The 60,948-nt window shown below is 43.5% G+C and overlaps 4 protein-coding genes across 13 annotated transcripts; 2 read left to right on the forward strand and 2 right to left on the reverse strand.

Annotated features, from left to right (window-relative positions):
* The first annotated feature begins 22,190 nt into the window (after positions 1–22,190).
* On the forward strand, positions 22,191–25,106 carry chp2 (calcineurin-like EF-hand protein 2). Of its 4 annotated transcripts, none has more exons than XM_021587524.2 (7): positions 22,191–22,482; positions 23,114–23,186; positions 23,323–23,403; positions 23,695–23,819; positions 23,898–23,989; positions 24,387–24,509; positions 24,764–25,106. In XM_021587524.2, exons 1-7 carry the CDS (start codon positions 22,416–22,418, stop codon positions 24,815–24,817), a joined length of 615 nt encoding a protein of 204 aa, XP_021443199.2. In that variant the 5' UTR covers positions 22,191–22,415; the 3' UTR covers positions 24,818–25,106. The 4 variants fall into 4 exon arrangements, with proteins under 4 accessions (XP_021443199.2, XP_021443200.1, XP_036821459.1 ...); XM_021587525.2 differs by having other exon boundaries at positions 23,928–23,989; XM_036965564.1 differs by lacking the exon at positions 22,191–22,482 and having other exon boundaries at positions 22,777–23,186.
* A 2,199-nt stretch (positions 25,107–27,305) lies between these two features.
* LOC118944778 (cytochrome c oxidase subunit 7A2, mitochondrial-like) lies at positions 27,306–30,078 on the reverse strand. The gene is made up of 4 exons (XM_036965723.1): positions 30,064–30,078; positions 27,981–28,064; positions 27,474–27,562; positions 27,306–27,360 (listed from the first exon to the last, which is right to left on the reverse strand). Exons 1-4 carry the CDS (start codon positions 30,076–30,078, stop codon positions 27,306–27,308), a joined length of 243 nt encoding a protein of 80 aa, XP_036821618.1.
* Positions 30,079–30,476: 398 nt separating this feature from the next.
* On the forward strand, positions 30,477–33,598 carry LOC110507503 (ribonuclease T2). The gene is made up of 10 exons (XM_021587534.2): positions 30,477–30,531; positions 30,892–30,989; positions 31,190–31,247; positions 31,318–31,385; positions 31,566–31,623; positions 31,706–31,773; positions 32,154–32,267; positions 32,393–32,441; positions 32,802–32,879; positions 33,157–33,598. The coding sequence occupies exons 2-10, from the start codon at positions 30,904–30,906 to the stop codon at positions 33,337–33,339; spliced, it is 762 nt and encodes a 253-aa protein (XP_021443209.2). The 5' UTR covers positions 30,477–30,531; positions 30,892–30,903; the 3' UTR covers positions 33,340–33,598.
* A 25-nt stretch (positions 33,599–33,623) lies between these two features.
* LOC110507502 (transcription elongation factor SPT5) lies at positions 33,624–56,790 on the reverse strand. Of its 7 annotated transcripts, none has more exons than XM_021587527.2 (31): positions 56,659–56,790; positions 56,099–56,218; positions 55,501–55,657; positions 55,329–55,394; positions 54,997–55,002; positions 54,320–54,331; positions 50,991–51,060; positions 50,811–50,876; positions 50,635–50,700; positions 50,510–50,540; positions 50,341–50,409; positions 49,905–50,156; positions 49,707–49,796; positions 49,545–49,615; positions 49,331–49,436; positions 49,116–49,209; positions 48,868–49,004; positions 43,826–43,981; positions 43,557–43,703; positions 43,141–43,287; positions 42,021–42,146; positions 41,802–41,886; positions 41,511–41,621; positions 40,897–40,999; positions 40,654–40,781; positions 40,434–40,539; positions 39,898–40,056; positions 39,581–39,749; positions 34,527–34,730; positions 34,161–34,256; positions 33,624–34,021 (listed from the first exon to the last, which is right to left on the reverse strand). In XM_021587527.2, exons 2-31 carry the CDS (start codon positions 56,183–56,185, stop codon positions 33,881–33,883), a joined length of 3,258 nt encoding a protein of 1,085 aa, XP_021443202.1. In that variant the 5' UTR covers positions 56,186–56,218; positions 56,659–56,790; the 3' UTR covers positions 33,624–33,880. The 7 variants fall into 7 exon arrangements, with proteins under 7 accessions (XP_021443202.1, XP_021443204.1, XP_021443201.1 ...); XM_021587529.2 differs by having other exon boundaries at positions 56,099–56,205; positions 56,659–56,757; XM_021587526.2 differs by having other exon boundaries at positions 56,596–56,755.
* Between the last annotated feature and the right edge of the window lie 4,158 nt (positions 56,791–60,948).

Here is a 60,948-nt window from a genome sequence, read left to right on the forward strand (position 1 = left end):
CACACACACACACACACACACACACCGCCACTACTGTCCCAGTGTCTTAGTGGTCTTAGACAAAACATCCTGTTTATCTCAAGAGCCTCTCCATTGTGGCAACACGTATTTCTCTTTGAAAATGCATTTTTAAGTGGAGATCTACCAGCAATCAGAGTTTCACGGCTTGAGAAATACGTTTTTAGGAAAGCAGACAATGAGTTCTCCAAGTTTTGGATAAAAAAATACAGTGTGTCCATGTCAAACAGTTTCATATATTTCAGACTTCTGTGATGTATATAAAATATTATATAGGGATGCACATTCCAAATTGGATACATTTCTACTATATATCTGACATGGTACAGGTGTCTTCTTTTTTTAAGCCCGTAACCATATGTGTGAGGTGTATACTTTTATTTCAAAGTAGATTTGCTTAAAACTACTAAGAAACACTCTGTGTGACCCTGATTTTTCCCACTGCAGTGAAAGGTTAAGTAGCCTTCCTCTTCCAAAACCTATAAGGTACTGCATAGTATTATTGATAGCCTTGTCACTCCCTGATCTGTTTCACCCTGTCTTGGTCTCCACCCGCTTTCGCCGTTAGTCCGTGGGTATTTATTCCGGTGTTCCCTGTTTGTCTGTTGCCAATTCGTCTTGTCAAGTCAACAAGCGGGATTTTCTGTGCGCCTACTTTTTCTTATCTCTCTTTTGCTAGTCCTCCCGGTTTTGACCCTTGCCTGCCTTGACTCTGGACCCGCCTGCCTGACCATACTGCCTGCCCTGACCTCGGGCCTGCCTGCCACTCTATACCTCCTGGACTCTGACCTTGTTTATGATATTTTGCCTGTCCTTGACCATTCTCTTACCTGCCCCTTGGATTATAATAAATATCAGAGACTCAAACCATCTGCCTCCCGTGTCTGCATCTTGACCTTCAGTCATTTCAGCACAAATAAGGCAGGAATTCAGAGAATGTGTTCCTGGAGCAAAGGCCCCGGTGGCTGCTGTGTTGGCCACTGGCCATCTCCCCAGATGCAACTGAAGACCACAAGCAACAGAGGATAAAATAACTTTCAGTGAGCGAAGATCCCCAATCCTACAGCTCCATGCACGAATGTGTATAGCATTGGTGCACACAGGCAAAACAGGATGCATATTGAAAAATAACAAGAGGCAGTGAAAACTGGTGGACAGAATAGGTGGGAAGTGGTCCGTACTAACGGAGAGGAGTTAATGATGCTGCTGTTGAGTGGGTTTCCATAGAAATATAATCACTAGAACCATGGTCATTTGACTACATGGTCATGGGTACACTCAATACGGCCGCCAGCCCACTCATCATGGAACGTTGACTTGAAAGTGGATTTCCATTAGAGTAATACTGTTTACATGATTTCAGCTCCTTGGTTGGGATGCACTGAGATGGTATGACATGGGAAGGAGGTATCCCACAATACGTTTGATGCAATTCCATCACCGAGCAAGGATATCGAATCCTTTTGACTTCCTTTGCTTTCATCACTCCAAATATTCTCCCAGATGAATCTCTCACACTGATTGTTATGTGGGATGAGTTACTACATTTCCAATAGCCATTTTCATGCTGTATTTCGGAAAGTAAAATACAATAGTGTATACCACTTTAATGCCACATTCAAGGGTGGAGACAGGGGACCAAGTAGGCGTTTGTTCTCTGATCCACTGAGATACTTTGCTGCTTGTTCCAGACATATCACAGATTTATAAGCATATCCACTCAGTTTTGAGAAGTCTCAACTATGACGTTTTTATTGCTATTATGGCCATAATGAAATATGGCTATGCAGCTCGATGCAATAACTTGCTTTACTTTATCTCCATGGCACAACATAGAGGAATGCGACACTCTTTGTTTTCACTCCCGTGCCAAGAGGAAGTGCTATTTTCCTTGTCCCCCCATCTCCTCTCGCCATGTTCTCCTCCACCAAAGACAATTTTAAGATATGGCTTGCAAAGCAAAACAAAGGAAACTCGCAAATGACTTTAGGTTCACTTTTTTGTTTCCCATCTCTGCTGAAACAACCCGCTAACAGTCAGAAAAATAAAGCAGGAGACTCTCTTGCTCTCGCTCTCGCTCTCGCTATGTCTCTTGCTCTCTGTCCTGCTATGTCTCTCTCGCTCTCACGCTCTGTCTCTCGCTCGCTCTCTGTCTAACTCTCGCTCTCTCTAGGAGGGGGAACTACTGGAAAGAGGGTCAACAGAGTTTGTTCCTGTCTCTATCCTGTCACTGCAGAGGGGGCCTAAAATAGGACTGGAAGACAAACTGAAGCGACGTCTTCCTGTTGACTCGTTTCCCTTCAGCGTTAGAGCACATCCTATTGTCTTTGAGGGCAACTCTGTACCCTACACCAACCTACCTATCTGCCTGCTCTGACCCTATAGACCCACAGACATGACAGATGCTGGACCATAAGATCCTGGACCATCCTGGACCATCCTGTGACCTAGTACAACATCCTATGACATCAGTATTGGGTCTATGACATCACACTACATCCCTATATCCCCTATGTCCTCTTTTGTATGGTAATCTTATGACATGAACGGTATGTCCTGTTACATCATGTGTCACCCAGCTGTGTTGGAAATCGAAGGACATCAATGATCAGTCTGTGTCAAGTTATTTAAGTGGAATGATTATGCATTGCCATAATACAGATACCTATGCCCAAAATCCTAGCATTGTATATTTCCGTTGTACTTTGCCACCATGTCCTTGGTAACAGTCCTAATGAGTAAAGTGTCGAAGTGAAAGTGGTTCTTCTGAATAAGGTCGTGTACTACCAGAATATATATATATATTTTTAACGTAATGTCAACGTGTTGTTGCTCCCTGGCTTCCCATCTGTTAACAATAAATTGACCGAACAGTTCATTTAATATACTTGTCCTTGAGAACAAAGTAAATCACAAGCAGGTACACTAATCGCTATGTACAGTAAATCATTCCCTCGCAGCTTGGCACCAATGTAACATCTCCATATTTCTAAACCTGGGAACCAGTGAACAGGATGAGTGACAGTGGACGGAGGGCGAACTCCCACTCTCGCCCCAGGGTCCCTAATCTGATTGTGCTAATTGAACAGAAGGGATTTGTGACAGTGGCCATTTGTACAGGGCTTTAGTAGGATTCCTCTTATCAACCCAGCCAAGGATAACCTCCGTTCTCACAGGGGTCAGAGTCTGTAGAGCCCCTTACTGATGTTGGTCTTGCAGTGGGTACAGTATGTACACAATGATATCCAACACTAGGTGATCATCACTAGGTATCACTCATTGATGCAACTTTCAGGGCTGAGCCATTGGAACAGGGACAGATTATTCTGTGATGTGTACAAAACATTAAGAACAGCTGCTCTTTCCATGACATGGTGAATCCAGGTGAAAGCTATGATCTCTTATTGATGTCACTTGTTAAATCCACTTCAATCATGGTAGAAGGAGAGGAGACATGGTAAAGATTGTGTATGTGTACCATTGAGAAGGTGAGTGGGCAAGACAAAATATGTAAGTGCCTTTGGACAGGGTATGGTAGTAGGTGCCAGGCGGGAATTATAATTATTATATTCAGCCCAAGGGCACAACGACCACTGGCCGCAAAAAGCATGTTTTTTTGGGGGGGCATTATGGCCTCACAAAGGGGATACAGCTGGTAAATTCGAGGCATTATCAAGTGCTTGTCAAATTATGAATGAGAGACTGATGAAGTGTGTACAGCCTGAGCAAAAAAAACAAAGCAGAGCTCATGCCTTTCATGCAACTTTTTTAAAATCACCATTAGTCGCATCATGCAGCCTTATAATGTATAAAAAATCGAAACATATATAGCCCAACATTTGTATCACAACTAAAGTTACATAAAGAACTCTAAATTAAGCATATTGGAGGACCTATTTCTTTGTTAATTGCTCACCACAAAGTAGCCACATGTGCGCACTCCCTCAAATCGTTTGGAGAAAATATTCTATTTTATTCAGCTATGTTCAATTGTATTCTTCAAACCATAAAACAATATAAAATAATGCCACAGAATTCTAAGAAAATCTTGTCTGCTAAATGAACTAGTGTAGCCCAGAGCCATATGGCATAACCAGATCAGAGCCTAACATAAGGACAACTCAGAGTAGGCTATTCTGTTCTTCTTATATAGACTACATTTTCTTCATATCATGTTTCTTTAGACCTGTCTAAAATAAATAATGGATTTTTGAAGTGTATGCTATATTACATGGATTTATTAGACATTTAAAATTTTAGATGTTCCATAGGTCTGCATCAGTGGCCTGTGTGGAAGTGTAACGAATCTCCTCTTTGTCTGAGGAAGAGTAAAAAGGATCGGACCAATTTGCAGTGTGGTAAGTGTCCGTCATAATTTATTGGCTGAACGCACAAAAACAAAATAACAAAGTGAAATAGAAGAAACAAAATAGTTCTGTAAGGTGACATACACTAAACAGAAAATAACCACCCACAAACAAGAGTGGGAAAACAGGCTACCTACAGTGGGGGGCAAAAAAGTATTTAGTCAGCCACCAATTGTGCAAGTTCTCCCACATCAAAAGATGATAGAGGCCTATAATTTTCATCATAGGTACACTTCAACTATGACAGACAAAATGAGAAAAAAAATCCAGAAAATCACATTGTGGGATTTTAATGAATTTATTTGCAAATTATGGTGGAAAATAAGTATTTGGTCACCTACAAACAAGCAAGATTTCTGGCTCTCACAGACCTGTAACTTCTTCTTTAAGAGGCTCCTCTGTCCTTCCCTCGTTACCTGTATTAATGGCACCTGTTTGAACTTGTTATCAGTATAAAAGACACCTGTCCACAACCTCAAACAGTCACACTCCAAACTCCACTATGGCCAAGACCAAAGAGCTGTCAAAGGACACCAGAAACAAAATTGTAGACCTGCACCAGTCTGGGAAGACTGAATCTGCAATAGGTAAGCAGCTTGGTTTGAAGAAATCAACTGTGGGAGCATTTATTAGGAAATGGAAGACATACAAGACCACTGATAATCTCCCTCGATCTGGGGCTCCACGCAAGATCTCACTCCGTGGGGTCAAAATGATCACAAGAACGGTGAGCAAAAATCCCAGAACCACACGGGGGGACCTAGTGAATGACCTGCAGAAAGCTGGGACCAAAGTAACAAAGCCTACCATCAGTAACACACTACGCCGCCAGGGACTCAAATCCTGCAGTGCCAGACGTGTCCCCCTGCTTAAGCCAGTACATGTCCAGGCCCGTCTGAAGTTTGCTAGAGAGCATTTGGATGATCCAGAAGAAGATTGGGAGAATGTCATATGGTCAGATGAAACCAAAATATACATTTTTGGTAAAAACTCAACTCGTCGTGTTTGGAGGACAAAGAATGCTGAGTTGCATCCAAAGAACACCATACCTACTGTGAAGCATGGGGGTGGAAACATCATGCTTTGGGGCTGTTTTTCTGCAAAGGGAACAGGACGACTGATCCGTGTAAAGGAAAGAATGATTGGGGCCATGTATCGTGAGATTTTGAGTGAAAACCTCCTTCCATCAGCAAGGGCATTGAAGATGAAACGTGGCTGGGTCTTTCAGCATGACAATGATCCCAAACACACCGCCCGGGCAACGAAGGAGTGGCTTCGTAAGAAGCATTTCAAGGTCCTGGAGTGGCCTAGCCAGTCTCCAGATCTCAACCCCATAGAAAATCTTTGGAGGGAGTTGAAAGTCCGTGTTGCCCAGCAACAGCCCCAAAATATCACTACTCTAGAGGAGATCTGCTTGGAAGAATGGGCCAAAATACCAGCAACAGTGTGTGAAAACCTTGTGAAGACTTACAGAAAACGTTTGACCTCTGTCATTGCCAACAAAGGGTATATAACAAAGTATTGAGATAAACGTTTGTTATTGACCAAATATTTATTTTCCACCATAATTTGCAAATAAATTCATTACAAATCCTACAATGTGATTTTCTGGATTTTTTTCTTCTAATTTTGTCTGGCATAGTTGAAGAGTACCTATGATGAAAATTACAGGCCTCTCTCATCTTTTTAAGTCGAAGAACTTGCACAATTGGTGGCTGACCAAATACTTTTTTGCCCCACTGTAAGTATGGTTCTCAATCAGAGACAACGATTGACAGCTGCCTCTGATTGTGAACCATACTGGGCCAAACACATAGAAATTGTCACGACTTCCGCCGAAGTTGGCTCTCCTGCCTGTTCGGGCGGTGCTCGGCGGTCGTCGTCACCGTCCTACTAGCCACCATCGATCCCTTTTTCGTTTGTCTGTTGGTTTTGTCTTATTAGTTTCACCTGTGTGTATTTTAGTTTATTGACGTCCTTATTTATAGTAGGTTGTCCCGCCCTTGTTTCGTGCGGGATTGTTTTGGTTTCATGTATTTTAGTGAATACGTATTGTGTTATTTGCTCCGATATATCTTAATCCTGTGTTGGATTATTTCACCCTGTTTTCGGGTTTTCAGTGTTTGTTCCGGAGAATAAACATTCGACTCACTGCACCTGCTCTCTGCGCTTGATTCCACCTACCTTGTTAATACGTGACAGAATCCCGCACCCGCCCTGCAGGAGCAGCCGCGTCTCCTCTCCCATCGATGGAGGAGAGAGTCCTCCACCACACCAGCGTGCTCCATCGGATTGGTTCTGCCATGGACCAAATGATGGAGAGGATGGATCGATGGGAGAGGAGTGGTCTTCCCACATCATCGCTAGCACCCCCTTCTCCAGCACCTCCTGTTCCTACGACCACATCTGGCTCCGGGGCTCTGCGGTTGACACTCCCACGGGAGTATGACGGAACGGCGGCTGGGTGCCAGGGTTTCCTCCTTCAACTGGAGCTATACCTGGCTACCGTGCGTCCTGCTCCCTCTGGAGAGGAGAGCGTGAGCGCCCTCGTCTCCTGCTTGACTGGGCGAGCCCTCGAGTGGGCCAACGCAGTATGGAATGGCCCGGACTCGGCGAGGGATAATTACCCAGAGTTCACCCGCCGATTCCGAGCTGTTTTTGACCATCCACCAGAGGGTCGGGCGGCGGGTGAACGGCTGTTCCACCTGCGGCAGGAGACGAGGAGCGCTCAGGACTTTGCTCTGGAGTTCAGGACCTTGGCCGCAGGAGCAGGATGGAACGACAGGGCCTTGGTCGACCATTTCAGATGCAGTCTCAGGGAGGACGTCCGCAGGGAGCTGGCATGTCGGGACACCACCTGCACACTGGATGAGCTCATTGACTTGGCTATCCGTCTCGACAATCTGCTGGCTGCTCGCGGGCGTTCGGATCAGGCCCTGTCGTTTCCACTTCCCAGCCCTCCTGCCCCTATCCCTATGGAATTAGGAGGGGCAGCTTCGAGGGAGACCGGAGGAGGAGTGTCCTCCTGCACCAGTTGTGGTCGACGAGGGCACACGTCAGACCGGTGCTGGAGGAACTCGTCTGGGAGTCGGGAGGGCAGGCGGAGCACTGCTCGATCACCCCAGGTGAGTAAGCACCAGACTCACCCAGAGCCTCCTGTCGGTCATGTGTATGTTTTGATTTCTTTCCCTGGGTTTTTTCCCTCTCTACAGCATAAGGCGCTAGTCGATTCAGGCGCAGCTGGGAATTTCATGGATCGTGGGCTTGCGTTAAGGCTAGGGATTCCCCTGGTGTCGGTAGATCAACCTTTCCCCGTGCACTCATTAGATAGCCGACCATTAGGGTCAGGAGTGATTAGGGAGGCTACGGTGCCACTGGACATGGTAACGCAGGGGGATCATAAGGAGCAGATTAGTCTGTTCCTTATAGATTCACCTGCGTTTCCGGTGGTGTTGGGGGTTCCCTGGTTAGCTCAACACAACCCGGTGATTTCCTGGCGACAGGGGGCTCTTAAGGGGTGGTCAGAGGAGTGTTCAGGTAGGTGTAGAGGAGTTGCCGTTGGTGCGACTACGGTGGAGAGTCCAGACCAAGTTTCCACCGTGCGCATTCCCTCTGAATATGCCGATTTGGCTATCGCCTTCAGTAAAAAGAAGGCGACCCAATTACCACCTCATCGTCGAGAGGACTGCGTGATAAACCTTCTGGAGAACGCTGCACTTCCTAGGAGTCACGTGTATCCATTGTCCCAGGAGGAGACGGTAGCGATGGAAACATACGTTACTGAATCACTGAGACAGGGGTACATTCGGCCCTCCGCATCACCCGTCTCCTCGAGCTTCTTTTTTGTGAAGAAGAAGGATGGAGGTCTGCGTCCGTGCATTGATTATAGAGGTCTAAATTCCATCACAGTGGGGTTTAGTTACCCACTACCTCTCATCGCCACGGCGGTGGAATCATTTCACGGGGCGCGCTTCTTCACAAAACTGGACCTGAGGAGCGCGTATAATCTGGTGCGTATCCGGGGAGGGGATGAGTGGAAAACTGCATTCAGTACTACATCTGGTCATTATGAGTACCGCGTCATGCCATACGGGTTGAAGAATGCTCCAGCCGTTTTCCAATCCTTCGTAGACGAGATTCTCCGAGACCTGCTCGGGCAGGGAGTGGTAGTGTACATCGATGACATCTTGATCTATTCTGCCACACGCGCGGCGCATGTGTCTCTGGTGCGTAAGGTACTTGGGCGACTGCTGGAGCATGATCTGTATTGCAAGGCGGAGAAATGTGAGTTTTTCAAACAGTCCGTTTCCTTCCTGGGATATCGTATTTCCACCTCTGGGGTGGTGATGGAGGATGACCGCGTTACAGCCGTGCGTAATTGGCCGACTCCGACCACGGTGAAAGAGGTGCAGCGGTTTTTAGGGTTTGCCAATTACTACCGGAGGTTTATCCGGGGTTTTGGTCAGGTAGCTGCTCCCATCACCTCGCTGCTGAAGGGAGGACCGGTGCGCTTGCGCTGGTCAGCAGAGGCGGGCAGAGCATTCACTCGTTTGAAGGAGCTGTTCACCAATGCACCCGTGTTGGCGCATCCGGACCCCTCTTTAGCGTTCATAGTGGAGGTGGATGCGTCCGAGGCTGGGGTCGGAGCCGTGCTGTCCCAACGCTCGGGCGTGCCACCCAAACTTCGCCCTTGTGCTTTCTTTTCGAGCAAGCTCAGCCCAGCAGAGCGAAACTATGATGTGGGGGACCGGGAGTTGTTAGCTGTAGTCAAGGCTCTGAAGGTGTGGAGACATTGGCTTGAGGGGGCTAAACACCCTTTTCTCATCTGGACTGACCATCGTAATCTCGAGTATATCCGGGCAGCGAAGAGAATGAATCCACGTCAGGCTAGATGGGCCATGTTTTTTACCAGATTCCGGTTTACCCTCTCATACCGGCCCGGCTCCCAAAACACCAAGGCCGACGCGCTGTCCCGCCTCTATGATACCGAGGAGCGGCCCGTTGAGCCAACTCCCATCATTTCACCGTCATGTCTCGTGGCACCGGTGGTATGGGAGGTGGACGCAGAGATAGAGGGGGCCTCACGGTCAGAGCCGGCCCCTCCCAACTGTCCAGTAGGAACCCAGTACGTACCGAGGGGGGTCCGGGACAAGCTGATTCGGTGGGCTCATACTCTCCCCTCCTCGGGTCATCCTGGCATCGAGAGGACAGTGCGGAGTCTGAGAGGGAGATACTGGTGGCCCACGCTAGCTAAAGACGTGAGATTTTATGTCTCCTCCTGCTCCGTGTGTGCTCAGAGCAAGGCTCCTCGGCACTTGCCTAGAGGGAAATTACAACCCCTCCCCGTTCCACAACGGCCGTGGACACACTTATCGGTGGACTTTCTTACCGACCTTCCCCCGTCCCAGGGAAGTACTACAATCCTGGTCGTTGTGGATCGGTTTTCTAAGTCCTGTCGTCTCATCCCGTTGCCCGGTCTCCCTACGGCCCTGCAGACTGCTGAGGCCTTGTTTACCCATGTCTTCCGGCACTATGGGGTGCCTGAGGACATCGTTTCTGATCGGGGTCCCCAATTCACGTCCAGAGTATGGAGGGCGTTTATGGAGAGACTGGGGGTCTCGGTCAGCTTAACCTCAGGTTTTCACCCCGAGAGTAATGGGCAGGTGGAGCGCGTAAATCAAGAGGTGGGCAGGTTTCTGCGGTCCTATTGCCGGGACCGGCCTGGTGAGTGGGCAAGGTATGTTCCCTGGGCTGAACTAGCTCAGAACTCCCTACGCCACTCCTCAACTAACTTGTCTCCTTTTGAGTGTGTGTTAGGTTACCAGCCGGTCCTGGCTCCATGGCATCAGAGCCAGACCGAGGCTCCTGCGGTGGAGGAATGGGTACAGCGCTCCAAGGACACATGGAAAGCCGTTCAGGACTCACTACGGGTAGCGGGCGAACGGCAGAAGAGGAGCGCTGACCAACACCGCAGTGAGGCCCCCGTGTTTGCACCGGGGGACAGGGTCTGGCTCTCGACCCGGAACCTGCCCCTCCGCCTGCCCTGTCGGAAGCTGGGGCCGCAGTGTGTGGGGCCGTTTAAAGTCCTGAGGAGAATAAACGAGGTGTGTTACAGGTTACAACTTCCTAGGTATTACCGTATTAACCCCTCGTTTCATGTGTCTCTCCTCAGGCCGGTGGTGGCTGGTCCCCTGCAAGAAGGTGAGGTGCCTGAGGTCCCTCCGCCCCCCCTGGACATCGAGGGGTCCCCGGCGTACACAGTTCGGGGCATTCTGGATTCGAGACGCCGGGTGGGGGGCCTACAGTACCTCGTGGACTGGGAGGGGTACGGTCCGGAGGAGAGATGCTGGGTTCCGGTGAGGGACATTTTGGACCCTTCTCTCCTGAGTGATTTCCACCGCCTCCACCCGGATCGCCCAGCACCTCGTCCTCCGGGTCGTCCTCGAGGACGGTGGCGGCGCGCTGCGGGGGCCGCGCGTCAGGGGGGGGGGTACTGTCACGACTTCCGCCGAAATTGGCTCTCCTGCCTGTTCGGGCGGTGCTCGGCGGTCGTCGTCACCGTCCTACTAGCCACCATCGATCCCTTTTTCGTTTGTCTGTTGGTTTTGTCTTATTAGTTTCACCTGTGTGTATTTTAGTTTATTGACGTCCTTATTTATAGTAGGTTGTCCCGCCCTTGTTTCGTGCGGGATTGTTTTGGTTTCATGTATTTTAGTGAATACGTATTGTGTTATTTGCTCCGATATATCTTAATCCTGTGTTGGATTATTTCACCCTGTTTTCGGGTTTTCAGTGTTTGTTCCGGAGAATAAACATTCGACTCACTGCACCTGCTCTCTGCGCTTGATTCCACCTACCTTGTTAATACGTGACAGAAATACCCAATATAGGACAAAAACATCAAATGCCCACCCCAACTCACGCCCTGACCAACCTAAAATAGATACATACAAAAGGAACTAAGGTCAGGACGTGACAGTAACCTCCCCCCTAAAGGTGCGGACTCCGGCCGCAAAACCTAACCCCGTAGGGGAGGGTCTGGGTGGGCATCTGTCTGCGGTGGCGGCTCTGGCGCGGGACGTGTACCCCACTCCACCATAGTCTTGGTCCACTTAAGTGGCGCCTTTGGAGCAGCGACCCTCGCCGTCGACCTCGGACTGGGGTACCTTACAGCGGGCGCCAAATAGACGGGAGATTCCGGCAGCGCCGGACAGGCGGAAGACTCCGGCAGCGCCGGCGTGAAGGGCGACTCCGGCAGCGCCGGCGTGAAGGGCGATTCCGGCAGCGCCGGAGTGAAGGGCGCCTCTGGCAGCTCCTGACTGGCGGGTGGCTCTGTCAGCTCCTGACTGACGGGCGGCTCTGGCAGCTCCTGACTGACGGGCGGCTCTGGCAGCTCCTGACTGACGGGCGGCTTTGGCAGCTCCTGACTGACGGGCGGCTCTGGCAGCTCCTGACTGACTGGCGGCTCTGGCAGCTCCTGACTGACGGGCGGCTCTGGCAGCGCTGGACAGGAGGGAGACTCTGGCAGCGCTGGACAGGAGGGAGACTCTGGCAGCGCTGGACAGGCGGGAGCACCTGGAGGGAGGAGATGGAGAGACAGCCTGGTGCGTGGGGCTGCCACAGGAGGCCTGGTGCGTGGAGGAGGCACCGGATGGACCGGACCATGGAGGCGCACTGGAGGTCTCGAGCACCGAGCCTGCACAACCTGTTCTGGCTAGATACTCCCCGTAGCCCGGCAAGTGCGGCGAGGTGGAACAGACCGCACTGGGCTGTGCTGGCGAACCGGGAACATATACCATATACCTCGGGCCGAGGAGACGCATTGGAGACCAGATGTGCTGAGCCGGCCTCATTTCCTCATTTCTCTCCTGCCTCCAGCTCTTCCCGGGGGCGGCGATATTCCCCAGCCTGTGCCCAGGGTCCCCTACCGTCCAAAATCTCCTCCCATGTCCAGGACTCCAGAACCCTCTGCTCCTGGTTACCACGCTGCTTGGTCCGGTTGTGGTGGGTGGTTCTGTAACGAATCTCCTCTTCGTCTGAGGAAGAGTAAGAAGGATCGGACCAATTTGCAGTGTGGTAAGTGTCCGTCATAATTTATTGACCGGACGCACAAAAACAAAATAACAAAGTGAAATGGAAGAAACAAAATAGTTATGTAAGGTGACATACACTAAACAGAAAAGAACCACCCACAAACAAGAGTGGGAAAACAGGCTACCTAAGTATGGTTCTCAATCAGAGACAACGATTGACAGCTGCCTCTGATTGGGAACCAAACCAGGCCAAACACATAGAAATACCCAACATAGAACAAAAACATTGAATGACCACCCCAACTCACGCCCTGACCAACCTAAAATAGAAACATACAAAAGGAACTAAGGTCAGGACGTGACAGGAAGCCAGGAGATGCTAATGTCATGTTAATGTTAATGTTAATTAAAGGTCAATTACCGTGAGACCAGCAGTTATTTGCTTGACAATCACTGGCTGACAAAATGTAATGACCGCCACAGCCCAACTCATGGTCACATTGTATTTGGATAGTCCGAATAGTCCATCTGTAGATGGACGACCCGGATGGTACATCCTTCATTTAAAGGGGGAGATCCAGCAGATCTTAACTGTTACAGGCCAATTTCTATCTTGCCCTGTTTATCAAAAGTGCTGGAAGAACGTATCAATAATCAATTTAATTGCTTTCTTGATGTCTATAGTAATCTCTGGTATGCAATCTGGTTTCTGCTCAGGTGATGGATGTGTCACTGCAACCTTAAAGGTCCTAAATGATGTCACCATTGCCCTTGATTGTAAGCAATGTTGTGCTGCTATTTTTGTAGACTTTACCAGAGCATTCCATTCTTGTTTGTCAGGTAAAGAGTATTGGTGTCTCTGAGAGGTCTTTGGCATGGTTTGCTAACTAACTCTCCCAAAGAGTGCAGTGTGTAAAGTCAGAACATCTGCTGTCTCAGCCACTGCATGTCACCAAGGGAGTACCCTAAGGCTCGATCCTAGGCCCCACGCTCTTCTCAATTTACATCAACAACAAGCTCTCTCATCCATTTATATGCAGATGATACAGTCTTATACTCAGCTGTCCTCTCCCCAGACGTTGTGTTAAACGGTCTACAAAAAAGCTTTCTTAGTCTCCAACAAGCTTTCTCTGCCCTTATCTTTGTTCTGAACACCTCTAAAACAAAGGTCATGTGGTTCAGTAAGAAGAATGCTGATGCGTGATATTTTGGCGATGTCGGACATGCGTTGGAACTGCCAAGGCGTATTTATCACTTCTGTTGAAGGAGATCTTCATACCGCACGTGCCAGAGGTGAGTGACATTAGACAAGGAAGATAGAACATGTCAAAAATCACTGTAAACATATGGCTTGACAAATAGTAGGGAAATACATTTCAAACATTTTCAATTTTCTAGATCTTGGGACTGGGTTTTCCCATGTCCTTGGTCTCAAAAGTTCTTTATGGCATAACAATGGCCGTCTACTTGGGCATATAACCTACTCTGCCAAGTAGGCCTACACTATGCAAGCAGTGAAGAAATAACTGTTGACTTAATAAAAACAGTATAAATTAGATATTGAAGATTGATCTAACATAAACCAGATTATTCATAAAAGTAGCCTAATGCAATGAAATGTTCTTGAGCTTTTGCATATAGGGCATTACAAGTATTTAAAAACAAACTAAAAACCTCATCTCCATGCGGATCAGGAATCTCAGGACAACATTTCTAAATGTAATTGAACCAGTATGACTCTGACTCATCTAAATCCCACTGTTTTTTTTTTGCAATTGGTGATTCTTATCAAAACAACGACAACATATATTCAGATAAGACTAAATAGGCTACGGTCCAATGTGACACGATACGCTGTTTGGTTCACCCTTTGGTCCTTGAGAACAGTGAAGCACTACGAGTCGATATCAAGCAGCATTAAGTTCCCTGTAATTACCCTTTCAAAATCCAGAAATTCCAGATTGGCTTGGCATAAACAAACACTTTGGTGATTTCCTCCCACTAAACCCTTGCATGAAAGAGAAGGCCACTGAGGGTAATCAACTATTTAGGTGTTTGGAGTACGTTTCAAAACTGAAGGCCATATCAAACCAAACCACATACCGTAATGGCCTCTTGCATGTTTGGAAATGTAACCCGGTATGATTATTCAATCTAAGTCCTAATATCCTTTCCATTCCATCTCCTCACCTGTTCTCAGATTTGTAGAAGCACACCTCTGCAATATGCAACCAGTCAGAGATGGAGAGATGGAGGTTATAGTGCATCCATCATTGAGATTGTTCCCTGGGAAGACATCGCCCATAGGTGAAGTGTTGTCACCGAGCTCCTTGAGATCTCAGTTTTCTCTCTGGCTGTACTACTAACTTTCCCCTATTCTGTCTTTACCATGCAGGTCACAGTGAAGAAATCCCACCAGAGTTCTCCTGCACTTTTCTCTGCAGGTAGATACTAAGATATGAATAACGGCATGCACACGCAGGCATTTGTGCAAGCCCACATTTATTTTTTGTGTTGGGAAAGGTTGATTATATCTAGTGTCAATAAACTGCATAAAGGTAGAGAAAACAGGTTTTTAACGTGTATTAATGCTTAAACGTCATTCATAGATGTGTAATAGGTGATTATTACATACTGTAATATTCCTCAAATGTCTGGTTCACCACATAGCTTTAATAGTGTTGCAATGACAGTAAAGGCTTGCAGGGCATTTACGTTGACTTTGTGGCTGGAAAATCCAATACTTGTAAAGGTCTTCCCAGAAAAGGGAAGGGAAGGGGGGGGGGGGGGGGGATCTTATCATAGTACAAATGTGTAACTTATCGTAGTAAAGAGGAAGTAGTGTGTTGCTGACTCATAACTTGGCGAGCAGCCAACGTTAGCTTACGTGAGACAAAGACACTGCTGCCTTGTGCTTGTCCATTAAACATGACATGACATAAACATAGCAGTTGAGAGAGTGACAAGGCTAAATAACATGCCACACCGAAAACGTTCAGCATCATAGTGAAACTGAGATGCGGGGGATTATAGTTTAGGATAAAGTCTGTCCTACATATAACTGTTTTGGTAGGACTAAATGTCAGATGAAATCCCTGTGACATGCTTGAATAGTTTCACAGTGGCAAAGGCAATGATTGTGTGGAATAACTAAACAGGCGTGGAACAACATTACTTAAGAATGTGGCCAAATGTATTCACTCGGTCTGGGCTAAGTATGTTGCCTTCAGCAGCTTGTTATGAGAATATCTTAAGAATCTCAGTTCTCCGTGGAGGAGGAAGTCTGAGGGTCTCAGTTTCAGTCCTGACATGTTCCTTCAGGAGAACCGTGTTCCTTAGAACGTCCCTCAACAACACCTCTTCAGCCTCGTTCTAACACCTGTCACCCTGGGATTTCCCCCTTTTCCCAATCCACTATTAGATTGGACAGAGATTCCGGTGAGTCAATGCTGATGCAGTCAAAGAGGAAGTTCAACCGGATGTTACTGTTTAAATCTTCAGAAACATGGCACACAAATTTGTTTAGTTGAGTCCCAATCGTATCCAGTAATTACTACTTATTGTAAATCTTCAGGTCAGACTGGAGTTTGTTAAGTAAAGAAACCAGTTTCAACTGAAGGGACTTGGAAAATCCCTCTTGTAAGGCTTTGAAAAAAAAATTTTTTAGACAGGTTGATATGTAGATGATAAATTAAGAGATGTTTTCATGCCTCTTTATGGAAATACGCCTGTGGCTTTGGTAGTCTCTCCACTGTTAGATATGGCTGACAGTATACCTCTTCAAGTCAGATGCCTAATCGTAAGACACTCACATACACTAACTCAAGAAAATATCATGGCCTAGGGCTGGATTCAATCCGTATCACTGATGTTCAGCGCTCTAGCGCAATTGAAATGTAAAGGTCATTTCGATTTGAGCTGACATGTGCAGCTAACGTGGGAGCATTGCCTTTCAATTTCTCTCACCCTGTAGAGCAGCTCTTCAGCGCTACGGATTGAGTGCCTGTCTTTGTCATCCATGTGTAAGCCATTAACTCCGCTCTCTACTTGTTAGATACTTACATATTTGCTGAAAAGGCAAGTTTAAGTTTTTCCAGACTTGGGCCTTGATGGTAAAAGTTGTGACTGTAAAAGCATTTTTTTTACATAGGAAAACTGAAAAACTGACATGTAATGACCAAGTCTTTGACATACAGTGACCACCCACTGGGCACAGACGACAATTGGACGTGTGGAAACAATGTTAATTCAACTAGTGTGTCCAAAAGCCCCAAGCAGGGAAAACCAGTGTAGTTTACAATAGTTACACAGCGTGACTCATTACAAAGGAACACTGTGGTTTCCCAGTACCATGATCAAGGGACAAATACCTTTAGCGCCACATCAGATATGAACCTGCATCTGGTGCTCGGTGCTACAACAAATGCCCAATGATGCGGACGGGATTGTAGGTGCTTCTTCGTCAACATTGAGGACCAGTCTTTGAGAATGTGTTGAAACATTTACAGAAATGTTGAGACATCCAAATGGGAATTAAACCCAGACACGGGACATTATCCAGAGTGCAAAGAGGACCGGTGTATTGGATGACGCACGGTTGCTGTTTACTCAGATATATAGTGGCCATGGGGAAAATAGATGCATTACCTTGGAAATTCAATCTGGCCCATGGAGGAGGTCTTACTTGGAAATGGACTTAGTCAGATTGGAGACTATTCTGGAATGAATTAAATCACTCGAAGACTGAGGCCGGGTATTTTCATATCTGCCTAATACATTATTCACACAACAATGATTAAGTGTTTAGAAAAGCAGGAGGAAAAAGGCTTCGCACGCTAGCTTGTTTCCTTTCAATACTCCCCCTTTAGTGCAGACCAACCCATGCCACAAAAAGCTAACAATTTGTGTGTATGATGTGTGTATAAATCATTGGTTTAAACAGACTGAACCAAAACTATAGGCTTTTGCTGTCTCTCCCATTGTGTTCCAGACTCATTTATCCAGTATTGTCTTTTCTTTGTCCCAGTAGTATCCCACACTCAAGGCCTAAAGTTACCTAAGTGGAGGGTCGCTCACTTACCTCAATGTCTTTTTTTTCCTTCTGCGCTTGAGACCTGTGGGGCAACAAGGGCGTAACTCCAACCCACACCCCCACCACCATCACCCCCAACCCCCCACCCCCAGTGTGGTGGTGGGGAGGTGGTTTGGCAGTAACGGTGCTCCAGCAATTTGCGCAATTAGGGTCCCGGGGCATGGCTGTCAGCCCCCAGCGCAGTGCGGGGAGGGTCCATGTCAGCCTGCTCCTTGCTAATGAGCCGATCGCCTTCCATTCAGACGCTCAATAATTAAGAGCTGGTCCTCTTCCAAGAAACCTTCTCCTCCCCCGCCATCTGTCAGCGAGGCAAGCAAGGAGCACGCTCCGTATTGTTCTCTCCTCAGCTTTATTGTGCATGATTTTTTTCTTTAGCACTTGATTAGCGCCCACTTCCAAATGAGAAGAGAAATCTCAGCCTGGCACTGAACCGTCCCCTCAGAGAGGGGGTAGCTGGGTTTGGAGCCGTCACAGAGTTATGTTAAGCACTTTGACTTTGAGGTGCGTTTGTGTTGAGGAAGGAGGAGTCGTTTTATAATCCATAATTTGGCGCAGGGGAGAGACACTTCTTCAACTGGGAAATGTGTGTAAACAAGCAACAAACATGCCACCCTGCCCAACCCCCTTCCTAGCAGCACCTCACAGATGTCACAGATGGGCCCTGCTCCAGGGCATTACTCGATTAAAAGGGCTTCCACAGCGTTCAACACCGGAGAGCCACCCCCCTGCCCACCTGGTGGCCCCAGCGCCCCTTTACCATTTCATGTAGCCCCCTTGTGTTAGATGGAAACTTCATCATTAGCTGAGGGAGGTAGGGGAGGGCTTACAAGCCCCAGGAACCTCCTGGCCTCAACGTGTGCCCCCCATGGCTGCCCTTTCATCTTGATGGCATCTTCATTAGCCAGAACTGCTCAGTGCATTGTGGGGACAGGGTGGTGCATCATGGTCTGATGGGCCTCGGGATGTTGGATGGGGTTTTGGGATACAGTGTTTCATCTGGATTTTCGTTGTTGTAAATTGTAGTTTAGATATGCTATGCCAAGACAAGCTAGTGGATCGTTATGGTGTGTAATGGCTGTGGTTTGGAGAGTGGTCTGTATCCTGGTGGCCTTGGAGTGGGACCTCAAGTAAACAAAATAAAAGGGGATCTTGTTTAGACAGGGCGCTGATGTGTCTGAAGTGAGGTTTTGGAGATAGGTAGTTGTAGCAGAGGGGCCCCCGCTCACTGTTATTTCCTGTGCCTGTCGCATTGAGTCTGGTCTCTCTTGCACTCCACTGGCCCGGAATGTTCTCCCTTCATTATCAGCCTGACCCAGCCCTGCAGGACACCCCTTCTTCAACTCCACGTAACTCCCCCACCCAGTTCCAGTCCCAGCCCCACAGACGAGGGGGGAGACAGACAGGCCAACAGACTCCCTCGCCACGGTTTATTGACCCAGTTTGCGGCTCAGGTCGCATGGCGGGAGTTGACCAAGAATGGCGCCTAGCGAGGACCACCAACTGAGGGAAGGGATGTGGAGCACCCTGGTGGAGCACCATCCTCTTGCATAATGCTTTATTATTTACCCATATTAATATTGGTCATTGTTATTAATCGAAGGGTAGCCTACCATTTAGACATATATATACATAGATTTTAAATCGTCAACTGTGAGGTGTTTTTCTTATTGTTATTAATTTCTCAGGAAATACAGGGGGTATAATGAAGACAACTGGCTGACAACCTGGCATGACACTAAACTGCTCTTCCTGTTTTTAAAAATTATGTAACATAATGTCTATGCTTAACCTGACATGACATATAAGACAATTGAAAATGTTGTAGTTTTCCAGTTCCGACAGACTGAGAGGTTCTCTGCCTGTGATGCCTTTAGTTTGAGATGAACGGAACACGAACCAGAGCTGATCTTCCCATTCACTCAGACTGAGGACGGTGTTTACAAGTCTTTTATCAGCCATGGCTGGGCAGGGTCAAAGTTCAAATAGCCAGGAACACTTCATTCTTTCCCAATTGGCACACTGCCCAACCCAGCCTCTGACATGCTTTCACTTTCATTGCTTGTGGCACCAAGGACAAAACCGCCCGAGAGAAAGTTTGTCCAAATTACTCAAAACGAAAGAGGCGGGATTTCCTTAGCCCGTTTTTATATTTAAAAACTCTTGTTCTGTTAATCTGTTCTCTGCAGTTAGTAGTTGCATTGGAGAGACAGGTTCCAATCAAAGCCTGTCTTGTTGGTTATTCATTGCCTTCTGTTGTCAGGGGCATTAAAGAGCCATTCCTCTTAATGCTTTTGAAGGTTAAATGCAAAAAATGTCCAAACAAAGTTCCCCAAGAGCGACTACTAGAAAGGCACATGTCATGAAACGGAACCTAGGAGCCTAGATAGTTTCACTTTTCTGGCTGGTATCAGAAAGTGAGATGGAAAAGGTGTGGATTATAGGAAACGAGAAATATAGAACATAAATGAAAGATAAACATGGAATAATCTCCTATCATAGAATAAACATTGTGAAGGAATCCATCAATACTGTATCTTTGGTGCTGAAAGACTATTGGCACAGAACAACGCATGCATGTCAAGAGTCCAGACTGCTCACTTTACTGTACCACTACCAGGTCTACGGAACTTTTCTTGATCCTGCAAATTTGTGCTGAATGCAACTCACGCCTTTGGTCATTTGAAATACTCCCGATGTATCATTGTACATGGGTCAACTTCTCATAGGGAGAAAAAAATGTATGGGGGCTCTGAGTTACTGGTGTCCATTAAGATAAACAAAACTTTAAGTGGTGACAAATGAGATGTTATCTGGGAAAAATGCCAGCTCTCCAAAATGAACAGCCTGCCAAATGTAGAGGCTGCTTACTTGTGTAACAATAATAATAAGCATTTGTATAAGGCCAGGATTCAACCCGAGGCACGGTATACAGCAGCACACTGGACAGCCGACAATGTGCTAAATTTGAGTCTTCTGTGTGCGTGCGTGCATGCATGCGTGCGTGTGCGCGTGTGTGTCTAGTCTGGGGGAGGTGGGCGTGCTAACATCTAGTGAACCACCCTGCATGTTCACCTCTGCCACCAATGAGGAATTGAACAAGACAGGAGAAGAAAAGCCCTCGCTCTCTCACTCGTTGAGTGGAGAGCACTGATTGGACCACTCTGATACTCTTACTTCCTCACACTGTACATTCCAATATGGAAGGAATATCCAGCTCCATCCAGTATGTGTTAGTGCTGTGGCTCCTGAGTGTGTGACTCGCCACATACGGTGTATGTTAACAAGTAATAATAGAACAAGACATGAGGAGCAGCTTGTCTCTCTTGGGCACTTAGGAGTTTGATCATGAGGGCTGAGAGGTATTTTCTGGCTGGCTGCTTTGACATGGAGCCCTTTGGCATCTAGTCAGTCATCCTGGTTACATCTCTCGTATTTCCTTGTGTTATTACCCTACTAATTGGTTGAATGAAGGTGGCCTGAATTCATATATCTAGCTATTTTCTGGGTGTGACCGCAGTAGCAGAGTGGATGGATTTGATGTCTATTTCATGTAAGAGATTGTGAGACACTCCCCATTGCTTATCCAGCCCAATAAATTTGAGAACTAAATAAATCAGCTACAAGGGAGAGATGTTTGTTTACGATAGACATTTGTGGACAGAAAAGGGGCATTGAATTGTTTGCTTTGTTATTAGTGTTGAAATTTGGTGTGAGTAGGCCAACTAAAATGTTCTTGTTGTTGGGAGCAATCTTTCTAGCCCACAAAGTCTTTTAACGGTTCAAATGTGAAGTTCAGCTAAGAGAGGGATTCAGTCTAGAACTATGTAAATACATGAGCAAGGCAAGCATCACTGTTGCCGGTAATATAAACACATTTAAACCGTTGCTGATAATTTGTCATTTGTGTCATCCAGGATGCACAAATGTTATGTTTTTGTTGATGAAGAGAAATACACATAATTGTGTTGATGTGGAAACGTGTTGCCTCAAATATTTTTTAAACATCATTGAAGATCTGGATTTTATAGCACCAGGTTAATTCAGAAGGAGCAGTTTCCAATGGACGTGGATCCTTGAGTCAGATGAACTATTATCTAATAATGGTTTGGGAAAAGCAGCATGCCGAATATGCAGACCAGTTCATTGACTCATGACACACAAACCAGCTTTCCAACTGATAGCTGATAACCTCTCAGAGCTGTCCCATACTAAAATAAGACTACTCACAATGCACACTGTCCTGTTATGCTGTAGCAGCCCATGGTTCCTTGATATCTGAAAGGGATGGTGCCATCTAGTGTCAAATGACCACTGTAACAACGTCTACAAAGCATGTTTGATTTGCGTGTAACATTGTGTTGGACAGTATAGTGATTGTCAAGCTACTCAGGAGCATACAGGCTAGTAGCCTATTGTAATCATTAGGCTAAAGATTCCATTATGTAATGGATTAGTGTTGGCAGTAGGCTATTAGTGATAATAAAGCCATAAGTCAAATATATTATTCAAAGATCCACTTTGCTATATATAATGCTATCCATTCTGGATAGTAAATCCAGGCTGTTGATAAAATTCGATATCAATCTTGGAGATCTGTTGTAAGAACAGATCTGGTTGAATTAGTGTTCTTGAAAACATATAAATCACGACCCCATTGGTCATTTGGTCCCCTTGGTTTAACAGCGATTGGATAGCAATGATGCCTATCATTAGCGGTGAACTGACTGAATTGACGTTCAATATACCCTTGCTCTAGTCGAGGATACAAACGTTTATTTCATAGCTACAGTCGTGTATAAATTCTAAATTACAGGCATTGGGAAGTTAACAGGAAAATCAGAAGTTCTGGGACGTGATATTTGTGTGTCGAGTGAAGCAGATGTTATTGTTTTCTTGTCTGTAGAAATGGGCTCGACAAATTCCACCCTGTCAAAAATTCCAAACGTCGAAGAATTAATGCAAGAAACGGGTTGTAAGTTCTCGGACGGGTAGGACTGTAGTTTAAGCTACTAGACAATCTGTATTTAGATTGTCATGATTGTACAATAACGTCATTGTTTATGCCAAATTCGAGGACACATCTTCGAGAGTGGGCGTATAACGGGATTTCATTATGAATGTTTTTGTGACAGCTATATGGAGCCCAGTTTTTCAATTCCTTCTATTGCATTTTTTTCCTAAATGTTTTAGAGCGCAGATATTTTGAAATGTGTCCAGATTATTAATAGCTTTCGCAAACATAAGAGTTATGTTTGACAGGTGCGCAAATTGCCCGCACAACTTTGTCTGACCAAAATACGCATGTGTCTTACCCAACAAAATACAGTATTTAATATCTAAGCTTTGAACAGAGACTTATATTGACATATGCATGTGGCTTTGAGAAGTTGTAGGTAAATTAATAACTTGGCGTTTAGGCTACACAAATGCTACACAAACACAAATGCTTGAATAATTTATGGAGTGTTTGCTTGAATGCAATCCAGAGTAATGAACTGGCCTTGTTGCATGTATTGATTAAATGATTTGGTGTGCCGCTGTCCTTCCCAATACTAATACTAATAGCATGAATCGATGGTTCTCCTGTTTTCTCTTTAACATAGTCACCCCTGCACACATTGTTCGACTTTATGACCGTTTCGAAGCATTGGACAAGGAAAAGACAGGCCATCTCCGGTACGTGATGGGACCATGTCAGCTTTATGGAGTTGACCAGTGTTGACTAAAACAGTGCATGTCATAATAATGATAATCATGTCTGAATGTCCTTGTCTGAATGTCCTGTCTTTGTTTTATCCCCATTACTGTGAAGCCCACAGGATTTTGGAGCCATTAATAGGTTGGCGATGAACCCCATTGGGGATCGGATCATTGGGGCTTTCTTCTCTCCAGGGTATAGAACAACATTTCTTACAGGTTTGAGTAAAATTGCTGACTTGATTACCTCACCAATTAAATGGTAAAGTGAAGGTTAATGTCCATTTTCACTGTAATATAAAAGTCCAGGTTTTTTGTAGGTCTCCTTTTAAAAAAGAACAGAGTGCACAATCAACAAGACAAATATTGATTTAACTTCAGTCAATTCTGTGCAACAATAAACGTATTTTTTAAATGTTTTATATCCATGTATCCTGTACATTTGGAATGCAAGCAGATTTTGGTCTTAACATAATCTCACTCTTAGACAGGAAACAGTGGACTTCCACTCCTTTGTGAGGATCCTGGCCCACTTCCGACCTGCGGACAAAAAACGTCCCAAAGATCCCAGTATGCCTGAACCTGTCAACAGTAGGACCAGTAAACTCAAGTGTGAGTCCTCTGGCATTTTTGTTGCTGTTGTGGTTGACTCACATAATAGATTTTAGCATTCAAATTCAACTCAATCAGATCCCCCCCTGGTTTTCTCCTTAATTTCAGTTGCCTTCCAACTATATGACCAAGATAAAGATGGAAAAATCTCCAGAGCTGAGCTTCTACAGGTCCGTAATAACTGTTAGCTTTACTGACAATAATACTCTGTATGGTGAGCAACACAATATACCACTAATAGTTAGTGATGTAAATTGTTTCTCTGTTGTAAACCAGGTCTTGTATGTCCCTACAATTTATGGCTGAAATGCCTACACCCTATACCAGAGGTATTCAAATCTTCCACTATGAGGTCCGGAGCCTGCTGGTTTTCTGTTCTACCTGAAAATGTATTGAAACCACCTTTTGTCCCAGGTCTAAATCAGGCCCTGATTAGAGAGGAAGAATGAAAAAAAGCAGTTGAACTGGTTTCATAGTCAGGATTTAAATTTTGAGGGCCCTATACAATAGAATGAAGCCATCCTCCATGGGTTTGGGATGTGATTGACAGCTGATGGTGATTGACAGGTGCTGCGGTCCATGCTGGAGATGCAGGTGACGGAGGAGCAGCTAGAGAGCATCGCCGACCGCACCATCCAGGAGGCTGACCTGGACAAGGACGATGCCATCTCCTTTGAGGAGTTCCGCAAGGTACCACCGGGTAGAGCTCTAAGACTGACTTATCAACATGGTGCATTGCAGCACAGGGCACCCAGAATACTAAGACATACAAAGTTCATGCCCATAGAAAATTATGTCAGCCATTGCTCAAACAGTACTGTACATTGTACGTTGACAGTATTTTGCCCATCCTCTCTCATATTCAGTGGCTGCATTTGCTTATAGCAATCTAGCAATTCCACCATTCCATTCAGTCTAACTTTGGCTGTTTCTTCTCCTTACAGTCCCTGGAGAAGGTGAACATCGACCACAAGATGAGCATTCGCTTCCTGCGCTAGCTAGAGTGGTTGCACTGGGTCAACTGACTGTTCATGGAGATGTTGCCCACTTTGGGTCTACTCATCCCTCCATGGTAAAAACAAGGCTTCTGCAGGGAAATATTACTGATTCCTTCAACTGGATGACTAACACTAAATACCTTAAATGACTGAATAATATGCTGTAACCTAATATGTTGTTTACAGCAAACTGGAATATGGGCATCATGCTCCAAAGTCTAACTGTACTAGAGGCCTACTGTATAACTACATAGTAACTGCTTTTATATAATACAATAAAATGCAATTTAATAATCATAATTATACATGGGACTTATTTAGTGGTAATCAAGGACACAAAGTCGCCTTACAATTGTAGAAGCAAAAAAAATATGTTAGTTTTGACAATAAGCTTTTATGAAGGGAAACAGATACTTGAAATTCATTTTTTGAAGTACACTATTTTTTGAAGTACACTACCGGTCAAACGTTTTAGAACATCTACTCATTCAAGGGTTTTTCTTTATTATGATTAATTTCTACATTGTAGATTAATAGTGGAGACATCACAACTATGAAATAACACATATGGAATTAAACAAAAAAAAAGTGTTAAACAAATCAAAATATATTTTATATTTGGAATTCTTCAAATAGCCACCCTTTGCCTTGATGACAGCTTTGCACACTCTTGGCATTCTCTCAACCAGCTTCACCTGGAATGCTTTTCCAACATTCTTGAAGGAGTTCCCATATATGCTGAGCACTTGTTGGCTGCTTTTCCTTCACCCTGCGGTCCGACTCATCCCAAACAATCTCAATTAGGTTGAGGTTGGGGGATTGTAGAGGCCAGAATATCTGATGCAGCACTCCATCACTCTCCTTCTTGGTAAAATAACCCTTACACAGCCTTGAGGTGTGTTGGGTCATTGTCCTGGTGAAAAACAAATGATAGTCCCACTAAACCCAAACCAGATGGGATGGCATATCGCTGCAGAATGCTGTGGCAGCCATACTGCTAAGTGTGCCTTGAATTCTAAATAAATCACAGACAGTGTCACCAGCAAAGCACCCCTACACCATAACACCTCCTTCTCCATGCTTTACGGTGGGAAATACACATGCAGAGATCATCCATTCACCCACACGCGTCTCACAAAGACGCGGCAGTTTGAACCAAAATTCTCCAATTTGGACTGCAATTTATGAGGCTGGTAACTCTTTAATGAACTTATCCTCTACAGCAGAGGTAACTCTGGGTCTTCCATTCCTGTGGCGATCCTCATGAGAGCCAGTTTCATCATAGTGCTTGATGGTTTTTGCAACTGCACTTGAAGAAAGTTCTTAAAATGTTCATAAAGAAATGATGGACTGTCATTTCTCTTTGCTTATTCGAGCTGTTCTTGCCATAATGTGGACTTGGTCTTTTACAAAATAGGGCTATCTTCTATATACCCCCCTATCTTGTCACAACACAACTGATTGGCTCAAACGCATTTAGAAGGAAAGAAATTCCAAAAATTTACTTTTAATTGAAATTGCATTCCAGGTGACTACCTCATGAAGCTGGTTGAGAGAATGTCAAGCATGTGCAAAGCTGTCATCAAGTCAAAGGGTGGCTGCTTTGATTTGTTTAACACTTTTATGGTTGCTACTTGATTTCATATGTGTTATTTCATAGTTTTGATGTCTTCACTATCATTCTACAATGTAGAAAACAGTAAAAATAAAGAAAAACCCTGGAATGATTAGGTGTTCTAAGACTTTACTGTAATAAGTCTCTAGATGTAGCAGTCGGTGTCCAATTACACTGAACTTGAGAACTAAACATATGAGTACGAAAGTGATAGAATATTTCTACAAATTAATATTTTTGTCAATTGTAGCATTCATTTACTGAGTTGCTTATGAGGAGAAAAGGCCATGAAAAACTTAAGCTTGGCTCTAATTGTTTCAATAGATTCGATTTAGAGACAGTCCAACAAAACAAATGTCTACATTTTGACCCAGAGTAACGAAAGGGTCTGTTTGTGACTGACTGGATGACTTTTGAATTGTGTGCCAAAATGTATTTCTCAAATCTCAGCATTTTTTTGTCAGATACATGGAATCTTAATTAAATAACCCTGTTGGTATTTGGCTGGAGTATTTTTTTTGCAACTGATTTTCATATTTCTAGCATCAGTAGACTTTTTGACGTTACTGATTCAAATAGTGACACCTCCTGTTGCCATCCACGGCCATGCAAAACGGGGTTCTTTTCAAAGTTTGTTCCGTGTGAAATGTTCCTTCTAATTTCTCTGATTGAACACAGGGTGGCAGGAATAGATCATTTCATTGAGGTTGAAGTGAAATGACACATGGGTTGATAGAGGAACATAGGGCTTGCCTTGAAACAGAGGCATAATAGAGAGATTTCTGTATTCTGTACATAAAGTGTCCCATGACATTAGAAGAAGGTCATAAAGTGGAATTGATTTAAACAAACACATGCATTCGCAGGGCTTCCTCATTTGCCCTTGGGCTGACAGGCACGTAGAATCCAGAATAAGGATATCCAGTGCCTAAAAAGAACAGAAAGACACACTGATTACAGCATATGCGATGCAGCATAGAAAACCATCGGCACAGTACTCCAAATGTACAGAGTGCGTTGATGGAAGAATGTAACAGGTACCTGCGGAGGGTGATGGTCATTGTTAGCCGGTAGAGAAGGACATCAGTGGTCCCTCCCTTGATGTGGACTGGCAAGCCGTTGTCCGCCTGTAACCAAAGTTAGTGGTCAAATACCTATTCATGATCATGAATCACTGGGGCCTTTATTGTAAGCCAACTTTGGGATATGTGATGATAAAACCAAATGAAATTGCGTTACAAACCATGACGGAACAACTATTCCCTCAAGCCCCTTTAAAACCGGTAATGCTCTTTTTCTATGTTCAGTACTGTGATAAGATTCTAGACGTTGACCAACAACAGTGGACCTCGGGCAATTCCTCAATTCCGTAACACGACACATGCAGTAGTTCAAAATCAGGTCAATGTTGCTCAAATCACATCTGGTTGACATTGTTGGCCCATTTGATTGCCAATAAATATCTAAATTCCCTGATTAGATACCTCTTGTTTTCCTCGTTTGGGATTGTTTCTCACCCAGGTGTCCTAATGAGGTCATGCTCCCCTGGAATAGGTTCTGACGATCTGGCACCTTGTTCTTCATCTGTTTGGTTGTTGTGCTGAAGGCTCTGGTAGCCAGCCGAGGCAGCTTCTGAAAGGATCCCACAGTCACATGTTGACCATGTTACCCTGTGTCTGCATATGATGTGAAAACTAGATTGAAAATGCAGGGCTTATGACAAAACATTCCTCTGCATCCCTAATTTCCAAATGTCCAAAAACAAATGGGTTGGATGCTTTCTGAGTGGCTGAGGCTAGATGCTGTTTTCATAGTGTTTCTAGTAGATTAAATATTTTGATAATAACATAACAATAGTATATGAAGTTATTTAGAGAATGGATGATCCGGATTAGATGGGACTATTAGCGTGGTGTTTACCTTTGGGGTTCCACACCTGTTTTTCTACTTTCACTTTTAAAGAGATGTGATACTAGCCTGTTGTTTCCTATAGGAGGAAATAGCTATGGGAAACGTTGGGTTACTCTTTCCTCTCCGTCTTCATCATGACAACATCTGCTATTGTGTACAGTCTTGGTTAGGAGAGGAGATATCCACCTCTAACTGTTTTTGACGTTTTGAGTACCAAATAAAGTTCAAGTGGTTTGCATACACAATAAAATAGAACTACACATTTGTATTTCATTTTAACAGCATGCAGGGGGGAATTACACATACTTGTTGGTGTAGTATCACCTTCTTCCGTATGTTTTAGACTTTTTCAGTGAATATACCATTTTGGCATCTTAGACATGCGTTCCATCCAAGGTGATGCTAGTTTCAAAGACAGCTGTGTTATCACCTCAAATATACTGGATTAAATCAACATCCTCTAAAATACAAAAAAAAAAACACAAAAGCCTTCTCTGTGAACAAGGCAGAGAGTCAACTTCCTTTGACAGATAATCTGTCACTCCTAATGAAATATGAAATCAGACCACTTATCGATGTTCTATAAAATGACCCTATCATGTGCATAGTGGTATATAAACATTATTGTCAATTAGATAATCTGTTGAAAACAGAGGTCAAACCATACCCCCCTAACCCATACCACTTGGTCTGACCCATTGTGTTTATTCTTTATAACAGGACTATTTCATCACTAGGGACTTTCAAGTTTTTAATCTATTGGTCTTTGTATCACGTAAACATTCTCTTACTACTTTTTACTATCACAGGCAAAACCTTCTCATTTCATTGAAGACCATTTTTAATACTGTTGTATTCTGTTGACTTGGGTTCTGTCCCTTGAAGAGAATTGTACCACAGTGTAATATCTACAAAGGTCAAATTGGGTGCCTGAACCAGCAGGGTGAGAACTGACATTGCCGCCAGCCAATGATGTCAGCTCGGGGATTTGAACTTGCAACCTTCTGGTTACTAGCCCAACACTCTAACCACTAGGCTACCCTGTACGTATGTGTCCACTATATGTGGACACGGCACAGTTTGCTTAGAGAAATCATAAAGGACCGGTAGAGGAAATGTGAATCAATAGAAATATACAAGACTAATATACCATCGCATTTTTCCACCTCACCTAGAAGTGAGAGGGATATAATTAAAATGATATGACCTCTCAGTAGGAGCTTGTAAACTAGATATTTTAAAAGAACAATAAGACCAAGTTGTTGTTAACTAAAAATGTAATCTGATTGAAAATATGAGTCCAATACGACCTTACACAGAGATCATATAAATTATTTACATTTCTGTAGAATGACATCAGAATCTGCTGGGACCAGCCATTTTGTTTTACTGTTTAAAGCACCATATATGCTGGCCTCACTATCAGTCGACCACCGGAGCTAAGACAAGGCCTGCAACAGGTTATTTGAGGCCAAGGTCCGTCTAATTTATCCCCCACACATACTGGAATTATTTATTCCATCTAATACTTAGCAACAGGTAATCAGGAAGACAGATTGCACAACTCATTTTGCATTCTACTCTCCACATTAAAAAAGTTGGTACAGAGGTTAGTCCAACTGTACTTCCCTTTCCAATTAAGATCCAAGGTTCTACTAATAATATTATGAATCTTTATATGATTCAGATGACAGAACAATTAGGAAAAATAGTTTTTTACCAGTAGGTGATTCATGGTGGAGTTTGTACTCTTGCTGGTTGTCGAGCTACAATAGTCATTTACAACGTTAAAAATGTCTACACTGTATTTCTGATCAATTTGATGTTATTTTAATGGACAAAAATGTGCTTTTCTTTCAAAAACAAGGACAATAAGTGACCCCAAACTTTTGAATGGTAGTGTAGGTGATATCATTCCTGTATTTGCATCATTCTAATTGATTCACTTGCTTTCAGGGCACACTGTACATCTTCCATTTGTGTGAATAATATCATTTAAAAGTCTCAAAGCCAGACAGTCTTGGTTTAATTTCTGGGTTGAGGTCCTCAGAAAGGGGAACTGAGTATGTTGTCTCACCTCTCCCCAGCTGTGATCATGAAAACAGACAAACACCTGGTTTAGCTTATTTTTCCCCACATTTGCAGAGAACTGTCAGTATAGATCAGTCGCACATGATCACTGTCTCTGGTAAGTCTCATAACAGATGTATTAAAGTCTCATAGTTGTACTATAGGGTTTTTGTAAATGTGATGTTTATAGGCAATACATGTATGTCTCTAGCTGTCCTTGTTTGTAGTTAGAGGTGATAACGAAGATAAGAAGTAGCAAAGTGTAGACTCGACAGTAAGGCATGCCCATGTGAAATGTACGATGCCTCTTCGACGCTCAACTGGCGTCGAACACAAGTTGTTAGCGCGTCATTTACAATGACGTTCCTAGGAATCGACATATTTGCGGTTTCTTTAATGTTTACGAGAGCAACACATTTCAGACTTTTTCCCGACAAACAATTGTAGCCAACATATGTTTTATGTCACTCACTCCTAGAATCGAGTAAATATGTCAGGGCTGCTCATGGTGGCCTTGCTCACTGTCCTTACCCTCACCCTGGAGTCTGACCACTGCACAGCAGGCCCTCCGGAAAAGTAAGATAAGGATCTTGCATTGTAAATACTCCAATCCAATGGTGTAATGTAGACTTTTCAATTTAAAACTGCTTTTATATTGCAAGTCGATTTTTGACTATTATCTTTTTGGACAAGTATACTTGAGTGTGACGTATTGTTATGTTGAAATATTAAATAGTCTTGGGCATTAGGATACAGAATCATTCCATCTCTCCCAGGTTCTGTACATGGCAGTGTTTGAAGTTGACTCTGCAGTGGCCTGGGAGCTTTTGTTTGGTGAGTTTAACCACTTCTCCATAGCACATCACCCATTCCTGTTATTCTAACTCAATCTAACTCTGCACAGGGTCTAAAGAATTCATCTCAATGCAGAATACCTCCAAACATCCAGAACTGGACCATCCACGGACTGTGGTATTATTATTTATTTATTTAATCTTAAAGGGTAAATGTGTGACTGGTACATTACAATTAATTATATATATCAACTGATTTGTTATTCCCCATCAGAATAAAACATTTTGACTGATTTTAATAAACTGAATGAGAATGCCAATTCATATCAGCATTTTTAAATATATTTTTTTTACCTAGGCCTTTGAAAGCTCATACATGTTGCCGCTGCTGGCCAATATTCCACTCTGACCTCAAGGTAAAACTCGTCTCAGGTTACAGTCACCATCGAAGGACAATGAAGAATCCATGTGTTCAGCAGATATCCCTCTTTCTTTCAGGAGCTGGACCCTGAACTCTCTCAACTTTGGCCATCCCTACTCAAGACCCACTCCAGTTTTCTCTTCTGGTAAGAGGCAGTATGTGGGTCAATTTATCACCTAAATAGCTTCTCCTTTCGGGTCATGGAGAAGTCGTTAAAAATATATGCCCTTTTTTAAACGATTGAATTGGAATGTCGGTTTACTTCCTGAATCGACTGGCTTTAATTCGAATTGACCCCAACCCAGTTGAGGTCTTCTTACAAATGTGATTCTTCAGCTTTTAATATTACCTGTCCACCGTCTGTTATACAATGTAGCATTATTTTCTCCGTTAGATTGAATGGAAATAGTCAGAGGTCGCCACAGAATATTAGTTACTACTGTATTCCGGTTAACAGAATGTTGGTTATGTGTTACAGGTACATAATAGAGCATGTCACTGAGTGTGCATGTGTTTCTCCAACAGGAAAGATGAATGGATCAAACATGGTTCTTGTGCTGCTTGTGTGGAGGGCATGAACTCTCCTTTGCGTTACTTCCAAATATGTCTGAAACTACGCGAGCGCTTCGATATTGAACGGTCAGCCCCACTGATCACATTCACACATCTAACCTGCCTGTTTCACCATTACACATCGTCAAACCTGTGTTGACAGCTTGCATTTTTATTCTGGCTGAGCTACCTGTTCTCCACCTATTGTTCAGAGCCTTAGAGGATGCAGGCATCAAGCCCTCCTGTAACCAGTCTTATCAGGTAGGTAATACCCATCACCTTGGGGAAGGATTAAAATACAGCTATTGGTATTAAGGTTTACAGAAATTAAACTAAGTAAGGATATGAAGGCTATAAACATTGTAATTCAATAATCTTGTATTTTTGCAGCATGGGTTTCAGTAGGTGCCTTATAATATATAACCACTTAAGTGAACTTGTTTGGTTGAGATCTGAAACATTAGAAAAGAGAAACCCTGAGAACATGGCAAATGATTCCTATTTATGACCAAAAAAAGCAATTACCTTTTAACATAAAACGTTTTCATGAGGAAGTAGGATGAAACTTGAGGAATTCCAGCTGAATAAGTCTACTACTGCATTGTTCTGCCATCTGTTCAGAGCGATGAAGTCAAACATGCACTGGCCCGTGTCATTGGAGATGACCCCGGTGTCCAGATTCAGTGTATAAATGAAAAGGTAAGCATCCCTAGCCTGAGGGCCAGTCTGTCTGTGCCATCATTCCAAACCGTTTGGCTTGACAAGGTCAGCAATGAAATAGGCATGAGCACAAACAAATCTGTGAACAAGCTAAAGCATCACCGTAGTACTGTACCAAACCATAGATTATCACCACTTGAGTGTTGTCTGTTTGCCTTGTGTAATTCGGCAATAGCGTTGCTTCAAATAGATTGGTTGTAGAGAAACATTGTTTATTTGTGGCTGTGTAAATGGAATAACCCATCACTTCCCTCAGGGACGAGAAGTGTTGGTCCAGGTGAAGATCCCTCTGTCTCAAAACCTCACCCTTGGATGTCTTCACGAAGAGGACCAGGGAACTGAACCTCAACCTACCCTGCTCTGGCACCCCTGTCCTCATGACTCCCCCGTCTTCTACTTCCCTATAAACCACGACCGCCCACACCAGCCCTGTGACTAGTGTTACGTCTGCCCTCAACACAGACCGGGCTGCCATGCCTGCTGGCTTAACCTAACAACAAGCAAGTTGTTGAATTGCAGGGCTCACATCTTTGAGGTAGATTACATTAAGGCACTCATTTAGTATACAGCCAATTCATGTTCTTTCAGTATTTTTCTTCTGCAAAACATGCTTTTGGAGATAAAAAAAAAATGACCCCCAAAAAATGACAAAACCCTTTAAGTGTTTAAAGCACCTTATTGTTACCTATATACAAAATGCAATGTTTTTAAAGACACCACACATTGAAACAGTTCACATTTATTGACATAGTATACTCTCACCCAAAAGGTAGTTTCTAAACCAAAAATGTAAAGCAATAGACAAAAAATTACAATCACAGAGCACTAAAAACCGATGGGATTTCACTAAGACCACACATTTGACTAAATGAAAAAAATAATCTCACTTTAATCTTTGATAGTGAACATGGGGGCACATAATCTGCTTGTTTTGTGTGACGCTGCTTTGCAGTGAGGGCGTGAGGTTGGGGTGTGATGGCTCAGAGCTCCAGTTTGCCAAGGAAGCGGAGGTTGAGAATCTTCAGCTGGTCATCCAGCTCCATCCTTACAATGCCGTCGTCCCCGTCGATACTCAGTAGGATCCCCGTGGCCTCGCGGTCCTCCCCTAGAATCACCTTCACCTGGAGAGAAGCACCACAGACAACACACCATGAGCAGCCAGGGCCTTATGAACCCAAAGAACCATGCATCTATGCACTGCCCAGTTTCCCAAGACCCCTGTGAGCTCAAAAGGGGTGTTGTTTTGAGAAGAAGCCTTACCTTGTTGTTCTTAGTTGGGGTGACAGGCTCCAGGTGTTCACTGGAGATGCTCACCACCTTCTCTGTGTCCTGGAGGAAGACGGAGCACATGCCACCCTGAGGAAGGAGAAGATGCATCAGGTCATCGATGGAGTACATGGTTCAGAGCATTCATGATGTGTTTGATAGAACAAACTCATCAACGTAACACATGGTTAAGACAGGTAAAGGGGGGCTCAGCCCCCTCGAATGAGACATGAGATCCCCTATGTCTAACCTGGGGGGGTGGGGTCTAATTTAACCGTTCTCCTATGTGTTTATACTATAATAACAATATATAATATAATAATAACAACGTGGAGAGGTGGTGTGATCTTTGCTACTCACCGTGACACTGCGAATGATGCCTGTCTGGTTAACCACCTGGCTGTCCAGGAAGGTGTCTTTAACGCGCACCAGGATGTCGGTGGTGACCCAGTCGCAAGAGGTCTGGTCGATGTTGGAGCCGGGGGTGTGGGGATTGTAGCCGCCCGGGGAGGGGGCGCCGGGGGTCATGGGGCTGTAGCCTACCGGGCTGGGGCTCGGACTGGCCTGGGTCGACAGCAGGAGACAAAGATCAAAACCGGGATTCTTGCGATGGAACTTAGGCTTAAGAGTGTTTTACCCGCCGCATCGTTCCTACAGCAGCCATTTTTCAAAACACCACGCAGAGAGAACATAGTATAGTTGTTGGAGCATGTGTCCATAATGATGGGATCAAATAAAAGGCTGCTCTCTGATCAGTTTTCTTTTCAAATCTTACTTAGACACCTTAAAGGAAAACACTTAACTCGTAAGTTTACATAAACTAGTTTTAATGACTCTAACCGAAGTGTTTCAACCACTCCACAAATTTCTTGTTAAACTATAGTTTTGGCAATTCGGTAAGGACATCTACTTGGTGCATGACAAGTAATTCTTTCCAAAAATTGTATCACAATTCAAGTGGGTCAGAAGTTTATATACACAAAGTTGACTGTGCCTTTAAACAGCTTGAAAAATTCCAGAATATGTCATGGCTATAGAAGCTTCTGATAGGCTAATTGACATCATTTGAGTTAATTGGAGGTGTACCTATGGATGTATTTCAAGGCCTACCTTCAAATTCAGTGCTTGACATCATGGGAAAATCAAAAGAAATCAACCAAGACCTCAGGAAAAAAAATATTGTAGACCTCCACAAGTCTGGTTCATCATTGGGAGCAATTTCCAAATGCCTGAAGGTACCACATTCATCTGTACAAACAATAGTACGCAAGTATAAACACCATGGGACCACGTAGCCGTCATACTGCTCAGGAAGGAGACACGTTCCATTTCCTAGAGATGAACGTACTTTGGTGCAAAAAGTGCAAATCAATCCCAGATCAACAGCAAAGGACCTTGAAGATGCTGGAGGAAACAAGTACAAAAGTATCTACATCCACAGAAAAACGAGTCCTATATCAACATAACCTGAAAGGCTGCTCAGCAAGGAAGAAGCCACAAAACCGCCATAAAAAAGCCAGTGTACGGTGTGCAACTGCACAAGGGGACAAAGATCGTACTTTTTTGAGAAATGTCTTCTGGTCTGATGAAACAAAAATATAACTGTTTGGCCATAATGACCATCCCTATGTTTGGAGGATAAAGGGAGAGGCTTGCAAGCTGAAGAACACCATCCCAACCGTGAAGCACAGGGGTGGCACCATCATATTGTGGGGGTGCTTTGCTGCAGGAGGGACTGGTGCACTTCACAAAATAGATGGCATCATGAGGCAGGAAAATTATGTGGATATATTCAAGCAACATCTCAAGACATTAGTCAGGAAGTGCAAGCTAGGTCGCAAATGGGTCTTCCAAATGGACAATGACCCCAAGCATACTTCCAAAGTTGTGGCAAAATGGCTTAAGGACAACAAAGTCAATTTATTGGAGTGGCCATCACAAAGCCCTGACCTCAATCCTGTAGAATATTTGTGGGCAGGACTGAAAAAGCATGTGTAAGCAAGGAGGCCTACAAACCTGACTCAGTTACACCAGCTGTCAGGAGGAATGGGCCAAAATTCACCCAACTTATTGTGGGAAGCTGGTGGAAGGCTACTCGAAACGTTTGACCCAAGTTAAACATTTTAAAGGCAATGCTACCAAATACTAATTGAGTGTATATAAAACTTCTGACCCACTTGGAACGGGTCATATATATCATATATATTAAGACAATAATTACAGACCTAGGCAGTATTTAAAAATTAGCAACAGAACTTGATTGAACATGAAATTGATTTCAATATATAAGCCTATGTAGCCTACTGTATTCATCTTTTAATGCAGACACCCCAGTTCAACTTAGCCTACACTTGTTTGAATCAATTGCAAAGACATTGGCACCGTTGTATTTATAGTGAACTTCGTTGTGAAGTTATCAGCAGTCAAAGAGATGGATAAATATCTTGATTATATGTTTAGCAGAGAACTAAGTAGAAGGTAACACAGAAGGGAAAGAACGCATCTGGACCACAAGAATAGTGGAGGCTGTCAGTAATTAACAAGAGTTCTAGGGAACTTATTAGCCTTTTGGGAAACTGGATACAGATCAGCATTTAAACGCGTTTGATCCTAAAATAAATTCCCCCTGGCAAGACCTTACATTTTATAAACAAAGTCTTAGCGGGAAAGAATGAGCCCACACAATGTCAACACACTGAATGCTACAACTGCATATTGCATCAACCTTAAAGAGAAATAAATACTAGAGACAGATGTCTGGGAAATATGACATGTGTGGCAGGGCTCGACATTAACCCAGCCCCCCCCCCCCCCCGCAAAAAAAGGTTGGACAAGAAGAATATAACCCCTTAGCCTAAATTCGTTGTGGCATGCACTCTACAAGGTGTCATAAGTGTTCCACAGGGATGCTGGCCCATGTTGACTCCAAGGCTTCCCACAGTTGTGTCTAGTTGGCTGGATGTCCTTTGGGTGGTGCATTATTCTTGATACACAGGAAACTGTGTTGTAGTTCTTGACATAAACCGCTGTGCCTGGCACCTACTACCATACCCCATTCAAAAGGCACATACGTTTTTTTTTGTCTTGCCCATTCACCCTCTGAATGGCACACATACACAATCCATATCTCAATTGTCTCAAGGCTTCAAATCATTCTTTACCCCATCTCCTCCCCTTCATCTACACTGTTTGGAGTGGATTTAACAAGTGACATCAATTAAGGGATCAATGATTTCACCTGGTCAGTCCGTCACGGAAAGAGATATTCGTCCGCCACGGATATTTTGTAAACTCTGTGTAGATTTAAGTTGTCCAAATTGACAAAAACTATTTCAAACAATTACTCCAATCAGAATTTGATCAGAGAAGCCAACAATGGAATAATATTAAAATCTATTTTTCATATACAGTACCAGTCAGAAGTTTGGACACACCTACTTATTCCAGGGTTTTCCTTAATTTTTTACTATATTCTACATTGTAAAATAACAGTGAAGACATCAAAACTATGAAATAACACATATGGAATCATATAGTAACCAAAAAAGTAGTCACCCGTTGCCTTGACAGCTTTGCGCACTCTTGGCATTCTCTCAACCACCTTCATGAGGTAGTCAAACTGGAATGCATTTCAATTAACAGGTGTGCCGCCTTAAAAGTTAATTTGTGGAATTTCCTTCCTTCTTAATGCATTTGAGCCAATTAGTTGTATTGTGACAAGGTAGGAGTGGTAGTATTTTACCCTATTTGGGGTAAAGTCCAGAAATGCAAAGAGTGTGCAAAGCTGTCATCAAGGCAAAGGGTGGCTACTTTGATATTTTAATTTTTAAAATATTTTTATTGTACCCCCTTTTTCTCCCCAATTTCGTGTTATCCAATTGTTAGTAGCTACTATCTTGTCCCATCGCTACAACTCCCATACGGGCTCGGGAGAGACGAAGGTCGAAAGTCCTCCGATACACAACCCAACCAACCCGCACTGCTTCTTAATACAGCGTGCATCAAACCCGGAAGCCAGCCGCACCAATGTGTCTGAGGAAACACTGTGCACCTGGCAACCTTGGTTAGCGTGCACTGCGCCCGGCCCGCCACATGAGTGGCTGGTGCGCAATGAGACAAGGATATCCCTACTGGCGAAACCCTCCCTAACCCGGACGACGCTAGGCGAACCCAGAGTCTCTGTTGGCACAGCCCTTAACCACTGCGCCACCCGGGAGGCCTCATTTTGATTTGTTTAACACTTTTTTGGTTACTACATGATTCCATGTGTGTTATTTCATAGTTTTGATGTCTTCACTATTATTCTACAATGTAGAAAATAGTAAAAATAAAAAGGCCTTGAATGAGTAGGCGTCCAAACTTTAGACAAGTACTGTACATAAATAAAGAACAAGGCTTACATATCCAAAGTGTAGGTGATATGCAGATTGGCTACAGCTTCATGTCCAAACCGATGCTGACATGAGGGAGGCGGCAAACATTTTTGCCAAACTTTAATGACACTTCTAATTAGATAAATATAGGCTAAACACCAGTCATGTTTGACAAATATAAGGAAGGATAATAAAAAATGAACGCCTAAAGGCTTGATTCTGTTGACGGGCACAAGTCATCACAAGACCGGAGAGTGAAGGAAAGTGCTTTTTGCACATCACCCAACTTGAATCTGAGCAACGCGGTCAACATTTGAACTATTTAACAATAAACTTAATTGTTTAAAACCTGGAAGTTTAATGTGATTTGATGAAGCATGTCTTAACTTGTTTCAAAGAAGCTTAGTCCTATGTTCCATTGTCTTCCAATTTAACTTGTGTTATTGTCAAGCAGCCAAAAGGCACAATCCTGGTCATATTAGTAACCCATGCTAGTTGCTGCACCTTTAGATCCCCCCTCTTCATTTCTAATGGATATTCTCTGTCACGTGAAAACGCTTGCGAGTGCGGTGTGCTTTTGAGAACGGTGTTTTCCCACCAATTGCACTTTGGAATATTCATGTGTAGCCTACAGCCATCAACATTTTAAGCTGAACGGTTTGATCGCTTGCATCAGCCTTATTGCTTTAAAAAAGGTTTTTTGGGGGGGATTTGTCATGTTTTCTCGTCCCGGGGACGACGCCCTTAATTTCAAGCACTAGAGGGAATTATTTTATAGACATAAAATATATTTGGTTGTGATGGTTATGTTCCAATATTTTCATAGGCTACCAGGCGTGGCCCACCATCCTCCAGGGGAGCTTTGAAGGGGCAGTGTTGTATTTTGAGACAGGCTTGAATACATTTGTCTGATACATTCATTTTATTTTGTAAAATGGTTCCTTGCATCATACAGTGACGTAGAAATGGTGTTAAGTAAAAGAAAAACTAAAAATCCTACTAAGTGGTTAAAAAGCTAATGTCAAGCATGGTGGGTCTTACCTGATATGCCATGGGTGAGGGGGTGGGGTGGTAGCTGGCTGGTGAGTGTGTGTTTTGGTAGCCCACTGGGCTGGGTGCCACCTGATGGTAACTCTGAGGACTGGGGCTGGGCTGGTACGAGCCCTGTGGGGAGGGGGCAGCGTACGGCGAGTACTGTTCTGTGTTGTACCTGAGGAACACACACACAGTGGACTTGGCTAGGACAGAGAAAATCAAATCCACATTGAGCAGTTGATCGCCACTGTAAAAGGGGCCTAGAGACATTGAAGACGACAGGAAACAAACAAAAATATTGTGTGTGTGTGTGTGTGTCTCACATGGCTGGGGTGCCTGGTGTCTGGGGGTTGTACTGGGGGTTGACCTGGGGTGACGGCACCTCTGGGTAGCCGGGGGTCTGGGGGTTAGGCGTGCCCCCGTAGCCCTGAGGGGACGGGGAGGGCTCGTCATCATAACCAAACTCATAGTCGTCATCCGCCCTGAAACCAGAGGAACAGGTTAAAGACTGCTTCCAAAAAATCATCCTATTAGGGAAACATCTTCTCACGATCTGTAGTAAGTACAGACAAGAGCTGTATTCAACTTTGACACAAAAGACCAAGACCAACAAACCCTTATCAACCATAGACTGATGAGGGACTTTCACACATTTATTTTTTCTTCTAATCCTTCATTGAATATTTTTCTGTAGCTGAAACATTGTTGAGAGGAGAGCTGGCAAGGACTCTATTTTCATTGTACTTGTGTACACTACCCATATGGTTGGCATATGACAAAGACACTTTACTTTGACATGACAGAGAGAGCCCTATACAACACAAGCTGGGCCTCCAGGCTGCCAGGACGTGTAGCCTACCTGGACGGTGTGTTGGGGTTGTTGGGGTCCCACGCTCCGCTCTGCCCCGGCGTCCTGCTCCCATCATGCAGCGGCGTCTGCGAGCCGTAGTGAGGAGTACGGCTCCCTGTGGGGAACAAGAATCACCACAATGAGAACAAGCTCTACTGCAAGTCATGGGGGTATATAATCTGACGGAGGTCCATAGAGGTATTCCCTTGGTGGGGGGTGTGCGTCTCACCATCGTGTAAGGGGGTCTGAGAGCCGTACATAGGGGTACGGGAGCCTGTCCCGTACATGGGGGTCTGGGAACCGTACATGGGGGTGCGTCCGTGGGTGGAAGTCATTCCTCCATGCCTCTTGGCTCCCCTGAACGTAACAAAAACATGTCAACACTCAATAACACTTAAAAGGTGAAATATTGCATTAATATAAAACTGAATTCACAATATATCACTGTAATATATCTGTGATGTGAACAAACATTGTGGTGAGACGCTGTCGGTCCACAGAGATGGTCTGGCATGTCGAGTGCAGTTCCACTCTGGCTGTCGACTCTGTGGCGTCCTTCACCACTCCAATATACCCTGAGAAATAATGGTAAAGGTTAAGCCAAAAGATAATCCTTCTTATTCACATTGGGGTAAGTGTTGGAACTCAAACACCCATGGTGCAACAGCATCTTCTGCAAAACGTGCCTATTGTTCATTCTATGGCAGAATGATAACGCTGTCTGGATCCCATGTGACATAAACTATGAGAAACTAGTGTGTATTCACATGCTTTGAACTCATTGAGAACTCAGATTGGCTAATGGCGTATCAGGCTCTCAAACAAATTATATTGTTAGAAATATCTATTGTTTATAAAAAAATAAAAAATATATATTTTTCTGTTGCATTTGCCGCTGAAAACGCTGTTACTGAGATCATTTCAATAGTATGCGATGTCAGATTTCAGCATGTGGGAGAAGTCGGAGCTCAGAGATGAATAAATGTCTTTCCCACTAGTAATTACCAGAAGAGGTGTTCAAGCAGATTTTTCCCAGTTGTAAGCTGATATTTACTAATTTACGAGATGTTATGAACGCAGCATTACCCTTGTATGGTCCCTGGGAGATGCGGACGGTCTGTCCAATCAGGTCGTTGTCCCTCCTGCCCCGGCCACGCCCCATCTGTCCTCCACCTCCACCGCCCCTCTGCTGCTGGCCTGAAGGAGAGGACAGGGGTTGTTTAAGACTTCTGGCCTGATAGTAGTTTAGTGTTGTATCCTGCACTAAGAGTCCGTCCCCTAATATCTACAAATGAACAACAGCTGTGCAATAAACAGTTTATGATGACTGGGTCTATCAACACATGATCTCTGTGAGCTGAGCTGTACTCTACTCACCACCACCACCTGGATGCATAGGGCTGCTGATGCGTGGACTCATAGGTGCGAAGCCTCCCACAGTGAAGTTGGTGACATCTCGGGGCTATAGCCAAAGAATGGAAGAATCAGATGTCAACAACACCTCTGATGGGTCCCACTGGAGAAGGTTAAGAGTAGATGGAAGACTTGAACGTGATGTAAAAGTGGTGATGCGGTGAAAGCGAGTGGGAGACTGACCTTGGAGCCCCCGGCCAGCACCACGTGGCGTGTCTTGCAGACAAACATGCCCCCGTTCTCCACCAGCTTCTTGCAGTGCAAGAAGGCAAAGCCTCGGAAAATGTGGCGGATCTCCCCCTCACGCCCCTGGCAAACAAACCACACACCACTTATATGCTAACAATCTATTCATGCTAATCGTACCTCGTGCAAATAGAAAAATAGCTCGAGATGGGGCAATATGGCCTAAAACTCAACATACAGTCCCATTTTGAGCATGAAAAGGCTCTTCAAGCCAACTGCTACAGATTTTTTAATGAGGGAAGAAACTGGCTTTGAAAGTACAGTAGCCAAACCTAGATGGAGGCCAATAGTAGAGCCCTAGAAAATGTTACATTTTTTGCTTAATTCCGTTTAGTTTCCTCCCAAATGACATTTTCCAGTTTTCAGATCCTCGCACTCTTTAAAAATCAGGATACAAAAACAACATTGTACGTTCTAAGTCCACAACAAGGCTTAAATAACATCAGGAAACCACATTTAACGTCTGGGGAAAATCTAAGGAATTGTCATTTTTGGGTACAGATGCTCTTTAACGGCAAAAGACTTTTGGTTAGCAGTGTTTCTATAGCGCACGTGTGATTGCAGACTTTGCTAAACAACTCGACACTAGAATGATGCAAATAATTAGGATTATTCTGCCAAGTAGACAGACTACTTTGTAGTTAACATTTAATTAAGTTTTTTTGGAAATCTTTTCCATCTACCAGAACCCAGTTCTCATTAGCATCATCGCTAACGGCTACACAAAGTGGTGCTGTAGACAAACGCACTCACAGATAGAGGCAATTCTGTGTTGACTCTTCAGAAAGTAAAAATCACTGATGCATTTTGTTAATGTATTATGATAATCTTAGGCAAATTAATAAAGTGTTCTAATAAGTTCAATACGTTTATTTGATTTCCTACCAACATATACATTTTGAAATATTGTTGAATTACGTTTTAATGTCTGGATTCCGTGATTTCGTCCGCGTTCTTCCGCATCGATTTTATAGGGCCCTACTATAGCTGGAGTTGAGAAATACATTTTCTATGAGTTTAGACCTACAGAAAGCAGAACTGTGGTCGTGAATCTTACCGAGTGTGGCCCGTCGATGACCTTGACGATGTCTTTGACGTGGATATTGTTCTGCTCAGAGTCCAGTGCCACGGCAAAGCGGTTCTCTTTCCGTCGATTCACTGCCTGGTGACGCACTGTCAGCACCTTGCCATGCATGTTGAGGACCTGGGGAGAAGAGGAGGAATACATGTGAGCCCTGTAGGGATTCTCAGGGATTTAGGCTCATCGGTCACAATTTAATATACGTTACACAAGGAACCAATTGTAAAATTGCACAATATCACACAAGTACCCATTCCAAGAACAAATGAAATGGGACAAAACATCTTTCCAGCAGGCACGACTCTAAGCCCACATACCCAATCGCTTATGAAAGAATGTTAGGTTTGCCTAGATCTGAACCTGATTATTTCTGGAAGATTAAGGATAACAACCTGGAATGTCTCCCTCTCCAGCCTGACAATAACTCCCACGGTCTGGGGGTCCAGTTGGACCAACTCCCCCCACTCGTGCTGGCCCCCAGCATCTACCCCTGATGCCGTCTCAGAGCACAGCTGCAAGTCCCTGGGCAGGACCTTCAACTGTAGAGCACACACACCCCCGTAACATCGATAATGGTTCACTGAAGTTACATGGGAATAAGCAAAAACATCATTATAACAAACAAGTTGATATCAGAGTCCAATAATGTGACGTTGCTTACCTCGTGCATGGTGAGGTCAGAGAAGAGGATGACAAAGTTCTCCTCCACACGTACGATGAGGCCGGTGTCACCCTCGTAGCGGCCTGCTATCACCTTGACGTGGTCACCCATACGGAAGTACTTCCTCAGCTCGTGGGCCGGGAACTCCAGAGGATCCTGCACACAGACCAGGCATCAATGACAAACCATTATTTTGCATCAGTGCCGTTGAGAATGAACAGAACACAGTGGGAATGTCTGGTTGCCTCGTGAATGTGTTGATCCTGTAATTCTATCCGTCCCACATTTCTGGGAAGCCTAATGTCTTCATCATGCTCTGATGTTATGTTGCTGGTATTTCCTCTCTAACTTCCAGTTTATGTGGCTTGACTAATAAATACCACCAGACTAGAGGTCGACCGATTATGATTTTTCAACGCCGATACCGATTATTGGAGGACCAAATAAAGCCGATACCGATTAATCGGCCAATTTTTTACATGTATTTGTAATAATGACTATTACAACAATACTGAATGAACACTTATTTTAACTTAATATAATACATCAATAAAAATCGATTTAGCCTCAAATAAATAATGAAACATGTTCAATTTGGTTTAAATAATGCAAAGACAAAGTGTTGGAGAAGAAAGTAAAAGTGCAATATGTGCCATGTAAAAAAGCGAATGTTTAAGTTCCTTGCTCAGAACACATGAAAGCTGGTGGTTCCTTTTAACATGAGACTTCAATATTCCAAGGTAAGAGGTTTTAGGTTGTAGTTAATATAGTATTTATAGGACTATTTCTTTCTATACCATTTGTATTCCATATACCTTTGACTATTGGATGTTCTTATAGGCACTTTAGTATTGCCAGTGTAACAGTATAGCTTCCGTCCCTCTCCTCGCCCCTACCTGGGCTCGAACCAGGAACACATCGACAACAGCCACCCTCGAAGCAGCGTTACCCATGCAGAGCAAGGGGAACAACTACTCCAAGTCTCAGAGCGAGTGATGTTTGAAACGCTATTAGCGCACACCCCACTACCTGTCTAGCCATTTCACATCGGTTACACCAGCCTAATCTCGGGAGATGATAGGCTTGAAGTCATAAACAGCTCAATGCTTGAAGCACAGTGAAGAGCTGCTTGCAAAACGCACTAAAGTGCTGTTTGAATGAATGCTTACGAGCCTGCTGCTGCCTACCATTGCTCAGTCAGACTGCTCTATCAAATCATAGACTTAATTATGACATAACACACAGAAATTAATATGGTCGAATTCGGAAACTATCATTTCGAAAACAAAACGTTTATTATTATCGCATATACCCTGACTCTGCGTGCAATGAACGCAAGAGAAGTGACACAATTTCACCTGGTTTATATTGCCTGCTAACCTGAATTTCTTTTAGCTAAATATGCAGGTTTAAAAATGTATGCTTCTGTGTATTGATTAAGAAAGGCATTGATGTTTATGGTTAGGTACACATAGGAGCAACGACAGTCCTTTTTCCGCAAATGCACACCGCATCGATTATATGCAACGCAGGACATGCTAGATAAACTAATAATATCATCAACCACGTGTAGTTAACTTGTGATTATGATTGATTGTTTTTTATAAGATGAGTTTAATGCTAGCTAGCAACTTACATTGGCTTCTTACTGCATTCGCGTAACAGGCAGGCTCCTCGTGGAGTGCAATGAAAGGCAGGTGGTTAGAGCGTTGGACTAGTTAGCTGTAAGGTTGCAAGATTGAATCCCCGAGCTGACAAGGTAAAAATCTGTCGTTCTGCCACTGAACAAGGCAGTTAACCCACCGTTCCAAGGCCGTCATTGAAAATAGGAATGTGTTCTTAACTGACTTGCCTAGTTAAATAAAGGTGTAAAAAAAATATATAATAAATTTTTTTTTTTTAAATGGCCAAATCGGTGTCCAAAAATACGTTTTGTTTTGAAAACTTGAAATCGGCCATTCCGATTAATCGGTCGACATCGACACCAGACCCTTCCTATGCAAAAAAGAATCTGGGACCGGACTCACAAAACATTACTAAAGAAAAATACCTAAGAAGTTAAAAGGAAAAAAAATAAGAAGTTGATAAGTGCAATTCCTCAAAATGTTCTTAGGAATTCATAGTTCTTAGGAGCTTCGTAAATATCTTCTTTGTGGCATTGACATTAGTGACGTGCTTGGAACCAATAAATAAGCCTATGTGACAGGGAACATAGGCTTTGGCCCACTATAATGAAGTGTAGATATTTCCATGTATTAATCTGCTTTATGTCTCGAGAATAAATATATTTTATTATTTTTTGGCTCGCAAACTATAAACAAAAACACTTTTCCCCCCCAGATTATAGCCATAAGACTATCTATATAAAAATGGAAAACCAAGGAAAGTGCAATAAATCTTCAGCAAACAAGAGCTTGACGACATGGTTTGAGAAAATAGCAGCAGGTAAAGATTGCTGTTGGGGAGACTCGATAACTGCGGGTCACTGCAGAGACCAAAAAAGAGGATGGCCGAGAGAAGCAGATTCTGTCTCTGCCATCGGGGGTATGGCAAGGGACAGTGACGCTGTAAAAAAAGTGGTCCGGCATCAAGTCGGCAGCTAAGAAGGGAGCTGACAGAAGCAGGGAGTAGAAGAAGACTGGAGGGGGGGTATCGACCATTCACGTGGACCAGCTGGAGGAGAAGGTGTTGTCCATGATTGGAGAGACGGTGGTAGAAGGACTGCGTGACCGGTAAGTTAGCTAGCTAAGTTAGCCAAGTTCTTCTTTGCAAATTGACAAGCTAACTCTAGCTATTTAACACTAGCTAGCTACATAACATGCATTTAATTTGTATTCTTGTTGTATTTAAAATGTTCGGTAGCCAACTTTGTCTGTGGCATTGGCGTAACAAAACGTTAATGGCTACAAAAATATCCAGTTGTTAGAAGACAAGGGTTTAGCTGTCCTAAAGTTAAGTACATTTCCAATAACAAATCCTAAAACATAAGAATCCTATTTTCTTTTCTTTATTAGGAAGAAACATAGGGAAAAAATAAAACTTACTTGAGGAATAGCAACTTTGAACTTTCTTCATATAGTTAAGGAAAAAAATGGCAGTTAAGAAGAATCTTCTTAAGGTTTTGTGAATCTGGGCCCTGGTTTGTAACCGCTTGACCCCGGGTCATTCATTAGATGTTTTCGAATACCCATACTAACATACTGTATACTACATACTTAATGAGTATATACTACATACTATACACTTTCATTTTAGTATATCGTAAACAACCGTATACAAACAAACATTTCCTTTCAGTTGAGTGTACTAGTCTACCGGAAGTTGCTGTTGCTATGCAACTTCTTGCTAGCTTGTAAGTATAACACATTACTAGCTAGACATCTTACGACTTCATTAACAATGTCCAGGGAGAACGCACAACCACTATACCACTAAGGTATGCTAAGAAATACATGAATAATCAAGACAATATATGTTGGGTAGTTAGATAGCATATAGTTAATATACTGGCAAGTTGTATGTTTTAGTAGCCAACTAACATTAGGTAGCTAGCTAACATACTGGTACATATAGCTGCTGTAATGATATGCTATGCTGTTCGTAAGGCTAGCGAAGCTAACCAATTGTCAGCCAACATAAAGTGTAACGTAACTTATTTGAAAAGTAATTACTTCATTACATTGATATGCAATGAATTTGTATATCCTCTAGTCGGACTTCGGCTGCATATTTTCCGCCTTTTTCTTCAAATCTGAAAAATGTGTGAAGCCACACCCATTTTCTGAAGATTTGCATCATTGGCCCTAAAAGCACAGAAATAGTGTCCACTGCTTGTATACTTCGTATTTTGGTGATTGTAGTAGGACATCCAGGAACTTTTGGCATACAAACTATATCCATACTCTGACCAATAAGCATACTACATACTCAATTTGTCACAAATAGTAGGAAATCCAGTTCTCTCTGCAGGCTATTTGATCTGGCCCGCCAGCCAATTAAATGCAGCCTGCGGTGGATTTTATATATATATTTTTTTAAAGAGCTTGTCTGTAGTCAGCTGATTGCGCCGTTTAGTTTATAGAACTGTAGTAACCCCCGATGTCTTCTATTAGCGGATTTTGGCTCTAGTGTTTGAACGGTTGGAAGAACTCAGGAACACTGTCTTGTGTTTTCCTCTACGACACTCACAAGCCGCGCAGGACACTTTTGAAAGGACTGTGACAAAACCGCAATTGAATGCAAGGCAGATTATCTTTTTATATACATACAATTATTACCTGATGAGCTTCCCGGATGTTTTCCTGAACTTTACAATGCCTTTCAGATGCATTTCAGTCACTTTGTGATGCAAATAAAACAATTTACACCTTTCCTATATTAAAGTAATTTCACATATTTTCTTATTATCTGTAAAAAACATAGAAACTTGATTGCAGTATGTGCTAGAATAGGCCATAAAATTGAAATGCACCACATTGGTGCATCCTTATAAATTATTATTTTGGATTGAAAAACAAATCCAGGCTACACTTGAACGTCAAAAAATGGATAGAAAGTATGCAGAAATTATAATGACTTTGGAAAGTGCCTTTTTTTCTGGCCCCATATTGATGCCGATTTTGACAAATATCGGTCCTAAATGTATTACTTTTTTAAAGATTTTTTATGTATTTTTTTAGTCCCTCCGTTGATTGCCCACCCCTGGTTTATAGAGGTAGTTATCATTAAATTCCAATTAATGTGGCTAGAATAATAAATAACACATCATTCCTATGCAAAACAAGAATTTGGCTTGTAATGGCTTGACCCAGGGTCCTTGCCTTTATGTTGCTTTCAACAACATGTAGACTGAATATCTTACTTTAGGGCATGAGAATATCTGCACTAAATTCTGTTGAAAACCTACAGAACATTATGTACTGTTTTGACAATTCTAACCAATGTGAACGTGTTTCCAAACAATTTGAATTTAGGCCCAAATCTAGTAGGACGAATGTGAAATGTCCTCCCAATGTAGTCGCCTGTTTGGCGCTTGCCATTACCTTGAGGTCCTCATGCTTGGGCATGATGGTGATCTTGTTGCCATCCACACTCAGGATTTTGCCCTGCAAGTTGATCAGCTCCCCTTCACACACCTCCACATTGTCCCCGGCCTGGAGGTTGTGCTCACGCTCTTTACCTGTGGTCACACAAGACATGTCTCTTACAAAAACAGATACACATGTAAATGAAAACCAGAAAGTAAATACCATATCTCATGTCCTGAATATGCTTTAGAAGTGGCTGTTACCTGCGGTTTCAGTCACCACCTCGAGATCAATGCCTTCTGGCTGGTCCTCAAACTTCTCCAGCTCCGACAGAGTGGGTTTCACTCCTTCAGTGATCTGTAAAAGACGATAAAAGAGACTGGGCCACGGGTACAGATAACGAAGACCACTTTTCCCTATAGGGTTGTCAACAAATGGCCAATAAAACAGTGGTATTGAGGCAACGTGGTCATCTTACCACAGCAGACATGGCAAAGCTCTTGAAGAGGAACCCTTTGCGGCTGTAGCGGTTAGCTTCAAATATCATGAAGTCTCCATCATGGCTGACATCCCCACCAAGTGACCTGGAAGAAAACACAGTCAGGAAGTAACTGAGGCAACGATCTTACCCATTTAGGATAGCGTAATCAAATCCCCAATAATGATGGTCTTTAAGACATGTTTCTTTGTACCTGATCTTTTCTGCATCGAAGAGTCTCTGGGTTGGTCTCTTGAACTTCTTCCGCTTTGCAAACCAGTCTTTCTGTGAGACAGACAACAAGAAGAGTGTCAGGGGATATCAAAGTGGAGGGTGGTGAGTAGACAGGTGGTGACAGAGTGCTGCTGTTGCTTACCATGCTCATCCGGGCCTTGATTCTGTCCAAATCTATCCTGGGAATCATCTTCAGCGATATCGTGTTTTGACTGGGCTCCACATAGTCCACCTGAAGGAGGAGAATACATGTATGTTTCAAGAATATGATAAGGATATTTACCTATGTCTTCAAAATACATGTCACGCCTTTGTCTTCCACGATGTGTTTCATGCGTACCTGGGCGATGTCATCTTTGTAGAGGCCTCTCTTGAGTCGGACCCAGGACTTGGGCTTGAGGTTGGTCACCTCTTTGACCACCTTGAGGACGTCTGTCATCTCCTTGATGGGAACCATCTGCTGGTTCCAGAAGCCCATCCTCAGGTTGCCTATTCCGTCAATTGCAGCTTTGACGTGAGTCTGCTTGTACGACTCTACATAGATGTAACCTTTGACATGTTCGGGAGCCACTACCGACTTGATTTGGAGGGGCTGAGTAGAAATGGTGTATAGGAAATTAAAACAGTTTCACAGGTTGTCAAAGCTCCAATTTTATTTTTGATCTACAAGAGATGTACAGGCTATCAATCGATCAATCATATAAAACACTAAATGCAAACATTAGCATCTTAATACATGGAACATATCCATGCAGAGAATGAGGGCGGGGACATACCGTTTCTGTGAATTGATAGGCAATGAATTTCCTCATCAAGGCAATGGCAGTTGCTCTCTCTTCCCCAATCTGTAATGGCAAAATAATGTTGCATGACATAGGGGGAAAAAAGTATAATTGTATACTGAACTTCTAGATGTCTACCTACACAAAAATATTAGCTCCATACCTTACACTTGACTGTCCAAAGATTAGGATCCCTTTGAAAAAGAAAATATAATACCAAAAAATTGAGAAAAATTATATTTTTATTTATTTATTTATTATTTCCCATTTTGGTGAAGTGATACATACTTGACACCAGGGAGCAACTGCTGCTGGGTGATGTCATCAGACAGTTCCTCAGAACCCCCGGGAAAACTAAAGGGAATCAAAAACAATATTTCAGTCAAGGGGATAACAAGTCAAATCTATTTTGAAACAAATTTGGGCCAACTATTTCGACAGATTACTACTGTGAAAATACTCACTCATTTCCGGATTGCTTGGCATATTTCCTCATGTAATATTCACCCAAGGCCTCCTCTCTGGAATCTCTGAAACATCCAAACATTCAAATGTCAGACTTCAAGAACACAGCTCTGCATAGTAACAACTGAAATATCAATGGAAAGAAGCCTAGCCACTCGTAGCCCATTAGAACAAATTACCTCCAGAGGTTCTGCAGCCTGCGGGAACCAGAGTTATCCTCATCCAGGACCACATGGTCAATGTTGGACACTGAAGAGTAAAGCAGACTCATAAATCAAACAAAAAACAATTCAATGTATGAGACTGAACGTAAAAGTTTCCTTCAGTTCAAACAAGTGGTATTTTATTTTATGAACCTACACCTACAGTGCATTCGGAGAGTATTCAGACCCCTTCCCATTTTCCACATTTTGTTACACTACAGCCTTATTCTAAAATTGATTAAATGTTTCCCTCAATCTACAAGCACCCCACAACAACAAAGCGAAAAAAGTTGTTTTAGAAATGTTTGCAAATGCATTAAAAATAAAAAAACAGAAATACCTTTTTTTTAAAATAAGTATTCAGACCCTTTGCTATGAGACTTGAAATTGAGCTCAGATGCATCCTGTTCCCATTGATCATCCTTGAGATGTTCCTACAACTTGATTGGAGTCCACCTGTGGTTATTTAACTAGGCAAGTCAGTTAAGAACATTCTTATTTTCAATGACGGCAGAGGAACGGTGGGTTAACTGCCTCGTTCAGGGGCAGAAAGACTGATTTTCACCTTGTCGGCTCGGGGAACCAATCTTGCAACCTTACAGTTAACTAGTCCAACGCAATAACGACCTGCCTCTCTCTCGTTGCACTCCACAAGGAGACCTGTTACGCAGTAAGCCAAGGTAAGTTGCTAGCTAGCATTAAACTTATCTTATAAAAAAAACAATCATAATCACTAGTTAACTACACATGGTTGATGATATTACTAGATATTATCTAGCGTGTCCTGTGTTGCATATAATCTGACTGAGCATACAAGCATCTAAGTAACTGACTGAGCGGTGGTAGGCAGAAGCAGGCGCGTAAACATTCATTCAAACAGCACTTTCGTGTGTTTTGCCAGCAGCTCTTCCTTGTGCGTCAAGCATTGCGCTGTTTATGACTTCAAACCTATCAACTCCCGAGATGAGGCTGGTGTGACCGAAGTGAAATGGCTGGCTAGTTAGCGTGCGCTAATAGAGTTTCAAACTTCACTCGCTCTGAGCCTTGGGGTGGTTGTTTCCCTTGCTCTGCATGTGTAACGCTGCTTCGATGTGGTGGCTGTTGTCGTTGTGTTGCTGGTTCGAGCCCAGGGAGGAGCGAGGAGAGGGACAGAAGCTATACTGTTACACTGGCAATACTAAAGTGCCTATAAGAACATCCAATAGTCAAAGGTTAATGAAATACAAATGGTATAGAGGGAAATAGGCCTATAATAACTACAACCTAAAACTTCTTACCTGGGAATATTGAAGACTCATGTTAAAAGGAACCATCAGCTTTCATATGTTCTCATGTTCTGAGCAAGGAACTGAAACGTTAGCTTTTTTTACATGACACATATTGCACTTTTACGTTCTTCTCCAACACTTTGTTTTTGCATTATTTAAACCAAATTGAACATGTTTCATTATCTACTTGAGGCTAAATTGATTTTATTGATGTATTATATTAAGTTAAAATAAGTGTTCATTCAGTATTGTTGTAATTGTCAATATTACAAATACATTTTAAGAAATATATATATTTTATTTAAATATATTTTATTTATAAAATCGGCCGATTAATTGGTATCTGCTTTTTTGGTCCTCCAATAATTGGTATCGGTGTTCAAAAATCATAATCGGTCGACCTCTAGTTAGGACATCTACTTTGTGCATGACACAAGTAATTTTTCCAACAATTGTTTACAGACAGATTATGTTACTTATAATTCACTGTATCACAATTCCAGTGGAAAATACATTTACATACACTAAGTCATGCCTTTAAACAGCTTTGAAAAGCTTCTGTCAAGCTAATTGACATCAAGGTCTACCTTCAAACTCAGTGCCTCTTTGCTTGACATCATGGGAAAATCAAAAGAAATTAGCCAAGACCTCAGAAAACAAGTCTGGTTCATCCTTGGGAGCAAGTTCCAAACGCCTGAAGGTACCACGTTCACCTGTACAAATAATAGTACGCAAGTATAAACACCATGGGACCACGCAGCCGTCATACCTCTCAGGAAGGACGTGTCTCCTAGAGATGAACGTACTTTGGTGCGAAAAGTGCAAATCAATCTCAGAACAACAGCAAAGGCCCTTGATGCTGGAGGGAACAGGTACAAAAGTATCTACATCCACAGTAAAACGAGTCCTATATCGACATAACCTGAAAGGCTGCTGAGCAAGGAAGAAGGCACTGCTCAAAAACCGCCATAAAAAAGCCAGACTACGGTTTGCAATTGTACATGGGGACAAAGATCATACTTTTTGGAGAAATGTCCTCTGGTCTGATGAAACAAAAACGAACAACTGTTTGGCCATAATGGCCTTCATTATGTTTGGAGGAAAAAGGGGGAGGCTTGCAAGCCAAAGAACACCATCCCAGCAATGAAGCACTGGGTGTGGCAGCATCATGTTGTGTGGTGCTTTGCTGCAGGAGGGACTGGTGCCCTTCACAAAATAGATGGAATCATGAGGTAGGAAAATTATGTGGATATACTGAAGCAACATCTCAAGACATCAGTCAAAAAGTTAAATCTTGGTCGCAAATGGGTCTTCCAAATGGACAATGATCCCAAGCTTACTTCCAGAGTTGTGGCAAAATGGGGTAAAGACAACAAAGTCAAGGTATTGGAGTGGCCATCACAAAGCCCTGACCTCAATCCAACAGAAAAGTTGCGGGCAGAAGTGAAAAAGTGTTTGCGAGCAAAGAGGCCTACAAACCTGACTCAGTTACACCAACTCTGTCAGGAGGAATGGGCCAAAATTCACCCAACTTATTGTGGGAAGCTTGTGGAAGGCTACCAGAAACATTTGACCCAAGTTAAACAATTTAAAGGCAATGCTACCAAATACTAATTGAGTGCATGTACATTTCTGACCAACTGGGAATGTGATGAAATAAATAAAAGCTGAATAAATCATTCTCTACTATTATTCTGACATTTCGCATTCTTAAAATTAAGTGGTGATCCTAACTGACATAAGACAGGGAATTTTTACTAGGATTAAATGTCAGGAATTGTGAAAAACTGAGTTTAAATGTATTTGGCTATGGTGTATGTAAACTTCCGACTTCAACTGTATATACACATTTGCAAACATTTCTAAAAACCTGTTTTTGCTTTGTCATTATGGAGGATCACATTTTAGATTAAGTCTGTAACGTAACAAAATGTGGAAAAAGTCAAGGGGTCTGAATACTTTCTGAATGCACTGTATGTCTAGCCGCAAGTGCTAGGTGGGTCTTTTTCCTATTGGAAGAAGATAGATAACACTTACCCTCAGCTTCCTCTGCTCCAGGCCAGCCAGGTTTTGGTAGAGGGAGGAACACACATTAAGAACCAAATGAGATTGTCATGTGCACACAGAGTGGCAAGTGCACAGGTAGGAACAAATTAAAGGAAAAAATAAACATTAATCATGATATAAGACTAGACCAAATGGCACATGAGACTATGGATAATTGTATTGTGGATGATTGTGAGTCTTTGTGATATGGCTGATTGATGTGCCACAAAAAGCTTAAACAATATCAGTTAGCTAATTCACACATATATTAGCTTTCTTCTAACAGGTAGCATTTCAGGCAAATGGTCACATTTGGTTCCCTCTTTGATCATGTAAGTGCCTAGAACACCATGGTCAGATTATTGACAAGTCATAACTCTGCTGGTGTCAGGTTAACATACCATCCAACAACATTTCTACAATATTTTCCTGACTAGTAAATAGGTCACAGCTGTCAAATACAATACTCTAATGTATTACTTCATACAGGTAGTCCAGTTACTATAGAAGTTCCCAATAATGTATTTGCCGTCTGTGCTCCGTTAGATGTGCAGTAGTGCGGAAATGTGGGTGGAGTTATAACAATGTGACTTGTTGAATGAGATATAACTAATCAATTTAATTAGATACAAGGAAAACAGACAGCAGAAAATCTGGAATTGATTTACCGTTAACTGAAGGAGGCATGCACAAGAAAAGGAATTATTAGCGCAGGAAGAACACAGTCAATACTCTCACATATAATAATTTGGGCTTAGATGTTTTGATTGTACTTGTAATGCTTCTCGTCCCTTCTGGAATCCAAACAATACTACAGACTAATCCATCATGCCTAAGCATCTGCACACCACCCATAGGAAAGTTATTTTCTAATAATTTAAATGCAACAAAGTTCATGAACTGAGTCCTCCTCAACAGACAACTACCCCCAACGTTGTTCATTCATAACTCCCACTTAGGTGTTAGATATCCTCAAACAAGGCAGCATGTGTGACCTCACCTTTCTCCAAAATATCCTCAGCACCTTCCTCCCACGGGTCTTCATCTTCATACTCATCGTCCACATCTAAACAAACCAGAGGGAAAGGGAGAATTTCAGATAGATTCAATGAAAACCTTCTGGTGAGCAAGAACATGTGGACAACTATTATTAGAGTGAAGATTTGGCTTACCGGCTTCATCCAAGATGAAACCTCCATGCCTGGGTTTCTTTCTGGGACGGTCATCATCGTCCTCTTCCTCCTCTTCGTCATACTCCTCATCTGCCAAGTCTTCCCCTTCCTCTTCTGCTGCCTTATCACTGCCAGATAAACTTGCCTGCCCATCTTCCTATTTAGGGGGAAACATTCAAACCACACACAAGTTATGTCAAATGCAGTGAAACTTGCAATGTCAATTTGGAGCCAACCTAGGATATTTGTTAGCATCTATTCGGATACAGTAGAAAATTGAAGGCCATGCATGCACAGGTGCATCTGTTCCACCCACCCATTCAACTGTGCAAGGTCCATCCATGCACAGCCAGGCTAGCTACTTTGGATAGCCCGATGTTAGCGCTGTGCTGTAACAGATAGCTAGCTGCTTGTTACATTACTTTGGTCTTTATTTATTGTGTGTGTAACGGTGTTGAAAACCCTATCTTACACGAATTACAATGCTACGATTGTGACCAACCTGCTAACAGCTAACTAACGAACGTTAGTTAGATAAGGCGGCTTAATGTTGTTTGCTAGTATGCAGTTTTAGCCAGAACTTTGTTCGCTAGCTTACCTCTGCCTCATTTTTGTCCACCTCCTCGGCTTCGCTGCTTTGTTCACTCTGGTTGTCAGAGAAGTCGCTGTCCTCACTGTCCGACATTCTTGGAGCAGCAGCCTCCTCTTAATTAAGAGACTGAGTTGAAAAACACATGTATTTTAGTTTGCTAACTAACGTCAACTGTTAGTTCAAACAGTCCTTTGTGCGAGACTTAAACAAATAATTGCTAGCTGCTAACTAGCACTGTACCAACTAGTTAGCCAAAAAGCTGGAGTAAGGATGTTTCAGGATAACACGCTTAGCTAAGTTATTCTCCAACAATACATGTTGTAGTTAGTTAGTTTATTAAAATAATGTAAACCACCGAAACCATACAGAGAATGTGCAATGTTGATATAAGACAAGGCCTAGTAACCTCCGGATCACGCTAGCAAGCTAACGTTAAGCTAGCAAACAACCCACATTTTCAAGTATATTTTGATAAATACATTCCAAGCATAGCTATGTATTACCTTTCTAAAACGGGCGTCTTGGGGTGGATTTAACTAAAACAAAACAAAAAAATATGGTTTTACCTATATATGTTTTTTGCACTTCCACGTCTTCCTCCGATACACAGAATCACGAGATTTGGAAGGGGTACGAATCAAATTCCCGCGAGGGTTCGAAATCATGGTTCAAACAGTGGTTAAATTGGTGCAGTCTCGTCAACGAGTTTTATTTCAGTGGGTGAGTTTTATTTCAGTGGTCATGTCCACAGCAGAACACCTACTTTGTAATAATAATGGCGAAAATGCATAAAGCTGGCATTGTATGATTTTTAAGTAATTCATTTGCATTTTCAAATCAAATCAAATCAAATGGTATTTGTCACATACACATGGTTAGCAGATGTTAATGTGAGTGTAGCGAAATGCTTGTGCTTCTAGTTCCGACAATGCAGTAATAACCAACAAGTAATCTAACTAACAATTCCAAAACTACTGTCTTATACACAGTGTAAGGGGATAAAGAATATGTACATAAGGATATATGAATGAGTGATGGTACAGAGCAGCATAGGCAGGATACAGTAGATGGTATCGAGTACAGTATATACATGAGGTGAGTATGTAAACAAAGTGGCATAGTTAAAGTGGCTAGTGATACGTGTATTACATAAGGATGCAGTCGGTGATATAGAGTACAGTATATACGTATGCATATGAGATGAATAATGTAGGGTAAGTAACATTATATAAGGTAGCATTGTTTAAAGTGGCTAGTGATACATTTACATCATTTCCCATCAATTCCCATTATTAAAGTGGCTGTAGTTGAGTCAGTGTCAGTGTCAGTGTGTTGGCAGCAGCCACTCAATGTTAGTGGTGGCTGTTTAACAGTCTGATGGCCTTGAGATAGAAGCTGTTTTTCAGTCTCTCGGTCCCAGCTTTGATGCACCTGTACTGACCTCGCCTTCTGGATGATAGCGGGGTGAACAGGCAGTGGCTCGGGTGGTTGATGTCCTTGATGATCTTTATGGCCTTCCTGTAACATCGGGTGGTGTAGGTGTCCTGGAGGGCAGGTAGTTTGCCCCCGGTGATGCGTTGTGCAGACCTCACTACCCTCTGGAGAGCCTTACGGTTGTGGGCGGAGCAGTTGCCGTACCAGGCGGTGATACAGCCCGCCAGGATGCTCTCGATTGTGCATCTGTAGAAGTTTGTGAGTGCTTTTGGTGACAAACCAAATTTCTTCAGCCTCCTGAGGTTGAAGAGGCGCTGCTGCGCCTTCTTCACGATGCTGTCTGTGTGAGTGGACCAATTCAGTTTGTCTGTGATGTGTATGCCGAGGAACTTAAAACTTGCTACCCTCTCCACTACTGTTCCATCGATGTGGATAGGGGGGTGTTCCCTCTGTTGTTTCCTGAAGTCCACAATCATCTCCTTAGTTTTGTTGACGTTGAGTGTGAGGTTATTTTCCTGACACCACACTCCGAGGGCCCTCACCTCCTCCCTGTAGGCCGTCTCGTCGTTGTTGGTAATCAAGCCTACCACTGTTGTGTCGTCCGCAAACTTGATGATTGAGTTGGAGGCGTGCGTGGCCACGCAGTTGTGGGTGAACAGGGAGTACAGGAGAGGGCTCAGAACGCACCCTTGTGGGGCCCCAGTGTTGAGGATCAGCGGGGTGGAGATGTTATTGCCTACCCTCACCACCTGGGGGCGGCCCGTCAGGAAGTCCAGTACCCAGTTGCACAGGGCGGGGTCGAGACCCAGGGTCTCGAGCTTGATGACGAGCTTGGAGGGTACTATGGTGTTGAATGCCGAGCTGCAGTCGATGAACAGCATTCTCACATAGGTATTCCTCTTGTCCAGATGGGTTAGGGCAGTGTGCAGTGTGGTTGAGATTGCATCGTCTGTGGACCTATTTGGGTGGTAAGCAAATTGGAGTGGGTCTAGGGTGTCGGATAGGGTGGAGGTGATATGGTCCTTGACTAGTCTCTCAAAGCACTTCATGATGACGGAAGTGAGTGCTACGGGGCGGTAGTCGTTTAGCTCAGTTACCTTAGCTTTCTTGGGAACAGGAACAATGGTGGCCCTCTTGAAGCATGTGGGAACAGCAGACTGGTATAGGGATTGATTGAATATGCCCGTAAACACACCGGTCAGCTGGTCTGCGCATGCTCTGAGGGCGCGGCTGGGGATGCCGTCTGGGCCTGCAGCCTTGCGAGGGTTAACACGTTTAAATGTCTTACTCACCTCCGCTGCAGTGAAGGAGAGTCCGCATGTTTTCGTTGCAGGCTGTGTCAGTGGCACTGTATTGTCCTCAAAGCGGGCAAAAAAGTGATTTAGTCTGCCTGGGAGCAGGACATCCTGGTCCGTGACTGGGCTGGATTTCTTCTTGTAGTCCATGATTGACTGTAGACCCTGCCACATGCCTCTTGTATCTGAGCCGTTGAATTGAGATTCTACTTTGTCTCTGTACTGACGCTTAGCTTGTTTGATAGCCTTGCGGAGGGAATAGCTGCACTGTTTGTATTCGGTCATGTTACCAGTCACCTTGCCCTGATTAAAAGCAGTGGTTCGCGCTTTCAGTTTCACGCGAATGCTGCCATTAATCCACGGTTTCTGGTTAGGGAATGTTTTAATCGTTGCTATGGGAACGACATCTTCAACGCACGTTCTAATGAACTCGCACACCGAATCAGCGTATTCGTCAATATTGTTATCTGACGCAATACGAAACATGTCCCAGTCCACGTGATGGAAGCAGTCTTGGAGTGTGGAGTCAGCTTGGTCGGACCAGCGTTGGACAGACCTCAGCGTGGGAGCCTCTTGTTTTAGTTTCTGTCTGTAAGCAGGGATCAACAAAATGGAGTCGTGGTCAGCTTTTCCGAAAGGAGGGCAGGGCAGGGCCTTATATGCGTCGCGGAAGTTAGAGTAACAATGATCCAAGGTTTTTCCACCCCTGGTTGCGCAATCGATATGCTGATAAAATTTAGGGAGTCTTGTTTTCAGATTAGCCTTGTTAAAATCCCCAGCAACAATGAATGCAGCCTCCGGATAAATGGATTCCAGTTTGCAAAGAGTAAAATAAAGTTTGTTCAGAGCCATCGATGTGTCTGCTTGGGGGGGGATATATACGGCTGTGATTATAATCGAAGAGAATTCTCTTGGTAGATAATGCGGTCTACATTTGATTGTGAGGAATTCTAAATCAGGTGAACAGAAGGATTTTAGTTCCTGTATGTTTCTTTCATCACACCATGTCTCGTTAGCCATAAGGCATACGCCCCCGCCCCTCTTCTTACCAGAAAGATGTTTGTTTCTGTCGGCGCGATGCGTGGAGAAACCCGCTGGCTGCACCGCCCCCGATAACGTCTCTCCAGTGAGCCATGTTTCCGTGAAGCAAAGAACGTTACAGTCTCTGATGTCCCTCTGGAATGCTACCCTTGCTCGGATTTCATCAACCTTGTTGTCAAGAGACTGGACATTGGCGAGAAGGATGCTAGGGAGTGGTGCACGATGTGCCCGTCTCCGGAGTCTGACCAGAAGACCGCCTCGTTTCCCTCTTTTTCGGAGTCGTTTTTTTGGGTCGCTGCATGGGATCCATTCCGTTGTCCTGGGTGAAAGGCAGAACACAGGATCCGCGTCGCGAAAAACATATTCTTGGTCGTACTGATGGTGAGTTGACGCTGATCTTATATTCAGTAGTTCTTATTGCATGACATAAGTATTTGATCACCTGCCAACCAGTAAGAATTCCGGCTCTCACAGACCTGTTAGTGTTTCTTTAAGAATCCCTCCTGTTCTCCACTCATTACCTGTATTAACTGCACCTGTTTGAACTCGTTACCTGTATAAAAGACACCTGTCCACACACTCAATCAAACAGACGCCAACCTCTCCACAATGGCCAAGACCAGAGAGCTGTGTGAGGACATCAGTGATAAAATTGTAGACTTGCACAAGGCTGGGATGGGCTACAGGACAATAGGCAAGCAGCTTGGTGAGAAGGCAACAACTGTTGACACAATTATTCGAAAATGGAAGAAGTTCAAGATGACGGTCAATCACCCTCGGTCTGGGGCTCCATGCAAGATCTCACCTTGTGGGGCATCAATGATCATGAGGAAGGTGAGGGATCAGCCCAGAACTACATGGCGGGACCTGGTCAATGACCTGAAGAGAGCTGGGACCACAGTCTCAAAGAACCATGAGTAACACACCACGCCGTCATAGATTAAAATCCTGCAGCGCACGCAAGGTCCCCCTGCTCAAGCCAGCGCATGTCCAGGCCCATCTGAAGTTTGCCAATGACCATCTGGATGATCCAGAGTAGGAATGGGAGAAGGTCATGTGGTCTGATGAGACAAAAATAGAGCTTTT

This window comes from Oncorhynchus mykiss, chromosome 27 (genome assembly GCF_013265735.2).
Source record: "Oncorhynchus mykiss isolate Arlee chromosome 27, USDA_OmykA_1.1, whole genome shotgun sequence".
NCBI lineage: Eukaryota > Metazoa > Chordata > Actinopteri > Salmoniformes > Salmonidae > Oncorhynchus > Oncorhynchus mykiss.

Bases quoted from the DNA above. Each gene is read 5' to 3' on its own strand.
- chp2 (XM_036965564.1), top strand. From the start codon at position 23,032: ATGATTTGGTGTGCCGCTGTCCTTCCCAATACTAATACTAATAGCATG. The intron at 23,187-23,322 runs GTACGTGATGGG...ATTACTGTGAAG, and splicing joins GAAAAGACAGGCCATCTCCG to CCCACAGGATTTTGGAGCCA. The intron at 23,990-24,386 runs GTCCGTAATAAC...GGTGATTGACAG, and splicing joins CCAGAGCTGAGCTTCTACAG to GTGCTGCGGTCCATGCTGGA.
- LOC118944778 (XM_036965723.1), bottom strand. The intron at 27,563-27,980 runs CAGGGGAGCATG...TAACTTTGGTTA, and splicing joins CAGATCGTCAGAACCTATTC to CAGGCGGACAACGGCTTGCC. The intron at 27,361-27,473 runs GTACCTGTTACA...TGTTCTTTTTAG, and splicing joins ATGACCATCACCCTCCGCAG to GCACTGGATATCCTTATTCT.
- LOC110507503 (XM_021587534.2), top strand. From the start codon at position 30,904: ATGTCAGGGCTGCTCATGGTGGCCTTGCTCACTGTCCTTACCCTCACC. The intron at 30,990-31,189 runs GTAAGATAAGGA...CATCTCTCCCAG, and splicing joins ACAGCAGGCCCTCCGGAAAA to GTTCTGTACATGGCAGTGTT. The intron at 32,880-33,156 runs GTAAGCATCCCT...CACTTCCCTCAG, and splicing joins TTCAGTGTATAAATGAAAAG to GGACGAGAAGTGTTGGTCCA.
- LOC110507502 (XM_021587527.2), bottom strand. From the start codon at position 56,185: ATGTCGGACAGTGAGGACAGCGACTTCTCTGACAACCAGAGTGAACAA. The intron at 41,622-41,801 runs GTGAGTAGAGTA...CCTCTCCTTCAG, and splicing joins TATGCATCCAGGTGGTGGTG to GCCAGCAGCAGAGGGGCGGT. The intron at 41,000-41,510 runs GTAATGCTGCGT...ATTATTTCTCAG, and splicing joins CTCCCAGGGACCATACAAGG to GGTATATTGGAGTGGTGAAG.